At 37.5% G+C, this 72,089-nt stretch overlaps 3 protein-coding genes and 1 long non-coding RNA gene across 4 annotated transcripts; 2 read left to right on the top strand and 2 right to left on the bottom strand.

Annotated features, from left to right (window-relative positions):
• Nucleotides 1-9,720: 9,720 nt before the first annotated feature.
• On the bottom strand, nt 9,721-41,639 carry LOC136245951 (inter-alpha-trypsin inhibitor heavy chain H3-like). The gene is made up of 6 exons (XM_066037406.1): nt 41,476-41,639; nt 14,780-14,914; nt 13,766-13,894; nt 12,387-12,524; nt 11,201-11,671; nt 9,721-10,071 (listed from the first exon to the last, which is right to left on the bottom strand). Exons 1-6 carry the CDS (start codon nt 41,546-41,548, stop codon nt 9,836-9,838), a joined length of 1,182 nt encoding a protein of 393 aa, XP_065893478.1. The 5' UTR covers nt 41,549-41,639; the 3' UTR covers nt 9,721-9,835.
• Nucleotides 32,363-34,115, top strand: LOC136247479 (ATP-dependent DNA helicase RecQ-like). Its single transcript, XM_066039200.1, has 4 exons — nt 32,363-32,679; nt 32,738-32,852; nt 32,912-33,194; nt 33,244-34,115. The coding sequence occupies exons 1-4, from the start codon at nt 32,554-32,556 to the stop codon at nt 34,052-34,054; spliced, it is 1,335 nt and encodes a 444-aa protein (XP_065895272.1). The 5' UTR covers nt 32,363-32,553; the 3' UTR covers nt 34,055-34,115.
• LOC136247478 (uncharacterized) lies at nt 32,537-37,879 on the bottom strand. The gene is made up of 11 exons (XM_066039198.1): nt 37,572-37,879; nt 37,374-37,517; nt 37,113-37,318; nt 36,485-36,931; nt 36,303-36,434; nt 36,063-36,252; nt 35,897-36,016; nt 35,547-35,841; nt 35,395-35,497; nt 35,046-35,345; nt 32,537-34,995 (listed from the first exon to the last, which is right to left on the bottom strand). The coding sequence occupies exons 1-11, from the start codon at nt 37,705-37,707 to the stop codon at nt 34,081-34,083; spliced, it is 2,988 nt and encodes a 995-aa protein (XP_065895270.1). The 5' UTR covers nt 37,708-37,879; the 3' UTR covers nt 32,537-34,080.
• Nucleotides 41,640-48,435: 6,796 nt separating the features above from the next.
• On the top strand, nt 48,436-48,873 carry LOC136245959 (uncharacterized). The gene is made up of 3 exons (XR_010696187.1): nt 48,436-48,515; nt 48,566-48,655; nt 48,703-48,873. It is a non-coding gene; the product is annotated as an uncharacterized lncRNA (long non-coding RNA).
• Nucleotides 48,874-72,089: the final 23,216 nt, after the last annotated feature.

A 72,089-nucleotide genomic window follows, 5' to 3' on the forward strand; every position in this document is an offset into this window, starting at 1 on the left:
CTATCTACTGAATTCTTACTCTTATGATAGCTTATTTAGCTAACTTTACACTCGCTATAGCTCACTAGGCTAGCAACAGATTTTTACAATTATCTTGGAAATATTTTTTGATTGTTGATGTTACTATATAGTTTCAATGAAATGTCAAAGATTTGATTGACAGCAAAGGAGGATCAACATATCAAGAATCAATATCTGGTATTGCATGAAGAAGGTCAATGAGGTGGGGACTATTCTACGGAACGGAACGGAACGGAACGGAATGATGGACTAAACCACGGAACGGAACGCTTTCTAAAATTGAAGCTTGCAACTTACCATTGCTGAAACTTCCCTTATAAGTTAGCAGTGGCATCTCCAGTGGGTGATTAAACATAGGATAAAAGAATTAACGGATCGATTGTGGGTTTTTGTTGGTTGTCATTAGTAACGAAGTATTATTGTGAGATGAACTGTATCAGTGATGTTCATCCATACGGAAGGGAACTGTATGTGAGCTGTTTTTCTTATTTAGACTTTAGAAAACAGTTTGGGCCGGTCTTTCAAGTCATAAGTCAGTGTATAAATAAAGCAAGCAGGAAAATACTGGTAACAGGAAAGAGCCAGCTGAATTAAAACTTGAAGAATTTTGTGCAGTGTGTGACGAGCAAATATTTTGGCAGACCGCAAGGAGGGTATATTCTGCAAACATCACTGAAGTGTATGCATGGAGTTATTTATATATTAACAGCTGGTGCAGTGGACTAATGCCGTATTCAATAGTGAGCTGATTTTATCTGTTGCACAATTCAAGGATGTGTCTGACTGCTAGACTTGAATCAGGCTAAATGCCAAAACTCCAAGATCAGCCAAATCTCTATTATGAGCCACATGTGAAACCATGCATGCCCGTAGCCACCAGGCAAACGTGATTTGGACCAGGATGTGTGTGTAATCAGTTTCAATGTATCTAGTCAGACCTGAAATGGAACACTCACATTAATTACATACCACCTAAGAATCCTAGGATTTCTTAAGTGTAACATTTCACATGCTTCACTTCAAACAAAACAGGTTAAATTTGTTTGTCTATTTTCAAGTGATTCCCAGTCCAGCTGGTCCATGAAATTACAATGGGATCACATGTATTTGTTAGTGCGGGCTGTCCTGTGTTGGATCTACTCTAGAGTTGAGATTTCAAGGTAGACTCACTGCCAATGTACTGACACTAGTACTGTTGTAGCATGTTTAAGTGGAGGACAAATGAAATAGTAATGCTAGATTATTTATGTATACAAATTTTTCATAATGAAATTGATATCCCATTTTGATTTGTACTTCCACTTTGCAACATATTCAAGAACAAGAAGCTACCACACTTAATCTCCAACCACTGTCATTAATTAACCAAGATCTCACTAGTCTGTAATTCACCTTAATGTAATGATTTTATTGATTCATCTGTATGTTTTCTTCATTTTCCTTTGAAGTTGTACCAAGAGTTCATAATAAGGTAGAGAGTATCTAACTTGAACGCATTCACCAAACACCCTGCTTAAAGTAACACCTCGGCCTTATTTCAGAACAAAGGCTTTACCTTCTTCAGCAACACTAATCAACAGTTTTCTATCCCCCAGTAAAGGTGTTGATTTGATGAAATGTGAACTTTACGCAGGGTGTTTGTACAGGCCATACTGAGAGTTAGACACTCTTCCCCATACAAATCAGTATTACGAACTCTTGGTTGTACAGTATAGGTAAACAAAGATAAGTTTCTCTCCCATCTTATTCTAGGATTTCTATTGACAAGGAAAATTCAATTATTTGTATACGGGCTCAAAAGTGAGAAAATATAAAGAAAGTGAATTAATATTGTACAGTCAGTTTGCTTTTTGGATATTTAATGTCTCCAACCACAACAAAAATTCGATGAATCCATGCATCTCATCACTGGTCGTCTGAACATTCTGAAAGTGATACCTCACTCAATCAACCATATAATCTGTTTATTAGACTGAATAAAGTCATGATTACCTAAACAATCACTTAATTAATGTTTTATAATTATCCTATTCCATTTTCCTGGAGGTTCCACTGATAAAATGCAATTTCAGCAATGATAGCAGCTAGCCAAGCTGCAAGTTGATTCAGAAAGCATTCGATTCTGTAAAATAGACCCCATCCAGAATTCAACTCAGTACTCAGGCTGAGATATCTGACAATAGTCCACTACTCTGTTAATGAATCATTGATGTTCACACAATATAGCCTCCTTGAGGTATCTGAATGTTTGCTCCTCACACACTGCACAAAATTCCTTTAGATTCTGTTTAGACTGAGTTGATTCAGCTTGTCACCATACTTGTTTCCTTTGTAGTGTAGCTATACACATACTGATTTATGCCGATTAGAAAAGCTGGGCCTCAGACTGTACATTCTAAAGTCAAGTAAGTAAAAGTAACTCACATACTAGTAAAAACAAGTCATGCATTAGTTCCCTACTTGATATATCCGAAGATGAACACACTGAGTCAGCTATTCCCACAATTAGTACTTCGTTACTAATGACAACCAACAAGAACCCACAATCGATCCTTAAATTCGTTTTATCTTTCTTGGGGTAACGTTTGATTACCTGCTGGAAGTGCCACTGATACCTTGTACAGCAATGGTAAGCTGCAAGCTTCAATCTGAGAAAGCATTCCGTTCCGCAGTTTAGTCCATCATTCCGTTCCGTTCCGTAGAATAGACCCCACCGGTCAATGAGGCATTAGAGATGGTGGCAGGTGGCGCACTGTACACAGCAAAAATAGTGTCCCAATACTACCTATTCTAACCCCGTCTTTATTCAGTATTCAGTATACATTTAATAGTATGACTGCACACATAATTATAGTTCATAGATATACTGTGTGCAGCCACTTCAGGGTACAAATAATAGATGCTCAGTATGGAAATTGCCAGAAGTTTGCTTACCATCATTTTTCCTCCAGCTGGTGAACTTTCAGACACAACTTTGAGCTTCAAGTAAAGTACATGTAGCTAACAATCGATAGCTATAGTTATGTAACAAACATGAAAGTGGAACTAATATTATATGAATGGGTGAGATCATAGTCGGCGGAAAGGGGGGGGGGGGCTAGGGGGCTGAAGCCTCCCCTCGGTCTGCTGAGGGAGGGATCACCCCCCTCAGAATGATATCACGCGAAATTATCCTTCTTGGAGTGGGGCTGAAAACCGTGATCAAGATCGAGATACTCTAATAGAGCAGTCACTCTAATAAAGCAATCACAGTATTAGAGCAGTGTGTAGTGAGCTATGTAAGGATTTTTATGTAGTCTATCAGTATAAATTGAGGTGGGCAGCTATTGTCAGCTGGTTGTAGCAGCCATCATGATGTGATTGCGGTGAGCATTTGTCCTCTTTGAACTACTGTATTGTACTGTACACTTCCCAGTTTTAAAATTAAGTAGTATTTGAATGTAGTTAGCAAATTAAATATAAACTGCCTCAAATTTCCAAACCACAATGTTCATTACCCATAAACTTTCATAGTTCATCACATTTCTATGGAACATAAAACTAATTTTATTGTGCCAGTAATATCAGCAATGCAGCTATTAGTCATAATAATTAAATATTTGATACTCAACTTTAAACACTACATATTTAACTAGTTATTTGTACTTCTCTGCATGTGGCTAGACATTGATGTAATCATGATAACTATTTGAGATAACTCAACTTCCACAGATTGCTAGTTTAATACACTACTAGTATATTCTGTGCAATTTTTTTTCCTTCAGACATAGCAAATTTGGTTTCTAATAGCTTTTCTCAGACCTTACAGCTGTAGCAACAAGTGGAGGCTTGGAGCTACTTATGACCATGAATAACATTTAGTAAGTTGGAGAAGCTGTGGAGGGTAGATAGCCTCATTCTTCTTAAGTTGTGAGCGATTTGTGTGCAAGGAGAGTCCATGGATAACCCAAAATGGTGGAGGTCTTTCACTTATCCTCTCACATTCTTCGTTTTATGCTCCTAAAATAGCCCATCATCTTTCAACCCTTATTACTACCACCTCTAAAATTACTACCTTCAGCTGCCTAAACCACTGACCTTAATTATTATGGGCATTAGAAAATTTTATGCCCCTGGACGATTCTATGGTTTTGTTTTGTTAGTGGAGATTCCCAAATGGCTTTATCACAGGCATCCAAACTTTTTGCTCAACATTTACTTGATGCATAACACTGCCCCAGCTGCTGGAGAGTGTTTATGCTCTCTCATATGCTTACTTTTGTCTGATAAGGGTCCTTCATGTTTAGCTCCTATTGTGAATATTGGGAGATGAGAAACTATTAACTAAGTTTATGTGGCCTAACAGTATAATGATTATCAATCTGCTCCATCTATTACTTAGTTATTTATTTATTAATTATTACTTATGTATTATTACAATGCAGGAGGGAGGATTTTTATATAACTAGACAGCTGAAATAGCTAGCTAATAACTCAGAATACAAATTTCTAAAGACTGCTCTATCAACTTTTAAAAGCTGCTGGGAGGCTGCGCTAGGCCACCAGTGATATAAAAAATAGTCCTTGATGTGGCAAGGAAATGGTGGCACAGGAAGAAAATCTGCATTTCAGGTATTCAGAAATCCCCAGTAAATGTACAGAAATTCCATGTTTCTGTACATTTCCAGTGTTCATGAAATTTGCACATTTCCTTGACATTTCCTGAAGTAGTATAGGGCACAATTTCCATGACATTTCCTAATAGCAGTATTGATGGTATTTCTTGACATTTCCTAATGCAGGATAGATGAAATTTACTGACATTTCTGGAACACAGGAAAGATTAAAGTTTCATAAATTTCTTTGCATTTCCTGCACTCAAGATAGGTAGTGTTAAAATGCAAATTTCCTGTCTAGGAAATGTCAGTAAATGTCATGTGTCAACACATTCCTAAACACACAAAGGAAATCTCATGTAAATGTCAAATTTCTGAATACATGCAGGAAATCTAACAACATGTAAAATTTTTGGCAGAGAAAATGTACAGACACATGAAATTTCCAATGTTTTATAGGAAATGTCACAACACGTGACATTTACAGTATACAGGTTTACTCCAGGTTTGATATAGTAAATTCAACAGTTACATTTCCTGTACATTTCCATGCAGATTTTTAGTCTGGAAATGTCACTTTTTTTCCTGTGGCTAACGATTAAGTTTATGTGGCCTTAGGGCAAGGAGAAGTGGGGTGGTACATAAACAGATCCTGATAGACATCATCATCATCACCATCATCATCATCATGTTCTGCAATTCCTAAGAGGTTGAAGAACTACCTTTGTGCTGCTAATACTTATAAAGCACACAATTTATTGAAATTGTTATTAGTACGTACTGGAATTGATTATATAGATTAGATTATAGATTTTCTAGATTTATATAGTGCCTATATGATCGCCCCACATCAATGACCAAATCAAAAAAGAGATCAAGTATGCTAGAATAACAGAAATACTGTAAAATAGGACACAGCAACATATATATTCACTGCGGAAAGTGTGAATGATTCTTGTGATTCACTACTGTAGAAACAATAAAATGCACTACTCAAGAATCAACACCTGTATTTGGTAGAATTGAAAGGATTGATGAAGAACTTCCATAGTTGAGTTATGTTATGTGTAGAAACAAAATCACTGATAAAATATTACTGATATAAACAATGATATAAAGTCGCTGTTATAAACACTGGCTTCCATTTTCTGTTTAATCTTGTATTTGTTAGTCAAACCTCCTAATTATATAGTGGTATTCACAGGTGAACCTTTCCCACAATATGTAGCTACAGCTAGCCAACATTTATTGTATATGTATTCTTTTTAAAAATGGTGTACTTGTATTGTTGCATATTTATAAATTAAACATTAACAAACAATAATTTATAAATTTGTTGAAGCTATCTTAAGGACTGTGTAATAGCACAAGATTGACTCTTCAACATTTCATTTCTTATAACGTAGAACCTCTCTTAAAGGACACCCCTGTATTGTAGACAACCTCTTTATAAAGGAGTTTTGTCCAGGTCTAAAATTAACAGTACTGGTAGTTAATAAAGGACAAAAATAAATTCCCCAAAGGTGTCCGTCTTAGAAGAGGGGTTCCATATAATGTACAAGCTATGATCACTGTAATATTAGGGGAGATTGCTACATAAGTGTTCATCATGTGATCTCTAATATTTCTATGAAACAATAGGCAACATGAAACATATATGACCAGGGAACTTATAGCCTATCCAAGTTTATAAGTTTCATTAATCATATTATCTCCTTGTGCTCTTAGCCCATCACCATAAAATTACACTACATTACAGCAACATGTTAGGAATACATTGATGTTACCAAATTTTAAGTTGGTACCTCATTCACATTATGAGTTGCCAAGTACATGCAATTGGAAAGCTTATAATACCCCTTTTCACAGATAACACATGAGTTCATCCTCACACAGGAAATTTGGTAATACTACTAATTAAAACATCCTGTGTTCAGCAACCCAACTTTGACTAAAATCTAAATCACAGCAAAAATTCAAAAAAGAATGTGCAATAATGACAGGCTTGTCTTAGAGGAATTTTGGAAGGTATATCATATCATGTTTAGTAAAGCATCTTGATTTCAGTGATGCAATTAAAAAGAGCATAGTCATTGTGGTCTCTTAAATTTAGTAAAATTTATACAACTTAGTAACAGTTATACAATAATTATATGCTTTGATTTTTGCTAAATGTTTCACTATTATGCAATTACAAAGACTTTGCATGTTGTAGCATGTATACATGTTTACATATACATTGCATTATTGTAATTGGTTGGGCCTGCAAATACCGGTGAAGTGGGCGTATAAAATTTGCCTACTTTTATGAATTTTAGTGACTGGCAAATTGTTATGCTATTAAACATTATACAATTGACCGTATTTTCAGCCTATACTGTAAAATTTTATTGGCTTTGTTATGCAAATTACAATTAATGGTTGTAACATACCCATGAGGTTTGTATCTGGTTTGTAAACATGACACCCACAGGCCTGCGGCCCTCGGGTGGAGTTGTTTACAAATCAGATATAAACCAAATGGGTGTGTTCTAACTGATTTGTGGTATGGGGCGTGTGCAGATCAAAGGTGCCTATTTGTAACACAGAAAGAACAAGAATGCAAGGCTAATATTGGCTATCGCTTTGTTCACCCATCTTGAGATACCAACTCTGCCCAGTAGTTGTATTGTTACCCATTCATTCAGATGAGTGCAGTGTTGTGTGTTCATTCATTCCAGATCAATTTACCTCTTTGTTCGTCCTTGATATTCGGTATTTATAGCCTTGCATTGTGATTTCCTGTGTTGGTCTGGTGTTCGCATGGGTTCGTTTGAAGTCTTTGAACTAATTAGTGACCAGATTGTGTGGCCAAAAGGAAGTACTTAGCCATTATACAATTATTTGTAAACCGATTTACAGCTGATTTGTAAAACTGGCGGCAGCCTTTGATCTTCCCACGCACCATACTACAACTTACATTTTAAGTAATGAGCTATGACATGTTGTGAGACAGGGTGTGCCCATGTGCCCTGTTTTCACAGGTTTGTTGCTGTAATTAATGTTAAACATAAAAAGGCAATACAAGCCAGTTTCACTCATTTCGGTGTTTGCAGCTAGCTTTTATATATATAAATCCCCACACATGCTTTCTTGTACATCCATGCATAGTTATTAGGTAGTCTTATTGCTAAGTATTCACTATCTCTTAAAGTAAGACATTCCCGATCTGTGTCAGAGATCTGACACAGCCGGTGAATGCTGAGTATATTACTCTGTTTATTTTTCCCATATTCCTAATTACTCTCAGTAAACTCTGTTGTTTTCAAGGATGATGAAGTAATTCTTATAAACTCTATGTGTATTCTGTACCACATCCTATGTTACTTATTTTCAATAGTACATTTCTGCTTGTCAGCAAAACAAATCTTTGTAGTAGGATATACAATATTGTCATCAATTAGTTTGTACAATATGACATGTGATTTAGAATGTTGGTTTTTGAACAGTATGAAATGTGGAGCAGAGACAACTGTTATATAGATATTCTGTATAATACTGTGAGTACATGTTTAATCATCATGATAGCATATACATACACCATAATCACAGGTATACACAACCACTCACATCTATTTTAGTAAAGAACATAATGATCTAGATAGTGTATATAGAGCAATCAAATGGAGGCTAGAAAGTATTGACTTTGACTAGAGAGTCAGACTTGTGCAAGGGTCAATGTGTTGAAATGTTTATAAGTAGCAGACTTTAATAAATTGAAGCTATTGTACCTAATTACCAACACAAAGCAGATTAATATTTTAGTCTAAGCCAAACAATGTTGTAGTATTGATTCTGTGCTGTTTATCATGTAACACAATAGTTAGTTAAACTAAAGGGTATACAATGTTGAAATATAATAAAGCTTTTACGTAGCTACAATCATTGAATTGCTCCAAAATTCACCAAACCCTAATTTTTGGTCTGCCTACTTGGCTACCACCTTCACCACAGCCAAAAGAGTAGGGGATAAATGTTACACTGCACAACCTTCATTTTAAAATACATATATGCATGAGCTTTTTGGGGTTAGCTACATCATTCATCTGCTCTCTGTGCCTAGCATTTATTTTTAATCTACAATCTTTCTTGTCACTGTCTTCTTCATGATTGCACCACAAAAGTTATGTCAAGCACTTGCACTAGTATAAGAAATAAAGATACCTACGTATAACTGTATTTACAGTGATCAACTTTTCTGCAAAAATGGATGGTGATTACTTCCCTAAATTCTCTAGCTGCATGTTACATACAATAAGAGTGACCTCCACCTTCAGATTTTTAGTGAAATAGAGATCCCCATTATTGTGGTTAGTTACCCTAACACAACAGTAATGAATGATAAGAACAGTCATAATATATAACAATGCTACAGCAAAACAGTAAACAAATTAGTGTAGCTATAGAATAATATTATTTTGTGACCAGAGTTTGGAAAATCACCCTTATGGTAGCACCTGAAACAATTAGAAGTTTTGAAAAAATAGCATGCTGCTGTTAGTAGCAGAAATACTTTTCAAATATTTCTACATTTTTCTTGTAATTCAAGGTAACTGTGGTTTGTTCTACTCTTAATGGGTAGAAATTTAACTTAAAATGTTGTGTTTCAGAACTAAATATTTAAAGTGTCGAATGCACCCATAAAAATTAATGGTGAATTTCCTAAATTTGGTCACATTTTGTAATAATGTGCCAATCTAACTAGGGGGTTTCTCACATTACTAGCTATGACACAATCATAATTTTACAGGTGTTCCACTAATATTATCACTCGGATTCCTGCTTCATTTTCCATTTACTATACTGTATTTATGATCCAACAAAGTTTAGTTAATCAATCTGAAAAGAGTTAAGGTATGATGTACATGCGCAGTGTGAAATAGTGCAGGTGTTCTGTGTGATTACATACACTCAACCACTAATTTAGAACTTCCACTAGTTAGCTATATGCATTGCTCATTGAATTATGGGAGAAGTATTTGAAGACATAAGGATGATTATGATATGTATTGCTACTATTTGAAGCATTTTACCATATATAGTATGTTTTATGCATGTACTGTAGTTATGTATATGAAATAATGAAAATGGACACTGTGTATAATATAAATAACTAATATCTGAAAAGAGTACAAGATAGTTTTGCAGTTTTACTAGTCCTTCAAACTAAGTCAGTTTGGCTACTTAGATGTGAGGTGCTTGAGCTTATCAGCAACATCAAGGATATTAGGTACCAGGTAATCCAGTACGTTACCTTCAATCAGACCCTCTCCTTGATTGCCATAATTCTTAGACTTCCAGCACCACTTGCCTGTCATAACAGAGTCCCTAGCAACTGGTACAGGGTCACGACCATTTGAGAATATCAGCATTTCCCGTTTAGTGTCAATGTTAATACCTTTCTTCATAAATTGACCTATGGAAAGGATTACAATCTGTTATAAATAGGTACCAGCCTATTATGCTGGCATAATTTTGAGCATAATGAAAGTACCAAGCATAATGCTAGCATAACAAGCAAAATAATTATGTCATACTGTAAGTAAAAATGCACTCCACTGAAAAAGGTGGACAGTACAGTTGATGCCGCAGTGGAGCATAGTTATTTGACATGACTATTAGTATAGTTTACAATGCGGCCAAATTCTTAATGCACAACGAGCGTTAACTTTTACATTTAACCAGTTGTTAATAAGCGAAAGTTTATCATTATCCATTGGAAAGTAACAAAACATGGGAATTGCAGAAAATTTTGAGCATAATAGGCCAAAATTGTGAGCACTGCAGCATAGCATAATAGGCTGGTGCCTAGTTATAAACTCTGAAATGTTATATATACAACTTTGAAATGTAGTGGATTACATGTGCCAAGTTTTATTCATGTCAAAATTGTCTACATGGTAGCCTAGTACAAGATACTAAATCATTGTCATGCATTTTTAGCAATGAATCAGATTATTAACTGTCATTAGGATTCATTTTGCTACAAGTGCTGTTGAGACTTATGTGTAGAGCTTTTAATAGGGAATTCGAAATTCCACTGAAACTGACTGGCTGTTCTATTAGAATAGTTTATATTAATATGAATGCAGCATTAGCTTTTCATTTGTTACATCTAATTATTGTACTAAAAAATAATTATAAAGTCAACTATATTATTATTATGCAAGTTACTGTTTATATAGATTGCACTGAAAAATTTTTTTTTCCATGGTAAATCCCTGATTTACATTTCTTAAGATCTTAATGCCTTGGTGTAAAAGTCTATTATAAGGCTGCTGGGGCCTGTGAAAAATAGGGAATGTACGTAGGCACAAACTACACATCATCACATAACAGGTCATATCTCAGTATTGGAATAGAATATCTGCTTTTAGTAACTTGCATTATACAGCCACGTAAGTCTTTATTAGGTGATGAAAATCACATGTCCATAGCATAACAAAGTAAAAAGTTATGACCCATAAAATTTGAAAAAGTAGGCAAATGTTATGTGCCTACATCCCCTATTTTTGCAGGCCCAGTCACATAAGCTTACAACATACCCATTAGTCCATGGGAATCATGGAGCTCATCATAATTCAAACTCCAGTCCACATTAAGATGATCCTTGTAGAAAGTGACATCAAATTTAGCCTGAGGCTTAGCATACATCACACGTATAATAGGATTACCAGTCTGCTTCTTCATTGTTTTACTAAACTTTGCCATGCCATTCTCAGTGAATGCAATGTGTTTAATTGTTGCAGCATTCAAGCTTCCGTCACCAACAATGGTTACTGCTTGTTTGACAGAGTCAAAGACAACAGCATTAGATCTATGGCTGTTTCGTGGAATAACTGCCAATTTCCCAATCCAAGTGGCCTCACTGGTATCTCCTTCAGTATTAACAAACATGGCATTGATAGTGAAAGCATCATTGTAGATCAAGTTGAATGCCAACCCAGAATATCCTTGTATGGAATAACATAGGAATTCCTTTGACAACAGTGGTATGATGAAATGGGGATCTCCCTCTACAGAAAATGCGCATGGTGTTCACAGTGACTGTAGGCAAATGTAAACACTATTAACACATTTACTGTAATAGGTGGATCTGAGGGGGGCTTTTCCCCCTGGCCCCTCTCTTGCCCCTGTTGGACTTACTGATATCAGAAACAGGAATCATGCATTCACAGTAGTACTGTATTCAGTAGTACAGAAAGCCAACAGGCATATAGAAGACAACTGTACAATGTACTTTACAATTATAAACTGTACACGTGAAGAAAATGAGACATATAAGTTAGAATTTTTGTGCTAAAGATCAAGATACTCTAATAGAGCAGTCACAACTCTAATAGAACAGTCACAGTTCTAATCTCATTAAATGACAATTTTTGTAAATTATTACAATACTACCTTCTGTTTGGTACATTTTATCATTAACCAATTTATATGCCTCGCAAAGCATGCATTTTATTTGCTAAATAGCTATGAAAATGCTCCAAGATTCAAACCTAGGAGACCTAATTTAATTTTTTTCCAAGCTAGAGTCTTAGAAAGTGTATGCCTGTTATGTAAATGAATACAACTTGTGCACTAGAGTTCAATTTTTCTCCTATTAGTGGATTTTATCCTATAACTTCTTGTCCCCCTCAGCCCCCTCTATCAGTGTCTCCTAGATCCGCCTATGCATACTGTGATATTATGTATTATTTTTTGTAGTGGTAAAAGTTTTCGTGAACTCACCAATCATTCCACATGCTGGTAAACACTCAAATCCATTACTGAAATATTTCCCACCCTTTTCACAACATTCAGTTGTGCTAGCGGCTTGGACAGTCATTCCCCCTTCATCGCAAGATTCACTGAGATAACATTGCTTAGCTGTGTGAAAGAGTACTACTATAAACTGAGTGTTTTGTATTATGCAGTACAATAGTGTGTTTACTGTATAGATGAATTTCTGTGGTTATGGCAGTTCTGGTTGCATTAACATTATAGCGTGCATGCAATTGCATTTAAGGAACATCTTTAACAATAACACTCTACCTTTCACCTCTCACTCCATTAAAAATTTATACTACTAGAGCGCTGAGCAGTGAAGCAACCACTCTAATAGAGCAATCAAAGCTACAGCCTATTTACAGTTTTTCCCTACAGTTTGTTCAATTTACTTTGATTGTTAGCTAAAGGGCTAAATCCTATATCAGAGCTTCTAAAACCTCAAATATTTCTGTAGGTATGTATAATACTAGTTGACATGTAATCACTACTTCAGTCATATGCAGCCTGCAAGTAGCACAGTCATGATTGATGAAATGTCAGCTAGTATAGCTACATTTATAAAAATACTTCCCTTGCTTCATTGTTATATTTTATTTCTATGATCCCTAGTCAAAATGTTTAATGTAAAAATTGCCAGCTTTTTTCTGCTGATTTCAATCTGCTTGGAGCCTTATTTGGAGCTACTGGAATCAGAAGAACTATGGACTTCATAGGAGAGTGCCATACTTTCCACAGCCCACATGTTTAATTGATCTTGCAATTAGAGGTATATCTTTATCCAAATTATATATCATATATTCTTATGAGTTCTGAATCAGTGTGTATTCTTCATTATGATGTTGCACGCAGTCAGTGCATTCCAAATTATTGTATTGTTTATGAAAGAAGTTCCAGCTGAAATTTCACAAAAAAATTAGTAATTTCAGTTACTGCTTATACCAGCACTTTGCAATAAACAAGCTGTGTTGCACTTTTATTGTTTTGATAGGAAATGAAGTGGAAATTATATATGGCTCCATGGTTGAAGAAAACTATTTAAACTACAGTAATCTGGGCATGCGTGACAGCAACCAATTTGCTCATTACTGATTCATCTCTTAGCAGGTGAGTGAATTAGTATGGATACAAAGATTCATTGTCTCTGGTATGAAGTTGAAAGCTTGTCATAGGTTCAAGAGCTGCTGATGTATTAAAACCATGTGAAATATGATCATGGTTGCAGAATCATTACAACATGCAAATATATGCACGGTAGTGATTGCACTTGTTTTTGGGTGATGTGCTTTTTACATTCTTGGCCACATAACTCACTACTGTGAGTCTTATTACAATTACCTCACCTGGACAATCTAATGCTGTGCATAAAACAAAACGTTGAAGAATGGCCACACCACCAGCTTTACAGCAGTCAGCGGTAGTCAAACTTGTGCCATCAATGACATCAACACAAGAGGTATCACCAAAACAACCTGCATTGTATTTTATGCACATAATCATGCTTTAGAAATAAACAGTACCGGAACACAATGTTTTGAAAATGTAATGAATAAGGTACTGAAATTTAAAGTTTTCATTACCTGCAGAGGAAAATCTATTGAAAATCAATTTCATTGCGAGCAGTTTAATACAATGTAATGATTCTGAAATTACTTTTTAGTGGCTGCGAATTAACCATTGAAAACATCATGAAAATATTTCAAGTTTTATTTTCATCGTGAATAATGGAAACCCAATTGAATAAATTTCACTGGTTTTTAATAATATTCTCAGACACTGTTTATGTGGCTGGATTTGCAAAAAGGTACCTTTTCATACATTTACATGTGAGCAAACAAAATGCTACTCATCACACTGATTAGGCTGTTGTTTGCATATAAATATAGGCAGATACTGTAGCTTTACTCATCAGAGTAAGATAGTTACAGTATATGCATTTATAAAAAGTTATGCAATACCAAAGTCTAAAAACATAGGTGAAAATTGTGTGTGAAAAGATACCTTTTTACAAATCTGGTTGCATAATTATAACATTATTAAATGACATCTAGCATTTTCATTGCATTTTCTTTCTACAGGTAATTTCAAAACATTGTGTTCCAATAGTGAAAGGAAATTGGCAGATTACATACAGCTATGCATGAGCAAAACTGCTAATAAAATTCTTAAAAAGTATATTGGTTACTAATGATGTTAAAATCTAATACCAGATATGTTATGCCATTAGGTTTAGGTTGAATATAAATATATTTGTGTGAAATGAACTCAAGTCATATTCAGCATACCTGTAATTAATGCTTATGGAATTTTAATAGAATATGTTATAATGCAATTATAATAATAATATACATACATACCTCCCATAGGACAAGAAATACATTGGTTTTCATCATCAGCGTATGATAGGCGTTTATCACAACATCCTGGTGCATTTGAGAATGTCCTAGTAGATTCATCACCAGAAGCACAATTAGATGTGGTTTCATAGCAGGCTGTGGTGAGTTACATAACACAATATTATGATATAGTACGATAGCTAGTACTGTATAGCAGGGATGATAAAGGTTTGCTATGATAAAATACCACTCAAACGTCTGCTTCAACTATCCTCATGATGACATAACCGTATTGGTTAGGTAAAATCAAGCCCAAAAAATGCCTTCAAATTAACCTGAAATGTTTTCATCAAGTTGCTACAGATTTTTTTAAAATTATTCAACAGAATTTTCTACTACCTGCCAAACTGATGCATTCAGTCAAGTGTAGTAGAAAAGTGGCTATAGCTATGAGGCTACTTCTTTCACAGAAACATTTTGAATTCAATTAAGCAGAGACTTTCAGCATATCGATAGCCAAACAATACACATGCCATTATCTTTCCTTATCATAGCGGCCATCAGTCAACTACAGTACAAACACATGAGCTGGGAGTACAAATCATTACTCAATGTTATATTGCACCAACACAAAACGTATTAGAATGCACTTGCTTTCGTAGTTCAGTCTGTAAGCTGTTCTCTATTGTAGACGAGACACCACCTGCCACATGAACTACTAGTTGAATGGTAGATGCGCATATGGAACTTACATTATACTTTATCTTGTCACACAAATATAGTATGTGTGTACATTTTGGTTAGAATTTAGCTTTTTTCCACCACAATAACACTGACTGAGGTATATATGGATAGAACATTCAACTACAATAAACTCACCATTTAGAAAGTTCAGCTAACAACATAGGGAGTTCAAGTCATCCGTCAACTAGTATCAAAAACAAAATTAATAACCTTGTAGAGAGTTCTGTTACAAACAAGTCACCCTGCAACTACAAACAAGTCACCCTGCAACTACAAACAAGTCACCCTGAAGACAGTTCAGCAGCAAACAAATCACTTTGTAGAAAGTTCAACTCCATTTCAAGTCACCCCATAAAGATCTCAGTAGTGATCAGATAGAAACAAGTCACCCTATACAGAATTCAGCTACATTTCGTTGAGTGTTTCAGCTAGAAATAAGCAACCCTGTGGAGAGTTCAGCTACAAACACACTCTTTCAGTAGAAAGATCAGGTAGCAAGTTATCCTGCAAGAGGTAAAATCCATTTGAAGTCACCCTGTTGAGAGATCACTTGAAACAAGTAACCTTGCAAAGAGACAAGCTACATTTCAAATCATCCTGGAGAGAGATTAACTCAAAACAAATCACCCTGTAAGGAGATCTGGTAGAAACAAGTCACCCTGTAAAGAAATTAGCTAGAGACAATTCACCCTGTAGAGATCAGCTAGGAACAAATCACCCTGTACAGAGATCAGTCACAAACAAGTCACCCTGTAGAGAGTTCAGCTAGAAACCGTAGAGAAATCGGCTAGAAACAATTCACCATGTTCAGATCAGCTAGAAACAAATCTCTCTGTAGGGAGATCAGCTCAACACAAATCACCCTGTAGTGTGATCTAGTAGAAACAACTCACCCTGTAGAGAAATTAGCTAGAAGCAATTCACCTTGTAGAGATCACCTAGAAACAAATCATTCTGTAAAAAGATCTGCTGGAAATAAGTTACCCTGTAGACTGTTCAGCTGGAACAAGTCACCCGTCAAGAGACAACCCTATAGATAAGAAATAAGCAACCCTATAGAGAGTTCAGCTACAAACCAACTCTTTCAATAGAGAGATCAGCTAGAAGGAAGTTATCCTGCAAAGGGTTCAACTACATTATGAAGTCACCCTGTAGAGAGAACAGCTAGAAACAAGTATAGCCTTGTGAAGAGATAAGCTACATTTCAAATCACCCTGTAGAGAGATCAGGTTGAAACAAATCACCCTGTAGAGAGATCAGCTTGAAACAAATCACCCTGTAGAGAGATCAGCTTGAAACAAATCACCCTGTAGAGAGATGTGGTAGAAACAAGTCACCCTGTAGAGAGTTCAGCCAGTAAGAAGTCACCCTGTAGAGAAATCAGCTAGAAAAAATCACCTGTAGAAAGATCAACTAGAAACAAGTCACCCTATAGCAAGATTAGCCACATTTCAATCACCCTGTAGAAAGATCAGCTTGTAACAAATGACCCTATAGAAGGATCAGCTTTAAGTCACCCTGTAGAGAGATCAGCTAGAAACAAATCACCCTGTAGAAAGATCAGCTTGAAACAAATCACTCTGTTGAAAGATTAGTCAAAAACAAGTCACCCTGTAGAGAGACCAGATAGAATGAAGTCCACACCGTGTAGCACTACCAGAGAATAGTGCCATGAAACACTTGTAGATTATCCATGTACAGTAAAATAATCCCCATGAAAGTATTTCATTGATATTTCATTGTAATATCCATGCATTTCATGGTATTTTTATAGCACTGACAAATTATTTCATGGCACAGGAAAATTTCATGGTTGCAGTGGCCTTGAATTGTCAAATTTTCATAGGCAGTGTCCATGAATTTTTATAGGCAGCGTCCTTGTAAGGCCACCATTATTAAATTCCTTGCTTCCCGTCACCACATGCATCGATTTTTAGGTAGCCGCACCAAATTTTAATAATTTGATTCTTGATCACGTGAATACACTAAGTATGGTAACGTACGCAAGGAAATTTGACGAGCTCCTTTGGCCACTCTTTAGGATCAGCACCAATTGACCTCATTCAAGTAGAGTCAAGACTCCCATTAACTAAGCAGTAACTATTATTGCATTTTTCCCCCTCCTTTTTGTACGTTTAATTTGTTGTTTCTTGTTACGCACTATAAAGCGCGGTTACTAAAATAAAAAAAAGAAGGCAGAGGAGGGTGGAAGCGCCTTAAGCGCCATTAAAATGAGTTATGTAAACTTGTTTTTCAGCACCAGCGAAATGTGTGCACGATATAACAAAGCGTGGCATTATTGTTTTACTTACAATAAACTTAGTGCTAAACTCGCTAAATAGTGTTTCATCGATTTTGCTTAGAAAACTAAGCGCTTTTGTGAAACCAATTACATCACCTTAATCCTTACATGAAGCATGATCTAAAAATCTAGTAAACCCCACAATTTGCTAGTTTTGTATTGAGACTATTGAGGTTCACGTGAGATTTTGAACAGAACTCTGCAATAGACGATATGCACACTCTATTACTCGAATGAAAAATGATCAATTAAGCGTAAACGGCGCAAAACTCGACGGTAACTTAAAAGCGGAAGTCCCATACAAAAGTATGGGAAGCAAATGCGGCTCGAGCAATAACTCACCACTCGAGCTAAGGACAGGCCATCTTGCTTGCCATACACTTCTTTTGCACGGAAAGAAGTGTATGGCAAGCGAGATGGCCTGTCCTTAGCTCGAGTGGTGAGTTATTGCTCGAGCCGCATTTGCTTCCCATACTTTTGTATGGGACTTCCGCTTTTAAGTTACCGTTGAGTTTTGCGCCGTCTACGCTTAATTGATCATTTTTTGTTCGAGTAATAGAGTGTGCATATCGTCTATTAAGGTAATATTTTTAAGTAGCGTCTAAAGCGCTTTCGCCCTCCTCTGGATAGAAGGAGGCTCGGAGTGACCAAGTTTTAAGGCAAATGCTTAGCTGTGTACATAAGCATAGAAGACGGGTGAAAGCCCCTCCACTCTTGTTCAACATGGTGTGTAGGTGTACAGTCCTGACAGTCTTTAAGATCGAGATACTCTAATAGAGCAGTCGGAGACTGAAATAACAACAGTCAACTGTATAGTTTATAATTAATAATGGATAACTACATGAAATTCATGGTTTACCATCACATTTTCATAGGCTGTTCTCTGGGAGTTCAGCCAGAAATAAGTCAGATCAGCTAGAAACAAATCACGCTGTAGAGAGATCAGTTGGAAAAAACTGTCTATAGACGGGTTGCCTATTTAGGGCGTGTCCCTTGTGTAACGCGAGAAAACGCGACTTTCCGTTTTACGCATGATTACAATGTTGGTCAAGAAGTCAACAAAACACCCATTTTTAAGAATAGTTTGACAAACGTTTTTGATTCTTCAAAGGCACAAGATGAGTTAAAATCATCTAGTCTATCATTCTAAGTAGTAGCAAAGTCTTACAAATAATGTTTTCATCGAGTTTTATCGCTATCCAAAAACCCGAGATTGAGAGAAAAGCATCTTCTCGTTCAGCCTTCACCTTACAAGCTGGATATGTTATAGCTCGAACCTTTCTCTATAACATACTTTCTGTTCTGAAGGCTGGCTAACTCTTGCTTGCTAAAGTTAATCGAAACGTTCATTTTCTCCATTAGCCGTAATACATTTTTGACTTAGCGAATTCGGAAAGTATGTGGAAACTGAATATACGGTAAAACGACCACGCCTTTAAAAGGCAACCCGTCTATAGAGAGATCAACTGGAAACAAGGCACCCTATAGAGAGATCAGCGTGATCAAGTCACCCTGTAAGAGTCCAACTACTTTTCAAGTTACTGCATGGACAATCCAGCTATGAACAAGTCTCTCAGTAGAAAGATCAGCTAGAAATAGCTAGCTATAAACCTGTGACTGTTCTATTAGGGTAACTGCTGTACCTCGAGTCTGTCTGCAAAGTTGTGCGCTCGCCCAAACGGGGCGTGGTCATAGTGATTTCGATCAATTATCAGAGTCAGCCGTCCAACTTTGAAGGTGTGTGGTCACTGACTAGCTATTCCGTCACCTAGCGTAAAAGGGGTGTGTCATCGTGGTTTCAATCGATATTGACAATGCGTAGAATAAAGAATGGGCGCGATTATTATTATCTAAACCAAAACAGCCAAGCTGTAAAAAGAGTGCGGCCCCTAAAAAGGCCAAGGTGAAAAAAGATGTGAAATCCAAGGTGGCGGCCAAGAAATGGCTGTGATGGTAGGTTAATGGCAAAAATTTTTAATTACGAAATTCAGTTGAATTTGCATTGCCTCCTTCACTTGGATTCGGCACCAAATTTACCTGAATTGTCGTAATTAAAATTTTTGCCATTAACCTACCATCACAGCTATTTCTTGGCCGCCACCTTGGATTTCACATCTTTTTTACCTTGGCCTTTTTGGTTTAGATATTTGTATTGCAAGGCACAAAACTGGCCATATGGCTTTGATGCTTCCTTTTTAACTTGTTTTTTTTCTTTACTGCAGGAATTGTGGAACAAAGGAGTGTGTATAGCTTTTGTCTGATGAAATATTTGTATATTTAACACTGAATGATGATTATCACATACTGTAGTTAATAAGGTGACTTCTTACATAACTGAACTGTAGCTGAAACTCTCATTGTTTGTAGCTGAACTCTTTTCAGGGTGATTTATTTCTTGCTGAACTCTCTACAGGATCATTTGTTTCTAACTTAACTCTCTACAGGGTGATTTGTTTGCAGCTGAACTCTCTACTACTTGGTGGTTTTTTGTAGCTGAACTCTCTACAAGGTATCTTGTTCTAGCTGAACTCTCTACAGGGTGATTTGTTTGCAACTGAACTCTCTACAAGATGATTTGTTTCTAGCTGATCTCTCTATAGTGTAACTTGATTGTAGCTGAACTCTCTACAGGATGGTTTCTTTGTAGCTGATCTCTCTACAGGGTGACTTGTTTCTAGATGATCTCTCTACAGGGTAACTTGTTTCTAGCTGATCTCTCTACACAGTGACTTGTTTCTAGCTGAACTCTGTATAAGGTCATCTGTTTGTAATTGAACGCTCTACAGGATGGTTTCTTTGTAGCTGATCTTTCTACATGGTGACTTGTTTCTAGCTGATCTCTCTACAGGGTGACTTGATTCTAGCTGATCTCTCTACATGGTGACTTGTTTCTAGCTGAACTCTCTATAGGGTTATCTCAACTTATCTGTTTGCAATTGAACTCTCTACAAGATGGTTTCTTTGTAGCTGATCACTCTACAGGGTGACTTGTTTCTAGTTGATCTCTCTACACGGTGACTTGTTTCTCTCTATAAGGTTATCTGTTTGTAATTGAACTCTCTACAGGATGGTTTCTTTGTAGCTGATCTCTCTACAGGGTGACATATTTCTAGCTGATCTCTCTACAGGGTGAACTTGTGTCTGGCTGAACTCTCTACAGATGATTTGGTTGTAGCCGAACTCTCTACATGATGGTTTCTTTGTAGCTGAACTCTCTACAAGGTGACTTGTTCCAGCTGAATTCTCTACAGGGTGGCTGAACTCTCTACAGGATGGTTTCTTTACAGCCTATCTCTCTACAGGGTGACTTGTTTCTAGCTGATCTTTCTACAGGGTGAACTTTTTTCTGGCTGAACTCTCTACAGATGATTTGTTTGCAGCTGAGCTCTTTATATGATGGTTTTTTTTTTTGTAGCTGAACTCTCTACAAGGTAACTTCTTCTAGCTGATCTCTCTACCAGGGGCGTAGCTAGCCAGACGGTGGTGGGGGGACAGGCATCCCCCACAAAACGCTCGACCATATCAGAACAATTCAATATATTTTAATGTCATTTAGCTATAGTATGAAAATGTACTGTTTGTTCAATTAGAATTATTTTTAAAAGGCTGATTCTACAGAAACCTGTTAATTTTAGCAACTTTTATATGCTCACCTGTATAGCACGTATATCATATAGGGGGTGGGTGGGTGGGAGGGTGCGGAGGGCAGGGGTGGTGAGTCGCCCACGCACAAGAAGTGGCTGACAGTGAAAAAACAGTCTATAAGTATCATGCAACTGTTTAAATATATACGTTCTTTGATATTGTATATACATTAGTTTGCCAGTGATAGTTATAAACAGCGAACAGAATGTAATGAATCACCCGCCCACGCACAATTTGCACCTTCGTTAAAATGGCCTTGCTCAAAGACGATTAAATGTCTAGGACGCAGTTTTCTGTATAAATACTTTGGTTTGTTTATCATGCTGTAATATTGAGCTGCTGTGTTATGCTATAATAATATTAATGCTTATATTATTATTATTTTAATGATGTTTCTATTACTTTAGTGCACGGTGGGAGGTGGAAGCGTCCATGATGACGATTGGGCACTGTGCAAATAAGGTGAGTGTATGCTTTGTACTAAGAAACCCACGTAGCTGTGCAGGGCTCATCTTCTGTATAGTCTTTTTGTTTTTGTTTTTTCGAGGGGTAGTCAACGCCCATGCAAAACACCGAAATGGTGTACCGGAGGGGTTGCCAACGCCCACGCAAAGCACCCAAATGGTGTGTACGAGAATCCCCAATCTTTATGTATTCTAAAAGCATTTAGTGAGATTGCTAACTAGTAACTACCTGTACAGTTGTTGATCTACATCTTGTTTTAGGTATTCGTGATCGATCATTGTCTACTTTGTTAAACTAACTTTCTCCATTATTTTTACGTGATTTTGGATTTAGGATTTGGTTTCTAAAATATTTGTGTATTTCTGATTGGATTTCTCACATAGTGTACAAGAGTCCCAAGGCATTGGCTACCCCTCGCTTTTTACCAAAAGTCACTAGTTTAAAAAAGGTAGTCTGACCATCTAATAATGATATTAGAATATAAATTAAATTCTTGATCACAGATACACATTTCCCTTGTTGCTATATGTGGTGGACCACAAAATTAACTAATGTAAACAACCATTACAATACCTTGTACTGTTTTATTTTTATGTGAATATGTAGTGTAGTGTAGTGTTGTGTAGTGTAGTGTAGTGTAGTGTGTGTGTGTGTGTGTGTGTGTTTGTGTGTGTGTGTGTGTGTGTGTGTCTGTCTGTCTGTGTGTGAGTGAGTGTGGGTGTGTGTGTGTGCGTGCGCGTGCGTGCGTGATAAAGATTTTTTAAAATTCACCAATTAAATTGTGACCGTTTTTTCCACAGGTTTACATTCTGGAGATCTGCAAACAGCTAAGGTTTACATTCTGGAGATCTGCAAATAGCTAACTTGAAAGTTTTATATTGACAATTTTTTAAAAAAATTAATATTTATTTGATTACATGTACAATGGCTATTGACCATTGAAAAGTTGATGAATTAAATATTCACGAAAGGAATGCTTCTCCATTGTAACTCGCCCACGCAATATAGCGCGCGCTTCACTAATAATTAGTGCTCAGCCGGGGTATGCGACTATTGGATTGAGATGGTGATTTTTATAAAATTATTTGTATCATGTATAACGTTCGTCACGAACGGTATAACTAGCTGAAGTATTCAAGCAAGGAGTGATCTAGCCTTGTATTACGGGGATTAGTTAAAAAGTTCGCGCCTGGATTGATGGGGTGAGCCAATATTTTCATTGCCAATGGTTTTATGTGTAATGTTAAACCCCCTACTTTGTACCATGAAAAAGGCCGTATTAAGCTGTTGCGTTTGACGTGAAAGTAGATGTCATCTTGGCCATTCCTGCTAGAACGGGGGAAATGTTTAAAAGTTATCTGACGCTCCATGACAGAGCCTTGAAAACCTGCTTGCAGTGTAGACGCGTGTATCTTGTAAACGAAAAAAAATTTTTTAAAGTCGCTTAATTGTTTGATATGCATTGTTCATAAGTGCACAAAAGGCTAATGACCCAATGATGGGCTAGCCAACATAAGGTGTTGTATTATTATAGCTTATGTAACTAGCTACATAACTACTTCTTTACTGATTGTTATCACTTATCAATGGAAGCATTTTCATCGAGCATCATCGCACGTGCCACAACTGTACTCCAACAAATTCGCCCACAATCCAGTAGAACTATATTGTGAATATTTTAGTACAAATACAATGTGTCACAGCCAGTCTGTGCTGCAGTCCTAGCACACTGGCATAGTATGACGAGCTCACTCACTTCAGCCACCGAAATTTAAACGCAATGTATTGGCACGAAATCCCAACTCTACACCTTTCCCGTTAACAGAATTTGTAAGCTTGTGACGGATCATCTGACTGACTGACAAAGTGAAAAAGGTATGCCACTACACTGTACAAAGATCCAGAGTGATTAACTCGGGAAAATAAAGTTGGTCCATTTAACACTTTACCACCTCGTAGGTTTGTAGCATCATTGGTGATTGCATATCACTTGTCAATTCTGAGTTGCGACTCTTGCGAAGTCACTTTGAGCGGGTCATCTGTCTAGGTTCGAAAAATGCACGATCACGTGAGTAGTGTAGGCTAAATATAGCATTGTGTCTAATATTTTCGTTCTGTGAAGGCATAGTGTCTATGCGGGGGAAACCCCTGGGGATTCGAGCATACCTTATTTTTAGTGCATCGTTTTACTAATTGCTTGTAACTCGCAAGAAATCATCGTATTATTATCTAATCCAAAACAGCCAAGCTGTAAAACAAGTGTGCGGCCCTCAGAAAGGCTATGGTGAAAAAAGATGTGAAATCCAAGGTGGCGGCCAAGAAATGGCTGTGATGGTAGGTTAATGGTAAAAAATTTTAATAATGACAATTCAGGTAAATTTTGTGAAGCGGCACAAAAATTCACCTGAATTGTCGTTATTAAAATTTTTACCATTAACCTACCATCACAGCTATTTCTTGGCCGCCACCTTGGATTTCCCATCTTTTTTCACCATAGCCTTTCTGAGGGCCGCACACTTTTTTTACAGCTTGGCTGTTTTGGATTAGATTTCATTTCTTTTTGTATTTGTATACCCCAAAGCCGGCCTATGGCCAGCTTTGGGACTTTTTTAACCTATGTTTTTTTCTTTACTACAGGAAGATGAAAAGATGAAGTAGATGTACTTTAAATATTTTATCAGTAAATGTACAAATTATATATATAATACATATGTGATCGGATTTGCGAAAAGGGGTCTTCCACACACATCCAATTTGCCAACTTTGACAATTGATAACTTCAGATTGGAAAGAGCTATTGCCTTGAAATTTGGACAGTGGTGATTTCTTTGCAGCTGAACTCTCTACATGATAGTTTCTTTGTAGCTGAACTCTCTACAAGGTAATTTCTTCTAGCTGATCTCTCTACAGGGAGATTTTTTGTAGCTGAACTATCTACAAGGTAACTTCTTCTAGCTGATCTCTCTACAGGGTGATTTGTTTGTAGCTGAATTCTTTACAGGTGATTTGTTTGCAGATGAGCTCTTTACAGAATGGTTTCTTTGTAGCTGAACTCTCTACAAAGTAACTTCTTCTAACTGATCTTTCTACAGGGTGATTTGTTTGTAGCTGAACTATCTACAAAGTAACTTCTTCTAGCTGATCTCTCTACAGGGAGATTTGTTTGTAGCTGAAATCTCTACAGGTAATTTGTATGTAGCTGAATTCTGTACAGGTGATTTGTTTGTAGCTGAATTCTGTACAGGTGGTTTCTTTGTAGCTGAACTCTCTAAAAGGTAACTTCTTCTAACTGATCTTTCTACAGGGCAATTTGTTTCTGGCAGAATTTTCTACAGGGTGATTTCTTTGCAGCTGAACTCTCTACATGATGGTTTCTTTGTAGCTGAACACTCTACAATGTAATTTCTTCTAACTGATCTCTCTACAGGGTGATTTGTTTGTAGCTGAACTATCTACAAGGTAACTTCTTCTAGCTGATCTCTCTACAGGATGATTTGTTCGTAGCTGAATTCTGTACGGGTGATTTGTTTGCAGCTGAGCTCTTTACAGAATGGTTTCTTTGTAGCTGAACTCTCTACAAGGTAACTTTTCTAGCTGATGTCTCTACAAGGTAGCTAGTTTGTAGCTGAACTCTCTACATGGTGGTTTCTTTGTAACAGAACTTTCTACAAGGTGACTTCTTCTAGCTGATCTTTCAATAGGGTGATTTGTTTGTAGCTTCACTCTCTACAAGGTAACTTCTTCTAGCTGATCTCTCTACAGGGAGATCTGTTTGTAACTGAACTTTCTAAATGATGGTTTCTTTGTAGCTGAACTCTCTACAAGTTAACTTCTTCTAGCTGATCTCTCTGCAGGGTGATTTGTTTGTAGCTGAATTCTGTACAGGTGATTTGTTTGCAGCTGAGCTCTTTACAGAATGGTTTCTTTGTAGCTGAACTCTCTACAAGGTAACTTCTTCTAACTGATCTTTCTACGGGGCAATTTGTTTCTGGCAGAATTTTCTACTAGGTGATTTCTTTGCAGCTGAACTCTCTACATGGTGTTTTCTTTGTAGCTGAACTCTCTACAAGGTAACTTCTTCTAGCTGATCTCTCTACTGGGTAACTTGTTCGTAGCTGAACGATCTACAAGGTAACTGCTTCTAGCTGATCTCTCTACAGGGAGATTTGTTTGTAGCTGAACTCTCTACAGGTGATTTGTTTGAAGCTGAACTCTCTAAATGATGGTTTCTTTGTAGATGAACTCTCTACAAGTTAACTTCTTCTAGCTGATCTCTCTACATGGTGATTTTTTTGTAGCTGAACTATCTACAAGGTAACTTCTTCTAACTGATCTTTCTACAGGGCAATTTGTTCGTGGCAGAATTTTATATAGGGTGATTTCTTTGCAGCTGAACTCTCTACATGGTGGTTTCTTTGTTGCTGAACTATCTACAAGGTAACTTCTTCTAGCTGATCTCTCTACAGGGTGATTTGTTTGTAGCTGAATGATCTACAAGGTAACTTCTTCTAGCTGATCTCTCTACAGGGAGATTTTTTTGTAGCTGAACTCTCTACAGGTGATTTGTTTGAAGCTGAACTCTCTAAATGATGGTTTCTTTGTAGCTGAACTCTCTACAAGTTAACTTCTTCTAGCTGATCTCTCTACATGGTGATTTGTTTGTAGCTGAATTCTGTATAGGTGATTTGTTTGCAGCTGAGCTCTTTAAATAATGGTTTCTTTGTAGCTGAACTCTCTCAAGGTAACTTCTTCTAGCTGATGTCTTTACAGGGTCACTAGTTTGTAGCTGAATTCTCTACATGGTGGTTTCTTTGTAACTGAACTCTCTACAAGGTAACTTTTTCTAGCCCATCTTTCTACAGGGTGATTTATTTGTAGCTGAATTCTGTACAGGTGGTTTGTTTGCAGCTGAGCTCTTTAAAGAATGGTTTCTTTGTAGCTGAACTCTCTACAAGGTAACTTCTTCTAGCTGATGTCTCTACAATGTCACTAGTTTGTAGCTGAGCTCTCTACATGGTGGTTTTTTTGTAACTGAACTCTCTACAAGGTGACCTCTTCTAGCTGATCTTTCTACAGGGTGATTTGTTTGAAGCTGAACTCTCTACAAGGTAACTTCTTCTAGCTGATCTCTCTACAGGTAGATTTGTTTGTAGCTGAACTCTCTACATGATGGTTTCTTTGTAGTTGAACTCTCAAGGTAACTTCTTCTAGCTGATGTCTTTACAGGGTCACTAGTTTGTAGCTGAATTCTCTACATGGTGGTTTCTTTGTAACTGAACTCTCTACAAGGTAACTTTTTCTAGCTCATTTTTCTACAGGGTGATTTATTTGTAGCTGAATTCTGTACAGGTGCTTTGTTTGCAGCTGAGCTCTTTAAAGAATGGTTTCTTTGTAGCTGAACTCTCTACAAGGTAACTTCTTCTAGCTGATGTCTCTACAAGGTCACTAGTTTGTAGCTGAGCTCTCTACATGGCGGTTTTTTTGTAACTGAACTCTCTACAAGGTGACCTCTTCTAGCTGATCTTTCTACAGGGTGATTTGTTTGAAGCTGAACTCTCTACAAGGTAACTTCTTCTAGCTGATCTCTCTACAGGGAGATTTTTTTGTAGCTGAACTCTCTATAAGGTGATTTGTTTGTAGTTGATCTCTCTGCAGGTTGATTTGTTTTAGCTGAACTCTCTACAGGCTGATTTGTTTGTAGCCGATCTCTCTACAGGGTAATTTGTTTGTAGCTGAACTCTCTACAAGTTTATTTGTGTGTAGCTGATCTCTCTGCAGGTTGATTTGTTTGTAGCTGATATCTCTACAGGGCAATTTGTTTGTAGCTGATCTCTCTACAGGGTGATTTTTTTGTAGCTGACCTCTCTTCAGGGTGATTTGTTTCTAGCTGATCTCTCTACAGGGTGATTTTTTGTAGCTGACCTCTCTTCAGGGTGATTTGTTTCTAGCTGATTGCTCTACAGGTAGATTTGTTTGTAGATGAATTCTCTACAGGGTAATTTGCTTGTAGCTGAACTCCTTACTTTGGGTCTAGTTTGTAGCTGATCTCTCTACAGGGTGATTTGTTTGTAGCTGATCTCTCTACAAGTTGATTTGTGTGTATATAGATGATCTCTCTACAGGTTGATTTGTTTGTAGTAGATCTCTCTACAGGGTGATTGCTTGTAGCTGAACTCCTTACATTGTGTCTAGTTTCTAGCTGATGTCTCTACAGGGTGATTTTTTGTAGCTGAACTCTCTTCAGGGTGATTTGTTTCTAGCTGATCTCTCTACAGGTAGATTTGTGTTGATTTGTTCATTGCTGATCGCTCTAAAGGTAATTGATTTGTTGCAGTTGAACACCCTGTAAAGTGTTTTGTTTGTAGCTGATCACTCTAAAGGGTAATTTGTTTGTAGCTGAACTCTCTCCACAGTGACTTGTGTGTAGCAGAATTCTGTGCATCTGAATTCTCTAGAGAGTGACTTAATTGTAGCTTAATTCTCTACACAGTGCATGACTTGTTTATAGCTGAACTTTCTTCAGTGTGACTTGTAATGTTCTGAATCTCTATAGTGGTATATTTGCTTAACTCTCCACATGGTGACTGTCTTCTTGCTGAACTGTCTATAAGATTAACTGTTTGCAGTTGAACTCCGTACAGAATAACTTGTGATGTAATAAAATTCTATAATGGAGTAAATAAATTAGCCGAATGCTCTATTAGGGTGACTGTTCTATTAGAGTATCTCGATCTCGCATTTGCTACACGGAGTTGGCTTTCGAATCATAACTCAGTGGTTTGTAATCCGATTCTTCTGTACTACTGCAAGGACTTTCTATGAAGATTATTCCAGCTATACACCGATTTTCAGCTCATTGCTCTAAGCGATTTGCCTAGTAGGCGTGAAAACTAATACTTTTTTATTCATAAAAATCGATCGCGTAATTGTGACACAGGTTGGGTTTTGTGTCATATCTCCGTGGTCTTTATCTCGATTCCTTTCAAACCACCAAAAGGCACTCCTACGATGGTTACTCCATCTACATAGCAGTTTTCAACTCATTCCATGAAGCGGTTTACCCTGTAGACGTGACAACAAATCGATCTTGTTTTACGCGAATAATCGGTCATAACTCCTGAACCATTCATCGGATTTGTACCAAAGTTGATGCTAGGATTCGCCTTTGGACTCCCTTTCTGTGTGCCAAATTTCAAAGTGATCGGAGTACGCGTTTGCTTGTTATAGCAATTTTTGCAAGTGTGCGAAAAGACGAAGAAGAAGAAAAAACGAAGAAAAAAACGAAACTTTGGCAGCTCGTATCTCGGAAATGGCTTGAGCGATTTCCTTCAAATTTGGAATGTAGACTCCCTTGGCTGGCGGGCAACTGTGTAGCAAATTTGGTTCCAATCAGATAAGTGATCACCGAGATACAAAGGTGTGAAAATGACGTTTTCGTTCTTCCTGTCAATATACTCACGGTGTGGCGCGCCGGCTTCTTGGGCCGCACGACACACTACCGTGTGTCTTGATCACCATTCACAAACGAATCAGTTGAATGTTGCGTGCACTCGCGTAGTAGCGCACGAACAGTTAATTTGGGATGCGTGTCAGTTACTGGAAAGCTTGTGACGGAAGTTTAAAAAAAAAACATCACTTAGTGACGGGGGGGGGGGGGCAAAAGCCTCCCCTTGCCCCCCCCTTGGCTACGCCACTGCTCTCTACGTGGTGACTTGTTTCTAGCTGAACTCTCTATAAGGTTATCTGTTTGTAATTGAACTCACTACAGGATGTTTTCTTTGTAGCTGATCACTCTACAGGGTGACTTGTTTCTAGTTGATCTCTTGACAGGGTGACTTGTTTCTAGCTGACCTCTGGATGACTTGTTTCTAGCTAATCTCTCTACACAGTGACTTGTTTCTAGCTGAACTCTCTATAGGGTTATCTGTTTGTAATTGAACTCTCTACAGGATGGTTTCTTTGTAGCTGATCGCTCTACAGGGTGACGTATTTCTAGTTGATGTCTCTACAGGGTGAACTTGTTTCTGGCTGAACTCTCTACAGGTGATTTGTTTGTAGCTCAACTCTCTACATGGTGGTTTCTTTGTAGCTGAACTCTCTACAAGGTAACTTGTTCTAGCTGAACTCTCTACAGGATGGCTGAACTCTCTACAGGATAATTTTTTTGCAACTGAACTCTCTACAAGATGGCTTGTTTCTAGTTTATCTCTCTATAGTGTAACTTGATTCTAGCTGAACTCTCTACAGGATGGTTTCTTTATAGCTGATCTCTCTACAGGGTGACTTGTTTCTAGCTGATCTCTTTACAGGGTTACTTGTATCTAGCTGATCTCTGGATGACTTGTTTCTAGCTGATCTCTCTATGGTGACTTGTTTCTAGCTGATCTCTGGATGACTTGTTTCTAGCAGATCTCTCTACACGGTGACTTGTTTCTAGCTGAACTCACTATAGGGTTATCTGTTTGTAATTGAACTATCTACGTATACAGGATGGTTTCTTTGTAGCTGATCTCCCTACACGGTGACTTGTTTCTAGCTGATCTCTCTAAAGGGTGAACTTGTTTCTGGCTGAACTCTCTACAGATGATTTGTTTACAGCTGAACTCTCTACATGGTGGTTTCTTTGTAGCTGAACTCTCTACAAGGTGATTTCTTCTAGCTGATCTCTCTACAGGTTGATCTGTTTGTAGCTGAACTTTCTACAGGGTGATTTATTTGCAGTTGAACTCTCTACAAGGTGTTCCTTCTAGCTGATCTCTCTACAGGATAACTTTTTCTAGCTGAACTCTCTACAGGGTGATCTGTTCATAGCTGAACTCTCTACAGGGTGATCTGTTCATAGCTGAACTCTCTACAGGGTGATTTGTTTGCATATAAGCTCTTTATGTGATGTTTTTTTTGTAGCTGAACTCTCTACAAGGCAATTTCTTGTAGCTGATCTCTCTACAGGGTGACTTGTTTGTAGCTGAACTATCTGCAGGGTGATTTATTTGCAGTTGTACTCTCTACAAGGTGATCCTTCTAGCTGATCTCTCTACAGGATGACTTTAACTAACTAAACTCTCTATAGGGTGATCTGTTCATAGCTGAACTCTCTACAGTTTGATTTGTTTGCAGCTGAACTTTCTACATGGTGGTTTCTTTTTAACTGAACTCTCTATAAGGTGATGTCTTGTACTTGTAGCTGATCTCTCTATGGAGTTATAACTTTCTCTATAGAGTTATAACATGTTTGTATAGCTGAACTCTTTACAGAGTGGTTTTTTTGAATGGTTGCGGAACTCTCCAGCTACACGGTGACTTGTTTGTACTACAGAGTGACTTGGTTGTAGCTGAACTCTCTACAGAGTGACTTACTTGTAGCTGAACATTGTATAAAGTGGCTTGTTTGTAGCTGATCTAGATGAACTCTCTACTGGGTAGATTTTTTGGAGCTGAATCCTCTACGCAGTGACTTGTTTGTAGCTGAATTCTATACAGGATGACTTGTTTATAACTGAATTCTCTTCAGTGTGACTTATAATGTTCTGAATCTCTACAGTGACATATTTGTAGCTGAACTCTCTACAGGATGACTTGCTTGTAGTGAATTGTCTATAAGATTAACTGTAGTAGCTGAACTCCCTACAGAATAATTTGTAATGTAATATAATTCTATAATGGACTAAGTTATAAACGTAGCTGAATGCTCTATTAGGATGACTGTTCTATTAGAGTATCTCGATTTCGCATATGCTACACGTAGTTGGCTTTGGAATCATAACTCAGTGCTATGTGTTCCGATTCTTCTGCACTACTGCAAGGACTTTCTATGATAATTATTCCAGCTACACACCGATTTTCAGCTCATTGCTCTAAGCGGTTTGCCTGGTAGGCGTGAAAACTAATAGTTTTTTATTCATAAAAATCGATCGCGTAATTATTACACAGGTTGGATTTTGTGTCATATCTCCATGGCCCTTAACTGGATTCCTTTCAAACCACAAAAAGGTTCTCCTACGATATTTACGCCATCTACATAGCAATTTTCAGCTCATTCCTTCAAGCGGTTTACCATGTGGGCGTGACAGACCCTCGACCTTATTTTACGCAAATAATAGGTAATAACTCCATGCATGTTCATCGGATTCCTACCAAACTTGGTACTGAGATTCGCCTTAATGAGCCCTTTATGCATGCCAAATTTCAGCCTGATTGGAGCACGAATTCGTGTTTTATGGCGGATTTTGCGAAGTGTGCGAAAAGAAGAAGAAAACCCCCCAAACTTTGGCCGCTCGTATTTCGGAAATGGCTGGAGCGATTTTCTTCAGATTTGGAATGTGGACTCCCCTACCTAGCTATTCTCGCGTGGCCAGACCGATTTTTCCGTGTATTGGGTGGGGAAAAAAGGGTCTGGTGCAACTCCAATAGCTGTTTACTTCTGAGCCTAGTCTCGCGTGGCCAGACCGCTTTTTCTCCCACGGCGCTTATCGATTAGAAATTATAAGCGCCTGCTCGGAAAAGGGTCTGGTCTGGTTAGAATTGCTGAGTCGTTCTTGACACCTCCAGGGTGGCGGAGGTGTTGAATGGCCACGTCATCTCTAAGCGCCTCTACATCGTTTTTTCACTATGGAGAGTATGGATCTCGGTATGGCTCGGTATGGATGCTTCACCTGAACCTTCACCACAGCAACATGAAACTCATCCTCGAACTCGTCTGAGTTTTCAGGACGCGTTGTCATGTACATTGACGACTATGGGCCTTGCTCCGTTAAAGCCGAAACAGGTATAAGAGTGTCGTTCTTTGTTCCTCGCATTGTTCAATGTTTTCTGTTAATGTAAAGGAGGAAGCTGTTCGAGCATTTGTTAAAGGCAAAGATGTGTTTGGTATTTTGCCAACTGGGTATGGCAAATCAGTGATTTATGCTATTCTACCATTACTGTTTGATTTTATGTTAGGTAAGTTTCTTGAAATTTTTGTGCAATATGTCTAAATATGTTGTTTAATGTTAACGAAGGTTGTGCTGGTAGCATTGTTGTTGTCATTACACCATTAATTGCTTTGATGGTGGACCAAAAGAAGAACTTTGCACCTACTGGAGTCTCAGTAGAATTTGTTGGGAAAGCACAAGATGATAACACTGCCGTAAAGAGAGTACTTAAAGGGGAAGTACAATTAGTGTATATAAGCCCAGAGAATATTTTAAACAATCGAAGGTTTCGTGATATGTTGCAGAAAAGCAACTACCAGCAGAGACTAGTGGCAGTTGTAGTGGATGAAGCTCATTGTGTTCAGATGTGGTAAGAACAAGGTGTGATTGACTCTTAATATCAATTTTTTTATGTGCAGGGGTGAAAAATTTCGGAAAGCTTTCTTCAAAATAGGATCTCTAAGAAGCTTGGTGCCTAAATCTGTCAATGTAATGGCACTTACTGCTACAGCCACTGAGCAGACTGTTGCCACAGTGAAGAGGCAGCTGGCCATGGATGATCCCATTATGGTTGGCTTGAATTTGGATAGATCAAACATTAAATACATTGTAAAGCCGTCTATAACTCTAGAAGAGTTCACAACTACCATTGCCAGTGAACTTATCTCTAGTCGTGTAAACACACCAAAGACTGTGATTTTTTGCCAATCGCTCATAGAATGTGCTGAAGTATTTTCTATGGTAAAAGTCAAACTTGGCCATGAGATATCTGAACCTCCAGGATTTGAACATATTGTTGAACTGAGACTTTTGACATCATTTACAGCAGTATCAAGTAATGAACATAGGGAATCGATTATCGATGAATTCAGTAAGATGGATTCCATTCTCAGGGTGGTAATTGCCAGCAGTGCGTTTGGGATGGGAGTTAACATTCCAGACATTTCCCGAGTAATTAATTGGGGACTACCACCGACACTGGAGGATCTGGTGCAACAAACAGGGAGAGCCGGAAGAAATGGAATTCCAGCTGATGCTATACTTTACAGCAACAGTTCATATAATTCCACCAAACCAATTAAGGATTATGCAGCAAACACTGGTTATTGTCGTAGGTATTTATTATTTAAATTTTTTTTGTTTAGCAAAGACAAGCAGTGTATAACTGGCTGTCGATGTTGTGACCTTTGTAGTTCTTTATGTGGATGTCAACAGTGTAATAATTTGTGAAACATAATAACTTACATGGCATTAAATTACAAAATTTCAAGTTTCAATATTTTACTTTTAACCCACTCATTGATTTTCTCCCACTTTAGGGATGCGAGAAATGGTTGTTTATTATACATCTTTATTCTACGTCCCACTTGTTTGCTGAACACCTTTTCATCAATGAGAACAGCAGTCATCTTTTCCAAATCTTTTGTAAAGGAAGGGTAAGATGAGAAGGGTTTTGCAACTGCTATACCATTTTCAGCTTCAAATGTTTTACAAATTTGTGATACCACCCCTAATGACTTGGCTGCCCTGTCTACAGAAGAGTCTTTTGTATTGGATCCCATATTACGCAACATGGACTTCAGAGTCCCATTCAAGTGTTCCATATGGAGGTCACACGGAATATTACATCCAGTCCTTCCACTGGTGTTTACAGTGCGATTCCACTTTAACTCAGTGGCCTTACGTTCAGACAGGTACAAAGTCTGTGCCAAAAGCAAGAATGCTTCTTTAGCATAGTTATAGCGACCTTGTTGTTGAAACACAGGTAGCAGCAGCTTCCAGTACAGAACAATCCTGTCACCATCCCCCTCTCTCACTGCATCATGAAAGCCATGCCATACAAGGCACATTGTAAGCAGATCAGTAGCATAGTTAAACCTGCTGTCATTTACAGGTGAAGGCTGTGTTCCATCAGATGGCATGATATTGACAAAATAGCTTACAATATTCCCAGCAACTGCATTGCAGTCTTCAATTGTATTTCCAGCTGTCTCTAGCTGCTTGGCTGCTGCTGCTACATGGGCGCACATGACAACAGTAAGAAAATCTTCAGTAGGTTTCATGTTGTTCTTCGGATTAGCCCCAACAGCAGTTCGGTTAACCAAGTGCTTGAGCTGGTTTAGTGTACCTCGCTCATGTGATTTATTACTAAAAAACCTCCCCCAAATCACCTAAATGGTAAAAGTATAAAAAATTATTTTGACTGGTAGTACAGACATACCTGCACCAGGCACATCCTAGCATGCCAATCGGCTATGGTAGGTACAAATCCTGCGAGTCTTTCTAATCGCTTCTTCTCTGGCTCTCTTAGCACTGCCGCTCCCCGAGCTCTAGCAACTGTAAGCTGGTCACCAAAAAATAGCAATTGGTACAAACGAGAGCTGTCATAGGTATGTTCACGTCCATTCACATTAATGGTAGTAACAGATTCCTCCACTGGTACGTACTTGTTATAACTTTTCATAATTTGAGACATGTCAACAATGTATGCTTCATTCTTGAACTCCACACCTAATGGGACCTATAAATACATGCTCATAATTAGCAATAACATTAATAGCAATACTTACCACTACAGACTTTGCAGCCATTTCTTTTTCATGTTTTGAAGGAATATGCCAAGTAACTTTCTTCACCTGGTTACTAAATCTCTTCACATTCTGCACTAAAACCCTGCAAAAAATCATAGCAAGAATACATCAAAATATAAGTATATATTTACCTTGATATTAATACTTTAAACTCCTCTAAAATTTTTGAAATATCACTTCTGGTCAATAAAAACAGCTCAGGTGAAATCACTACTGAAGCTGGTTTATCAGATAGGGAGGATACGTCCACACGATTTTTCACAGCATATGAATGAAAAATGTGAAGAGATTTGGTCTGTCTATCTTCCCTTTGATGGCTTGGACGAAAGTTTTTGTCAAGATTATCCCCAACTAGGACAAATCCTCGACAATTCAATGCTGCTAACTCTTGACCTTTCTGTGTTGTACTGATGGTTCGATTTGCATCTATGCACAGCAAGAAAAAATACTAAAGCTATAAATTTGTAAGAAAAAATCAAACCTGCTGTTACAGTGGCTGTTGTAGTATCAGCTCTCACTAAACCTTGAACAATAACATTGGTTCCTGAAGCTTCAGGTGCCACAGAAGGTTCACTGTTGATGGGTGGTTCAGAAGTTCTCACTACAAAACAAACTACCTTGAGTATAGTCAATGAAAATTGGTATACCTTCAGATGTTATGACATCACTTTCATCAGTTTCCATGGGCTCCCAATTGGGTGAGTCCAGTGATGTATCACTGTAGCAACTCTCCACATCTGAATAATCATCGTCTTCATGATTGTCTTCACCTGCGACATCATCATCATCATCATTCTCCAGAGGGAGGGTAGGCATTAAACCAATGTCAAATCTTAGCTATCAAATAAAATTCATTTATACGTATCCTTATAACACTTTAAATGAACCTCAAAATGCTCCTTCAAATTATCTGCCCAAAGAAATACATCTGCATTGTAATTCTTAACCACACCATCAATTATTGGCTGCAGCATTGATGCTGACATGCACAGCATAAATGGCTGTAAGTAGTTGTAGATCTAAAAGAATAAATTTAACAAGCACTGAAATAATTCAATTCATGATTTACCTGCTTCTTAGCAGATTGTCCATATAAGAGTGTGGACATCACAGTCTGCACTAGGGACATGAATTTGCAGCGTTTCTTCAGTAACATGCATATAACCAATGCAAGAAACCTCTGGTCAGCCTTTGGAAGAAAGCCACTAAGCAGCTTAAAAAGTGTTGGCACAGCTGCTTGCAATTCAGTACAAATGTCACTCCAGTTAAATTCCTGAATCTTCTTAGGTGATGGATTACGCAAGATAGAGTTGTATCCTTCCGAGCATATATATTCCATTTCATGTCGGACTTGAAGTGTAACAGAATCAAGTATATGCTCAGATAAGCATTCTGCTTGGGTAAATCCATTGGCAGCTGCTGTGTAGTTTCGTCTTCCCAATGACATCATGGGCCTCTTCCTGTTTGGTGTCAGTTCAAACGTTTTTTCCTCTCCACATGGATAATCCACTACCAACTGTAACAAAACACATTAGGACAACACATGTATGAGGAAAGGGCCACTGTGATAATATTAATAAAGGATAAACATAGTTACTAAGAACATGCCTATTACTTTATAATTGGCACCACAAATCATATAACAGATACACATGTGTGCATGCACACATGTATGTATTCTTGAGATTTCCCCATACCTTAGCAGACGGTGTACCAAGTTTACCATTTGCATCCTTATCTGCAGCTACCAAAGAACCATCTGTTGCTGCTTCCACTGTTCCTTCTGAAGATGGTAGTGGAACATTGTTGAAACTATTGGACGGCTGAGATGCAACATGAAGTTGAGTCAAATTAACAGTTGACTGAGCACCATCAATTGGTTGTGATTGATTGATGCCAAATGCTAAAACAGTTCATCGTTATACTAAATATCAATTATAGACATCTGTGCAACTCACATGCTAGGCAGACCTTTTGAAGAGTGGATTCTGCTTTAAACATAACAGTAGTCAATTCTTGCTGAAGCCTGTCTATTGACTTCAAAAGCCTTTGGCAAAATATGCAAAGGCGTGCATCACTTTTGAAAATAGAAGATGGAATTCCTGTGTGTCATTACTCTGATAATGACACGAACAGCCTGAAGAAACATGTCTTACCTCTGCTCAAAAGCAACCAGTTTAACACCCTCTGTTCTTTCTCAGAGTTGCCTCCAAATAACTTTTTAAACTTGTCCGCGTTCGATGGGCAATTTGGAGGCTGCAAGCAGAATGCACACCATAGGTTGCTGGCCATTCCCAGTGAAAAAACGATGTAGAGGCGCTTAGAGATGACGTGGCCATTCAACACCTCCGCCACCCTGGAGGTGTCAAGAACGACTCAGCAATTCTAACCAGACCAGACCCTTTTCCGAGCAGGCGCTTATAATTTCTAATCGATAAGCGCCGTGGGAGAAAAAGCGGTCTGGCCACGCGAGACTATTCTGAGCCATCCCCAGACACTGGGGACGCTAATTGAATAACATTGGCCGAAAAGGAGGCGCCGATGACGTCAGTAAGTAAACTCGGGATTTGTTTATCTTTTAAACGAATCTTAATTTGCTCCGATGTCTCTTTTATAACGTCTTAAGCGTTCATCCTCATCCTGTAACAAGACTCACAACCGGAGCAGGAGTGTAGGAATACTTCATTGTTTTACTGACGTCATGGCACCTCCTTCGTGACCAATGTTATTCAATTAGCGTCCCCAGCGTCTGGGGACGGCTAAGAAGTAAACAGCTATTGGAGTTGCACCAGACCTTTTTTCCCCACCCAATACACGGGAAAAAGCGGTCTGGCCACGCGAGACTACTACCTAGCCGGCACTTCTGTAGCAACTATGGTTTCAATCGGATAAGGAATCACGGAGCTACAAAGGTGTGAAAATAGCGTTTACTTTCCTGTAAATATACTCACGGTGTGGCGCGCCGTCTTCTTGGGCCGCACCATGTGTCTTGATTTGATCTTGTGACCTATCGTGAAGATACAGGTATATAGCTATCTATAGTAACAGTACCTCCGTACAGTAGCATAGTCTAAGTGCCTTAAATAATCTTGTGGCGTCTATTAGTATTACGCTGCTTAACAGGGCCGCCCACAGGGGGGAAACTGGGGAATTTTGACCAGGGCCCCAGCCTGAAAGGGGCCCCTGGAGGCCCCATGAAGGGCCCCAGGAGGCCCCATGAAGGGCCCCAGGAGGCCCCATGAAGGGCCCCCTGAATACCTGTTTAAAAGATCGATATACTCTAATAGAGCAGTCATATCTAAATACTCTAATAGAGCAGTCACAGTATTCTTCAGAGGAGCAGTGTAGCAAGCTTATAGATAAGGAGATATGGTTGTTGATGGGTAGTTATTGTCATTGCCAGCAGGTTGTAGCCTTTTTTTTTTTTTTTTTGGTCTTCACCTTACAACTTGGGTCAAGGGCCCCACTTTAACTCTTTGCCTTGGGCCCCTTAATTTCTCTGGGCGGCCCTGCTGCTTAAAGAAAGTGCATACGGAAAATTCAGTAACGCCTCGATATGGTTTCGTTGTATGAAGAAGAAGACAAGCAGCCTGATTGAAGATGAAAGAAGAGACGAGGCGCAGTGAACCTACACTCGTCGGAACCCCAAAAGGCACATCCCACTGGTGAGTTATTGTGGCATAAAATGGTGGCCGTGCGCTGCTTCGTTTTTCCTGTAGCCTTGCGACTATGGTCCTGAGTCTAAACTGAATTCGAGTTTTGGCAATTTTATATCGGGGCCACCTGTAAGTGTTTTGCTGCATTTGATGTTGTTTATGTATTATATGGACTAGTACTATTCCGTAAAGATGATTTTTGTTGCGTAAAATGTCTCTAGGGTGATTTTTAAAGGCAGAATTTTGAGCGGCGCGAAAGTTTCACTGCAATCCCTATTTAAACGATATGACCGTACCTTTTGATATAAACAACTTATACCAAGAGTCCATAAATATAAAAAAGAGGAGACTGTCCTACTTCAGTATAGCCTGTATAAACGCGTAGCTCAAATAATGCAGTAAAATTTTGATTACTTTAGGATATCATGTCAACACATAAATTATTAAGGAGTGTTAAAATAACATCAGTGGACTGCTTATTGAAGCCATAACTACAACAGTCATTGAAAATTATTGCTGAATACATGCCTGACCAACTAGCACACTGAAAGCGACTATAGGTATTGCATCATAATTTTGAGATACTCGTTTGTACAGGCTATAGAGGAGCTCACCTAATATCGGACGGGCTCCAATATCGGACGCCATTTCTCCTAAACTACAATGAACATTCAAACATTCTGCACATCTCCAAGTAGGCCAATGTTTCATCAACTTGTGTACCAAGTTTCAGATCTCTCGGATTCTTGGTCTCGGTACAGCAGTCTTTTGAAGTCAAGTCCGAATTATACGTAAAATCGGAAAAAACGCTCAATTCAAGGACAGCCATTGTTTGCAGATCACACTTGCATTAAATCAAAAATTGCACACCTTCAGATTGTAGGGCTACTCATTTACTTCCAAAGAAAAGAGGCTGTCACTGGAGCAATAATCGCCCTAACTCAAAATTGTAATCAATGCTTTGAAAATATTTTAAAATGGATAATTGCATACAATTAATCATTTACAAGTTGTCAAGCAACTTTTCCAATAAATTCACTGTCCTGCAGACTTAAAGTATTACAGGAATACCAAAACCCTCTAATAGAGCAGTCAAATACCCTAATATAACAGTCACCAATTTTTTGCAAAAAGGTGGTGTAAATCAATTCTACATAATGCTGATATGCTTAAAATGTGGTTCTACGTACTTTTTGTTTTAGAGTTTTAGGCTTTCAGCTGAAATGATTGACTTTTTATGTTAGAGTGCTTGACAGCCATATTAAAGATTTTGCTATTTCTGCAGTCAAATCTGCAGTATTTTATGTCTTTATAGTGTTGGATTTGCAGGAACTAGTGTTTAACAACTTTCAGTACACAATCGAAAGCAATCATCCACCTTGTATGCATTTTCAACCCTTTTTTTTTATTTTGAGCAAAAATAGCTAGGGCGATTATTGCTCCAGTGACAGCCTCTTTTCTTTGGTCTATAACTCATCAGTACAATACTTTAAATGAAATAAACCATACATATTTAGAAAGTAAATGAGTAGCCCTACAATATGAAGGTATGCAATTTTGCAAGTGTGATCTGCAAACAATGGCTGTCCTTGAATTGAGCGTTTTTTCCGATTTTACGTATTATTCGGACTGGTCTTCAAAAGGTTGCTGTACCGAGACCAAGAACCCGAGAGATCTGAAACGTGGTACACAAGTTTATGAAGCATTGGCCTACCTGTAGATGTGCAGAATGTTTGAATATTCATTGTAGTTTAGGAGAAATAGCGTCCGATATTGGAGCCCATCCGATATTAGGTGAGCTACTCTACTGCAGTAGGACACTCTCCTCTCTTTTTGTGTTATGAACAGTGTTGGGCAAGTTACTTTTTAAAAGTAACTAGTTACATATTACATATTACTTTCAACTGAACTATTTAGTTACAGTTACATATTACCCATAAAATAAAGTAACTGTAATAATATTACATATTATAAATATTACTTTGTGTCCACAGCCTTAAGCTGTCACGTGTGAAACTACCACCTTATCACATGACATGATTGCGTTGTTGGACAATGTGCAAATCTTGGTTATAAGTAAGAAGCTAGTGAATAAGCTTCATTCAGTAGGCCTCGTTACTTCGTTGTGGTTAGGCGTTACTCAGAGGATTACTAACATGATTAGTAACTTCGTTACTTTTAGTAATAATATTACGTGATATTAGACTCGTTACAGTAATTATATTACTTAGGTAACGCGTTACATTTGTAAGTAAAGTATCTTGCGTTATATCACCTGTTTTCATAGCGTATTTCGTTATATTACTTTGTTACCACAAAAGTAATAATATTACGTAACGCGTTACACACTGGTTATATGAACTCTTACTTATACTGACACATATATATTTGGTCATGGACATACTTTGTGCTGTGACTCCAAGGTATAAAGAATAGACTCCCAGTACAGTAATACCTAAAAGTTTGCTAATCATCATCTTCTCTCCAGTGATGAAATTTTAGACACAACTAATGTAGTATGAGCTTCGAGTAGTAGCTAGCAAATAAAATATATAAAAGTATGAATCTATGGCATTTAGCTAATAATTTTATATGAACAGGTGAATCCAACAAATGTTAAATTCATGACATTCCTTTAAAAGTACAGTAATCTAAGAGTATACACATACTTTTCACATAAAAATAAAAAAATTATGATAGTGAGGATTTTTTTCTTTACTTCAAACTACACTGTTTTCCACTAATCATACAGTACACATGAAGATGATAAACATCTTTATTGATTATTAAGACAATATTTAGTATAAAATTAGGGGCCTAGACTCAGGGTTACCATAGCTTCATTGACAGCCAAAGAGTGATCAGTGCAGGAGCCTTGGCAAGACTTAACTTACAGTACAAAATTAACTTCACAGTAACAAAGTTCAGGTCAAGAAGCCCAATAGATCCCACACCAGGGAAGCTCTATAGAATTGAAAATTCTGTAAGAGCAGGAAATGGAAGCCTGCTCAAACAGTGCCGTACAGTTTTCTTCGACAAACAAGCAGTAGATAAAGTGACCCAGACATCCTATCTCAATAGAAATGAGATCAACAACTAACCCAGCAGTTCTGAGATAAGCAGAATACATTCAAGTGGAGATATTATCATCACCTACTGTATTGATTACAAGATATGTGATGAATGCATGAAGCTTCTACTGCATACCTTAGTTAGAGTCTACTTGGCAGTACCTTGAGCAAAACATTACTTTAAAGTAGTATATAGCACATGTGCATAGTTTGTTGAACTTAATGATCTATACATTATTTGTAGCCCACTACATTATAATATCTATGCTCAAAACTCGTGGAGTAAATAAATTGCTACATGCGGTAGTAGCTATAAGCAACAACTTTGATGCATAAAATGAGGCTATCTATGGCAGGGAGGGGGGAGGCAGAGACAGAGAAAGACAGACAGCCAAACACAGAGAGAGATGGAGACAGAGAAAGTATATAGGTAAGTGTATTTATGACCGGGCCTGCAAAAATAGGTCATGTGGGAACAAACTACACCCCACCACATACAGTACGTAGCATCTCATTTCTCCATTCTGGATTAGAATATTTCTATTCTGCTAAAACTTTTATAGCCAAACAATAAGGGAATGCAAAGTTATGACCCATCAAAGTTTCAAAAAGTAGGAAATTTTTATGTGCCCACATGCCCTATTTTTGCAGGCCTGGTCACATTTACCCTGTGACATTAGTGAAAACTCAGCTCTAGCAGTCAGGATTATGGCAATATAGAGTAACTAACAACATTTGAAAATTGTTGGAGAGAATAAGCCTAAGATGAGGCTATTGATTTCAGTACTTCTGAGATACGTAAACAGATTACATTCAACTGGAGATATTAATATATCACCTAATGTATCTATTACGAGATATACATGAGGCTTCTACAAGTATACATACCTTAGAGTCTACTCGGCAGTGCTTAGAATGATACATTATATGTGACCCGGTCTGCGAAAAGGGCTCTTATAGCCTTCCAATTGCATATATATGGTAACCCATAACTTGACTGGTGAATATGGTACAAGCCTACAATTTGGTCACTCAACAACCCTAACCTGGCAGTAGCTGTGGGTGTAATTACATGGTGATAGCTTTAGTAGATTAGGAGTTATGATTAGCCAAACATGGATAATTGGAAAGGCTATAAGAGCCCTTTTCGCAGACTGGGTCACATATTACTTTGCAAGTAGTAGTAGTAGTATGTACATGTGCATGGTTTATTGCATTTCATTACTTAATGCTTCATGCACTTGCACAGTATAGCTCAGTGTCTGTCTCTCTGTGTGTCTCCCCCATAGATGGCCTCATTTTGTGCATCAATGTTGCTTATACACCTGTAGCTACTACCAGATACAGCAACTTATGTACTTCACAAGTGAGCTCAGCTTTCTTTGAACAGTGATTATAGATATTATAATATAGTGAGCTACAAATGTATAAAGCATTAAGTAATAAACACTGTGAAAAAAGAGGGATATAATATGGTATTTCCAGTGGCTTATTGAATACAAAAAAGCTTGGTATAACCTGTATTATACTAACAATCTCATGTAAGACTTCAGTTAATGTATTAAATATACTGAAACCATATATGAGATGGTATAGTGTGGGAATTATATTAGATATAAGCTATTTGAGGTAATGTGGTAAATAAACTGAAACCATATATGCAATAGTATAGTATGGATTATACTAAAGTATAAAATGAGTATAATACAGGATTTATATTAAGGCTTATTTGTATTCAATAAGCCACTGGAAATACCATATTATATCCCACTTTTTGCACAGTGAAATACAATAAACTAAGCTCATGTACTACTGCTACGTTCAAAGTAATATGTTACTCCCAGCACTGCCGAGTAGACTCTAAGGTGTGTATACTTGTAGAAGCCTCATGTATATATGGAAATAGTAATTAGGTGATATACGTAATATCTCCAGTTGAATGTATTCTGTTTATGTATCTCAGAAGTACTGAAATTGATAGCTTCATCTTAGACTTATTGTCTCCAACAAACTATTTTCCAATGCCTTTATCTACCATAATCCTGACTGCTAGAGTTGAGTTTTCGCCAGTGTCACAGGGTAAATACACTTAGCTATAATTTATCTCTGTGTCTCCATCTCTCTCTGTCTCTCTCCCTGTGTGTGTCTCTGTGTCAGAACAACATTGGAAAATAGTTTGTTGGAGACAATGAGTCTAAGATGAAGCCATCAATTTCAGTATTTCTTTGTAGCATTCTAATTAATGCATACTGTTTGAATTTATATCCAGCTTAAATAGTGCTGTTGATAGCCTTTATACATGACATAAATATCAAAACTAGATAGAACACCCATCACAGTATTTAATTAATAAATAATTGGAATTTTTAAACCACCCTTAAAGACCCTTTCTATTTTCCATGAGTCAGACTAGTAAAATAGGTTCTAATGCTCTAACTATTTAAGGTTATTTTGTTTAGCACTGTTATTAATCATATCATGATTCGGTGTAGCTACTCTTTGAGTTGGATCCTCAAAAACATTTAATGACTCATGGATGGAATTTCACATAATCTTGCACTACATTTGTAGCACCACTTGACCCACTAAAAATATTTCAAAATCATTTCATTCAAATGGTCGACACAATATTTACAGCCAATTAAAATTTTTGCCATCTAAACCTATCAGTGATGGTGTATCATCACTTTGTGAGTTGCTTAGCCAACTTAGTGACCATACACACTTGTTAATATGTGGTGACTTTAATCTAAAAGATATTACCTGGCATGACTATCAATGACTATTGTGGAAATTCAAGTAATCATCACATTGAACTTTTTTTTTGAAGTGATTGACAATTCATTTTTGCTTCAACATGTCACTGAACCCACTAGATATGGATCAAGTGATACTCCTACGTAGCTTGTTGGACTTGGTCTTTATTAATTATCTTATGTCCCACCATTAGGAGACAGCGATCACGTTGTATTTATTTCAACCTGGTAGGTTATACTGAACTCAAGCAAATGTCTAGAGTCAAGTACAATGTTGAAGCTGCTAATCTTGACCTGATAAAAGAGTAGTTACAAATAATGGTGTCCTTAATTCTTGGTGACTACTATATAGAAAAATCTGCTTCAAAACAGGTTTTCAAGATGGGATGATCATGAACAATTAACTTTATATCTATACTGAATAATGTTAAATTTGTGAAACCATGTTTGATTGAAATCTGATCGTTTGATTGCAAATAGTTCCCATCCCAAAATCAAATTTATGTTACACTTCATGGCATTTAGCACATCACAAATTGCCATCTCAGCATTATTATTGGATATGTCCAGTTCTTCCAAAGTAATGTCCTTTACGGCATCAGCAATTTTTCTTATACCAATACTTTCCAAACTACACCCTCCTAAGTTAAGAGACTGCTAAACAATTTAATGCACTGGCTAATTCCTCTTGTCATTTCCAAACAAATGAAGGGAGGTTAATTTTTTAAGATTCTTTACAGCTTGTATTATTTCAACCAATTGATTTGGAAACAGATTGGTGAAGCTTTGTACATCCAATTCTTGTACTGCTTCTTCTAGAACAAGTGAATAAGTGATTCATCTTTGCTGTTTATTTTGTCAAGTACATACATTAAAGAAAGGATCATTTAGACTGTCAAATATTACTTTCTTTATAGGTTTGTATGATGTCGGATAAATATTGCAAAATCTCATGGATATCAGAATCAGCAATCTGGTGATCAGGGTAAAGTGATACATAAAGTGTATAGTAAGTTGGTCACTACACTGCAAGGTGTTTATTGGATTACTACTATTGCTCCAATATAGTATGACAAACTTACGTGTACCCATAACAAAAAGGTAACTGGGCAGTTCTGCAAAGTGCATTTTCCTTGGTCATAAAATTTCCATGTTGTGAACATACACAATACATTCAGGGTGTCCCTTACTTCATCAAGTATTCTGCAATCATATGCAGAACACTTTCCAAAAAATGAGTTACTTTGTTAAGTTAGTTTGTGTAACTCAAAAGATCCGATGTTGCTATTTTATAACCACACTTATAAAAATTGATTGTGGGTTTGGGTTTGTATTACCATAATACATATGTGACAAGATTTGTGAAAAGGAATCTCCACCACATCAGGGGCGGATCTAGGATTTATAAAAGGGGGGGGCTAACTCAAGGTACTAATCTCTTGGGTAGAGGTGTGTGAAGCACACTTCCCAGCATGCGAAGCATGCTGGAACTAGGGGGGTCTGGGGGCATGCTCCCCCAGGAAAATTTTGAAAAATAGATGCTAAAATACTGCAATTTGGAGACATTTCCACATAAAATTCATACCTGTAGATATTTTATATACTGCCTTCAGATTATATAGGTCTCTCTGAAGCATTTTGCTAATGGAAAAGTTTGGGTAGGTACAGACGACCAAGTACATGATGCACCCTTCTCACAATTGCACAACACTGAATAGGTGCATGTTATGTTGAAAGTGGAAAATTTGAAATTTGAACAATACAAGATTGAATCTGAGAGCATATTCAATGGAAATTGTGTACCTGAATTAAGTATTTCCATACATATTAACTACACAAGCAGAATGAAGCCCTTTAAACAGACCAATGTACTTCATTGTATGTATAGGTGCAGGCAGATTTGGAAAAATTCCATAACAGAACCAACTACATGTTTCTAGTGAATGTTCTATTAGAGTAGTTAGCTGACTGCTCTATTAGAGTATCTCGATCTTGTACACCTCCAATGCTGATCCGGGTCCTTGTTGCATAAAATTTAGCAAAAATGCACTGATAATACCTTGGAAAGATGTTTATAAGGTGATTTTATGAGTATTTGTATTATTAGTGATCATATAATTATACTAAGACAAAATTTCATTACAATACTCAGCATATTGATCAAGTAAAGCCTAAATATGAAGGGGGGGGCTTCAGCCCCCAAAGCCCCCCCCCTGGATCCGCCCCTGCACATGCAATTTACCAACTTTGATGATTCATTACTTCAGATTGAAAAAATGTTATTGACTTGGAACTTTAAACAGTAGTAAGCACTAGAGCTGGGAGATAATTAAGATAAAAAGATTATCTAGATACCTGAATCACCTATTATTGTAAATAAGATAGTGAATTTGCTTATTGAGATAATAGTAAATCTTTGTAATCTATTGCAAATCAACCAGTCAGATGGGAAACTTGTGAAAAGATGTCAAACTAGTTAAAGAAAACGATAAGATTTCTGACTTAACAAGTACTATATACTTGACTTTGCGTTAACAAATATGTAAAATTGTGCTTACAAAATAGTCTTATGATGTCACATCATTATCGAGATAATATTGATTATTGAGATAAAATGATTTTCGCTTATCAAAATAGAGTTTTTACTATTATCGCACAGCCATAGTGAGCACTGACACTGCTAAGGGATGGAGAAACTTTCAGATCGATATGCTACTCATACACTAAGATATGGACATATGGTCTACCAAGATCTGGATGTGTACATGTGGAAGACCCCTTTTTGCAAATCCGGTCACATATCATGGTCCTATCTGTTATCACCTTTAAATGAGGTGTTTCTTATGTACTTCCACACGCAATGAATGCAAGTACCATGTTGTGTGCCTGAAATACAATATATTATCCAGAAATTTGCACAATACATTAGTTTCACACTTTTCATGGTTAGTAAAACTAATGTGAAACTTCATCGCATGAAAATTTATGGTCTGGTAAGACTGTACGTGAGTGATGACACATTACAGCAACGTTTATCTTTACATGGATATCACACCAACAAGATGTTTGGCTTTCTCTGTATTGGTCACTTTGCCAAATATTGCGTTAGCTACTTCCTCGGTCATCATTCCCCATAGGAATTGTCGCTATAACACTACTTGGTTCAGATATGCTATAAAATCAATCTAAATCAAACAAAACACAATCAGTCCACCACCCTTGTTTTGTATTGATTGCCAAATCACACAAACACGTATATACCCATATAAATACCTCCTATTATCTAAGTAGGTTGGGGACTATACTCCCTTGGATCTTTATGTTTTAAAACTTCAGGTTTTTAAGGATTATTATGTTTAGTTTGTACACTGTTAAAATTCTTATATATAACAACCCTGTTTAACTGGAAATGTATTTGAATAATATGGTTCAGCGGCATCGACTCTACCTGATTAAATGGTTACAGACCCAAGGTATATTCAGTATCCTTGGGGAATGACTGTCGAGATTTCAGTTTAGATGGTGTCCTTGTGATCAATCACATCGGTGAACTCATCCGGGAGACTGGAAGCATACAAGTCCTCGTAGTTTCTACTTATGGAAATAAAATATCAAAAGTTAGTTTATATGCAAATAAACTTGTTTATATTATATTATATTGGTACAGAGAGTAAATTGAAGACAAAAGAGGAACTCTAGATCTGTAAAGACAGTTAGAATTCCGGTAGACTCTGACAATGGTATTGTCAATAGTCAGGTAACTAAGAACTTTATAGCAGTCACAATGCATTTCTGCTTCTATAGCTTCGTCAGGTGACAACGTTCTTAGGGCGGAAAATAAGAAACAGATTGCATGGAGTTGTGTGCAAATGTTGGAGTGAAGTTTTTCTTACCTCATGGCATGTTATACTTTTCCTTTAGTAATATAACTGCTGTACTGACTTTGTTTTGTCTTAACTGGTGACATACTGTGTATTATCAGAAAAAAAAGAAAGTGTTTTGTTCATTTAATTTTATTCATTAACATTTTTTTACCTTTAATACGTATCACTTAAATGGCGGCGTGCGTACATTATTCAGTAGTACTTCGTGGGACTAGCCAAGGGGTTTTCCAAAAGTTCAATTAGTCTCAAAAGAACATTTGGTGGTGCTAAAAAGGAGGAAAGCTTTGTATTAAATAAATGAAGAACTACTGTCTACTGTACTTTTTACGGAGAATACGGAAGACAACACCGCAGTTAGTCGGTCCTGTGTGGTCGCAGCGAAAGAAGAAGCAACTAAATCAGCGTATTTTAAAGTGTAACTAAGTGAGTGTATTGTGTAGCCAATGAGGGTCGTGGATTTTAAATAACTGTTATCAACGGTTGGAGGCCGAAAGGTTGCCTTCGCAACCAGTGTAATCACGTGAGGGCAAGCATCGGGATCTAGCAAGTTGGGGACTCAAAATAGACGCCAGCAGTGCAAACGTTACTGTCCAGATGTGTGCTATTTACTACAGTCTGTTCTAAACTTATACTTACTTTAGCCTTTTTATTCCAAGAACTCCTCCAATCAAGGCGAACGAATTTTACTGTAGCAACTTTATTATTTATTTAAATGGATGATGACATTTAACACAGATAAATGTGAAGTATTACAAGTTACTTTAAGTAATCCAAAACCCACAAGCTATTTCCTGTACAATAATCAAATAAGAATGGTTAGTCATGCAAAATACCTTGGTGTGATATTGGACTCTAAGATGAACTTTAACAAACATATTACCACTATTTGCAGAAAAGCTAATAGTGTATTGGCGCTTCTTAAGCGTAATCTATATCATTGTAATTCTCAAATACGAAGCCAAGCCTATTTCTTGTATGTGAGACCAATACTAGAATACGCATCAATAGTTTGGGCACCATATACTAAGACTAACATTGAGAAGCTTGAAAGTGTTCAGCGACGTGCTGCCAGATTTGTGGTGTCTGATTATGATTTTTCAAGTAGTGTTACCAGTATCTTGAATGAGCTTAAATGGTGTAGCTTGGAGGTTAGAAGACAAGTAAGTAGACTGATGATGTTTTATAAGATATTGCAAGGTTCTGTTGCACTACAACTACCCTATGAGATATCTCTCATCGACACTGTTACTAGAGGGCACAATAGAAGATATCAAACACCTTTTTCAAGAATTGATATACACAAATTCAGTTTCTTCCCAGCTACTGTCAGATTGTGGAATAGTTCACCTGACTCAGTTGTTAATTTGGATTCCTTTGAAGCATTCCGTAGATCTGCTACTGATTTCTTAAACAATTTATAATTTATAATTCTTTTTATACTTAATTAACTACTTAACTTAACTACATACTATATTGCACGTATACTCTTTCAGAGTCCTGCAATTATTATAATAATAATAATAATTTTTGTGCGTGTTCACGTGAGGAGTGTCCAACAGTTGTTACCCCCGTACAAGTATAATACACTATCAACACAGAGGCTTATTTATTTCCATTGTTATAAGAAGGGCACTGAGAGTTTTCAACATAGGTATATACCCTCTCACTTTTTTCAACCGACTAATCAAATAGACCTAATTAGATTAGCTAGCTACAATGATAAACTGTCCGTATACGGGGAGTACGACTGTCACAAGTAATTACTAATTCACTATAGTTTGGAGACCCATTGGACTAGTATTAAGTAAGTTTGGACTAGTATTAAGTTCTTAGTTACCTGACTATTGACAATAATATTGTCAGAGTCTCCTGGAATTCTGAACAACGTCACAGAGTTCCGTCTACCATCTTCTCTCTCACCAATCACCTCTTAACACATATCTTAACTTACTACAGCATTAAAATTAAACATTTTATTATGTACATTTTTTTTCTCTCCACCACATAAGTAGCACTATCGAAGACATGGACAGCAGTCTCCTGGATGTGTCAGCAGAGATCATCGGTGAGACCCCCAAGAAGAAGCCTATGTCCCCGAAGTCATTTGCCAAGGACGTTGTTGAACGCCTGGCAATAGTAACACCATCAGGTAGAGTCGATGCCGCCGAATTCTTAAGTTCCAATATCCTTGAAAACACAAAGGGTTATGGCTACACCTATACGGTACTGATTAACCCATGCATAAAACCACAAAATTATATGTACCAACATCCCAAAATAATTAGTTTTGTAACACCTTATATGAGGGAGCTATGATTGCACCTCTTGGGATAAATAACTGCTACAACACTTGTTGTTATCAACACCACCAAAAGCGTTACAGCAGCACTGTGGTGCTATGAGTACAACACCTTAGAACAAATTGTTGAAATACTCAGTCTCTGTAGTTATCAAAACCTCCTTAGACTACAACACCTACTAAAAAGAAACAGAAGTTAGAATGGTAGCTGTCTCAGAATACGGTGCATACACTTTCAGCTATGAACACTCCAGTATAGGGTGAAAGTTAACCTTAAATTAAACACACATGCAACTGACCTGGAACATCGGTTGCAACACCAAAGACACCTGTTTCGATATCTGACGAAACAATCCAGCAGGCACTGATTAAAAAGAGAATGTGCAAAAAATCGATATGCCAGGCTGTACCAATAATAGGATGGATAATCAAAATGAACTAAAAAAATATATATATCCCATATGCAGGTTAAGTGAATAACATAACTGTTGGGTAAGCATGTAAACCAGAACATTAGGACATTAGTCAAACAAACGTACGCTATCACAACCTGGTCACTGATAATTGATAACTACAAAAAGAACAATTGCAATAATACAATTTCTCTGAACGTCAACTGACCTGAAATTCATGACACCTGTATCTTTGTTCCTGCATGGTCTCAACCTACATATGTACAAAATGTCCAGGAAGATGACTTCAGCAGTTTATGCCAAGTTATTTTGATTACAGTATTCCTCAGAATGAGATACTGTTGTTACACTTACGTACGTTATCAGCCAGCAACTCTGATAGAACACACTATTACTGACGGCAACACGTTATAATGGAATTCCAAATATCAGACAACCAATGTCTGGATAACAATGTAGTTGATGTATGTGACCGAATTTTGGAAAACCGTCGATATACGCACAACAGTACTTTTGTAATAAAACGCATTTAAAAACTATGGGTAAAAAACGGGTGCACCTAAAAAACGCAAGCTCAGAAAAAAATATTACGCAAGTTTTTATTGCCTCGCTGGTGGGTGAATTAAGCTGCCAATGGATAAATCCTGGGCATCATCGTGTTCGCCTGTTCATAGGGAGTACAAAAATCTTTGCTTCATCTCCATACACGAAAAGATTCCAACGATACAGACGTTTGTTTACGTTGCGGCGACGAAAGAATTCACCGACGATCGTTTTTCCGTGAATTTGCCTTCCTTCTCGAACACAGAAACATGCCTGGAGAAAAACTTTTACCTTGGTGGATGCACAAATGTATGGCGAACACAATGAGCCAAGATTCAATTCCGTACGTCCTTGTATCAGTACGTTATGTTGGTTTATGTAAGCGCCTGTAGATTCTTTTCTTGATAGCTTCTGTATAAATTATCCCATCCAAAAACAGCTTATAACTGTAAAAAAAGTGCGCGTCCAAGTAAAGCAGAGTTACCTGCGACAAAAAGTAATGATATCATAATGCGGCCATGTGCGAGGTGTGCAAGTTGTAAAATTAATATTAGCTAATCAGATAATACAATGTTATTGTTAAAGTGTTAATGAGAACTATGTGATGCTGCTATTTTTAAGTGTGTGAGCATCTTCATAAATGCCCCACAAATTTAATTCTCAATAAAGCAATGTGTATAGATTCTCTGATAGCAATAAATAGTTTGAGTTTGGCCACCTTTCCTTTGTTCATAGCATTGCTGTATACAGGAAAGACGGCCAAACTCAAACTATTTATTGCTATCAGAGAATCTATACACATTGCTTTATTGAGAATTAAATTTGTGTGGCATTTATGAAGATGCTCACACACTTAAAAATAGCAGCATCACATAGTTCTCATTAACACTTTAACAATAACATTGTATTATCTGATTAGCTAATATTAATTTTACAACTTGCACACCTCGCACATGGCCGCATTATGATATCATTACTTTTTGTCGCAGGTAACTCTGCTTTACTTGGACGTGCACTTTTTTTACAGCTATAAGCTGTTTTTGGATGGGATTTCAATACTTTTTGTTAGAATAAGCAATGCACTGTTGATAACAGTAGGTGAGTTTCCATGGTTTTGACAGAAACCCCAGATTACAGTGACAGAATATTAAAATATAACTGTAATTTTAGTGGCCAGGGCCGCCCACATGGGGGGGGGGAGGGGTAACTGGGGTATTTTGCCCCCTGCCCCAGCCCGAAAGGGGCCCCTTGAATACCTGTTTAAAGAAAGATCGATATACTCTAATAGAGCAGTCAGGATCTAGACCCTTCCTTGCCACTGGACCCCTCTTTAACTCTTTTCCCTAGGCTCTCTAATTTCTCTGGACGGCCCTGTTAGTGGCATGCAACTGCAGTCAACTAACACCCATTTTAACTAGTAAACCCTTAATAACACTTTGCCTTTCATCTTGTACTGCATTAAAACGATCAAGATACTCTATTAGAGCAGTCACAAAACAGCTGTAACACAGCAATCAATATTTAGCATAGTTAGGCCAATGAAACTTGATTACCAGTTTCTCGCTCAGATTTTTAAAAATTTGATGCGGGCGGGCGGTTATTATTCATTATTCATTATTTTCCAAAACCACAACACACATCCCAAACATGAAGATTTCTGCCAAAAAACAGCAAGATCTACATTGATTACTCTTGCATTAAATAGCTAAAATACGTTACTAATCCATATAAGAATATTCAGCTGTTTTTGTTACTCCTAAACAAGTGATTATTTCATTAGAGTATAGCTGATTGCTCTATTAGAGTAAAAGTGACTGCTCTATTAGAGTATTTCGATCTGAATTACCAATAATGAAATTCCATGCGGGTATATAAAAATCATGCGGGCGATGACGTGAAACTGCTAATCAAGTTTCATTGGCCTTACAAGTTCTGCTTAGCATCGGATTGTATAGTTTAAATTACTAGCTACTTACAGACTTTACAATATAAAATATGGCACTTGTAGAAATGTGACTGTTCTATTAGAGTATCTCGATCTACTTCAAGCATTGACTAATTCAAGTGAAGAAGTTATTCCCCTGCCAAGAGATCTTGTGAAATGAAATGAGAATAGTAAAGAAAAGGCAAGTATGTATAGAGACTGACAATAGAAGGGCGCGTAATTATGTCCTGTTGTAAATAAACGCCTTTAAATTTTATATTACTAGCTACTAAATTAGCGCACCAGAATAGGCTTGAGGCTGTTGTCTCCAAGGTTGTCTCATTACTTGTCTTTTCGTGTTGAAGGGATTTAGTCACAATTGGTGAGTTTAACTATACATGTATTTGTGTTGTAAAACTTAATTGAAAAAGGCGATTAGCACATATCATGATAAACATGTATGTGTCACAGTAGAGTCTCTCACGATTATTAATACGAGACATTGGACCAGGGTAAAAAATTTACTGCTATATTTAGAGGTTGTAGCGTTTGTATATCTTAGTATCTTAATAAATAGTTCTCCATGATCACTAATCACTAATAGTACAGTGAAAACTGGTCATTATTCAGGCCATAGGGACAAAAAGTTTCTGACCTAGCTTTTTAAAGAGGTAGCTGCATTTTGCGGCCTTAAAAAAGGTAAGAAGCATGCTGTTCTAACTGGCTATAGAGATGGATTTAGTGTGTGACAGTGTATGAGACAGTGAGTGCTGGCAGCCAATCTGTTAGAGCACCAAAGGCACTGCTTCAGACTTAGGCAGTTGGCTATCAGCCCAAAGTGTAAAAGTTTCACTATTGGTCCTTATAAGCTCCTGATGAAGAAAGTGATGAAGTCATTATCCATAGGATATATTTTTCAGAGTATCCATTTCAGTTCTACAATATAGTAGCCAAGTATAAGATGAACATAACACAGCATTCCGGTGGTTTAGTGGTGACCACAACACTGCCTGAGGTAAACTGTGGTGAGATTTGAGACTACTGGAAGCCCTGGAATGCCTTCAACACATGAAATACCAAATATCTAATGCCTGGCTTTCATCCACAGTGGACCTGTCTTGGTGGCCACTTGTACAGAAGGAAAACAGCTGCCACACAGTCTTTCGAGCGAACAGCTAGTTTCCACACCTCTTAATTATCAATTTGTAAAATCTTGAGCAAAATTGTGTGTGCGAGTAAGTGTGATGTTGTGCATCGGCAGTGCCGTGTATATGGTTGCTGCCTAGCATTGACACATCACGAGTATTGAAGTCACAATGTGTTACTGTATCATCCATCTAAATACAATCTCTGAATGTGCCATTGTGATTGTGAACTGTATGTACAGTGAAACCTCACTTAGTGGCCACCTCTTTAATAAGACCACCTCATTATATTGGCCACCTCTAGTAGATCCCAAATATAGCTAAGCAGTACTTTATGACCTCATTAATAAGGCCACCTTGTTATTCAGGCCAAATTTTGTGGTTCCACAGCTGGCCATATTAATGAGGTTTCATTGTACTTATGTGAATTTTTATTTTTCGTAACTTTTCTTCAGGTTTACTGATGGGCACTATGAAGCATTGTTGACTGGTCCGTACATAATGTGGTGACTTGAAATGCTAAAACAGTACGTAGCATGTCTTGTATGTACATGTAATGTGTTGTAATGTGTCCACACATCCACACATCTTAGAAATAAATATAGTTGTATTCTCTATACTCAGTTCCATTGTGCCACTGGGTCATAAGTGGGTTGAGTATGGATCATCTAGGACATTTGAGTCACATTTTGTCCTGGCCAAGTGGATCTCATCCACTAACAGAATATACAGGATCAGATCACGTGTATAAATTACGGTGGAACTTGTTTATTGCCATCTTCACTCAATAAGCAGGTAATAGTGTATAAATTCTCAATTGGAATTGGCTTTTCAAGAGAGGTTGTCTTTCTATACTGGTGGCCATTAAGACAGGTTGTACTGATAGAGTGTACATACTAGAGATGCAACAATATCCTCCACTTAGTGTCGTTTGATAGTGATGCAATGGAGACTATGTATTGTTGCATTTAAATACTATACTATTATATTGCAACTCTAACACGTATTTATAACAGGAATGTTTGTTAACTGTTTAGGCATACTGGAGTGACACCCACTCATCTGGATTCTACAAATGGAGTCATATTAACTTGTCATCGTACCTATTTGTTACTCCCATTGTGCTTGGATGAATATACATGCCGTCATGTGAGACTTGCTACCATGGCGGGCCACTGGAAAACATTTTCATAGCAGTTATATTACAGTCATTATTGTTGTGAAAAGTGTTTGGTAGCTATTCATGTGTCCTCTGTATGTTGTAATTACATGTGTAATTTTTGTGTGGGGGTGTTATAAAATGCAATAATGCATGGTGACAATTGGCTAGCTACATGTGCTAATTACTCGCAGCTTGTGTCAACAACTGGTAACAACAGTTGTACTCTGTGTCATTCTTTAAGCCGCGCCCTTAGAGGACAAATTACGTTACGGTGGGGGCGACTAAATTCAAATTTAAAAACGAACGATGGTATGCAGCACCATAGATTATATCTGTGGACTATAATCTATGGCAGCACACTTCTTTGTGGCTATATGCACTGATTAACTACATATAGAGCGCCAGTTCATCAATACCCAGTGACCGCAGTTGTGCTCTGCGTCATTCTTTAAATTCCGAGTAAAATTCTTAGAGAGCAAATGATGTGGGGGCGACTAAATTCAAATTTCAAACTAGCCATTCTCGAAAACAAATGTTTCAATCTGAACGAAACTTTTAGAACAGTTTAAAGATACATTTCCCTACATGCCAAGCGAGTATTGCGGAAAACAACAATCTGGGATTTGTATTTGGCCTCTAGGTCGACTGAGGACGACTGAAACTTCCTTTGGTGCTGAAATTACGACGGTAGGGTAATCATGTATGGTGAAATCGATGATGTGAATCTTGAGGCGATTGAGTGAATACTGAAGCGATAGCAGGGCAATCAATGTTTGGAATGCACAAAGGAACGCAAGGCATACACCTGCGGTTGCGTCTAACCGCATGCGATAAAAATTTTTTATTTTTTTAAAAATGAAACTTCCCCTTTGATGTCGGCAATCTCGATCACGAAACAATCGGCATGGATTTGCTTCACTGCTTGTGTGGTAGTTACTAGTGACACGATGAGTTCAACTCTAGAGTTTCAGAGGGATAGCGTAAGTGGCGGGTGAGTTACAGGACGGCCGAATTTGACAACGTTCGTTCCTGTAAAATCCTCACGTAGTGGTCGCGTCATTTATTGTCTGCGGCGCGCGTTTCTACTTTACTGGCCGCGCGACTCTACCGTGAGTCTTGATATCAAATTCTTTGCTCGTCCAGATGTCTAGTGCTGTATTTCCAACGCTGCTTAACTTAGGAAGCTGAAACTTGGCTAGTCCATTCCTCTGTCCTTGTAGAAAACAAAGAACAAATAAAATGCATTTTGAAAATTGTGTGGATATCGACGGTTTTCTAAAATTAGGTCACATATACTGATTCCATCAGACAAATTATAAGGGAATATTAACACTAAGAAATTATAGTAAGTGTATGACCAGGAAGCCTCATCAGCACAAAGAGTATTTTGTGTTGATATGACCTTTCGGCCCTTATATTTATAGTGGTGATCCTCATCAGTTGTAGCTATATGTAGAAATTGTAGTAAGCTTCCCCACTCATGTAACTGTAACACTTTGTAAGGTAGTCAATTTTAATTATAGTTGTAAGTAAGTATACTATTATTACGGCAGCTGGCACTAGTTGCCAGCTGACCCTCAGATCTTGAAATATTTTTCACCCTTAATTTCTCCAATGTCCTGTACATGTGTTAATTTGATCTGTAAAATATTAAAATAAATAAATAAGCAGCGGACCGCTTCAAGTAGCCATTGATGAACGAGATACATTATTGAACAGGAGTCCCACTCATCTGATAATAATCTGCTATTAACGTGTGTGGAACATATGAAAATACTGTGTGCAGTTGATGGTTAAAATTAGTGTTATGACCACAAGCATTATACACCCCTCGACCCAGCCAAGTAGGGTAGCTAACTGGTTGATACAAATTGTATCAACCAGTTACCCTACCTTCCTAGCCTCTCAAGTATATTTTTTGTCGCTATACCTCCATGTGGCATTGCAACACACAGAGGTAAGTCAGTATTAAGTACAAAATAATTACAGTTGGGGAAGAAATTCCATTAGAAATGAGTTAGTGACACAGCTAGTGGTAGGAGAAAAAGAGAATTCCATTGGTTGACGGTGGCAATGAATAAAACTCTGATCTAGTGTTGTACAAATACAATCATCTCAGTGTAATCCCATTCCTCAATATTATCCTGCATCTACCTGCACTTATAATTACTTTTTTCATCACACAGACTCAGTGATGCATACAGTATCAACACTAATCTTGCACAGTATCTTAATTATTTTGCTACAGTGCCTATGGAATAAACAAAACAATAGCTTCAAATCAACATTGCCATTAACAAGTGTTGGCTAATGCCCAGAAATGAGAAATGATGATTGGCTTGTTATGAACAAGGCGGTCAGCTGAATGAGCTGATGTTTTAACCGCATTAGACAAACAAACCAGCTGATACAATGCCACACAAGCAGAACACTGTACTAATTAATGTCCGTGCATGGATTTGTAAAGTATGGGCAATTATTTTATATCAGGATGGTTTAGTGCCAGGGTAAAGACTGAAATAAAATTCCCATCTGATTTTCCTATATGTGGATTCACATGGATGGAGGGGTGGGGGGGTGGAAGGCCTCCTGCATCTTCTACACGATCACTGCCACTAGTAATCTGTCCAAGATGCAACGAGGTAACAAAGGTCGGTTGGTTGCACATAATTACATACGCTAGGCTACAGCACTATCATCAAGAGTTAACTCACCTCTACAGCAAAAGATGGCTATCACATTATGTGGTACCAAAATCAATGCACACTTTCTATAATGGCAATACAGTTATGATTTCCCCAACAGTTTCCAAGCCGCAATGTTGGTTACCAATGTTGTAAGCCATCATAGTATACCTAGGGTTTAACACAAGTGTGTATTATAAAAGGACATCAGCAATCTATTTGTCATTTGATAGGAGACAAGTGCACACAGTTCCCATACCTCAATTATCCTGACAGTTTTGTTGCCTCTAACTTGGCTTATCAGACTTCACAGTCATGTGCGACATGACTCAAGTATCAATTCTAATTATAGAGCTCAATAATATGCATGTAATTATTTTATGAAAGAATCCATAGGCACTTATGGACTCAACATAGGTGAACAAAACGATAGCCGTGTGATATAGATACCGATTCAGCCCAGCAGTTGTACTGTTCCCATTCATTTAGTTAAGTGCAGTGTTGTGTGTTCATTTATTCCAGAGTGATTTACCTCCTTGTTATTATTAGCCAGCCTTGCATTGTGACTTCCTGTGTTATGACTTCCTGTGTTGGTCTGGTGTTTGCATGGGTTCGTTTGAAGTCTTTGTACTAATTAGTGACCAGACTGTGTGGCCAAAAGGAAGTACTTAGCCATGACACAATTATTTGTAAACCGTTTTACTGAGTGGTTATTTTGCCGCTGGATTCTTTCCTCTCATCAATTATACTGCATTCCATATATATGGGGGAATCTATCGCCTTGTAAACTTGATTTCACTTACACATCTCTATTGGACACAATGTATTTTGTTCACTGTGTCAGAAAATCACATGTTTGTTAGAACATTCTTAACAGTACACAGTGTCAACTGCATTGAAATACATAGGGTGTACATCTAGTTGCCAAAATGTTTTTCTAAGAGACCATTGAGACTATTTGTTCTCACATTGTTTGTCATATACCATTCAACTACACTAGCTACCTTACAAGAATTTCTTAGTTTGCATGATACCGAGGGGTCCCCGTAAACCCCCAAACTTGCATACGAGAGTCCCACATATAACATTTATGCATTTCAATAAAATTTATATTAAATAAAACAATACTGATAATTCACTTCTACTTGTGCATGAAACGGGACAGTAGATGACAGGGGACCAGACCACAGAAGCCCCACTAGCGACTGGCACTAAATAACTGTTGCAGCTACCATGTTGTTATTTTACTCACTACAGCAAGTCATTAGTGTACTATATCCACTTGCACCTATTGCAAGTAGACAGAATGAAAATTTCCAGTTTTGATGATGACCCCAGATTTCAGGATTTTCATATAATTTCAATGGGATGCCAGTATATAATTGGATTTGTGATCCCTTGCATGTATCAAAATACCTGTGTGTGTATAACATTAAACCCTATCTTCAAACCAACAGTGATGGAAATTGCTATGAGAACGGAGATATTGAATTCCAGGTTTATACTTGAAATGGACTCACTAGTTGCCCGAGTATCATTAACCACATGAACCACTACAGAACTGCTAAACTACCTGTACTGCTAGTAATATCACCTGTTGCATGAAGTTTGTATAAACCAATTCCTTACTCCATCTAGAAAAGAGCATGCAAAACAACACGGTACGGACCAGCCGTTTGCCTCGCCCTTTCAGAGTGCGGTAAGACCAGCGGCGGAGGAAGTAGGTGATATGAGGGGAGGCTCCGCTGAGCTGACCCAGACTTATTTCTATAGTTTGGTAAGGTGAGACCAAAAAAAAAAAAAAAGGTCACAACCAACTAACAAGAGCTTTCCACCTCACCAGCTACCATTTCTAGCTGATAAACTACATAAAAATCCTTACATAGCTCGCTACACACTGACTACTTTATTAGAGTGACTGCTCTATTAGAGTATCTCGATCTTTATCACGGTTTTCAGCCCCACTCCAAGAAAGATAATTTCGGTGTGATATCATTCTGAGGTGGGGCTAAGCCCCCCCTCAGCAGACCGAGGGGGGGCTTTAGCCCCCTAGCCCCCCCCCCCCCCCTTTCCGCCGCCTATGGGTAAGACCCTATGGTAAGACGTAAGCCACTTGCAGAACGCACTCTAAATGTTTAAACTTAATACTGTAAGCAAGTAAACTCACGCTCCAATTGTGTTCTTGCAGTTTCCTCACTGCTGTCAGCACGTCCAGCTGTTTTCTCAGAAGCGACAAGATATAGCAGCTCACGTGCTCGCACAATCCGGCTATTAATGCGGGCGTTCGCCCTAACTGCTGGCCGCTAAGAGCCTTAGATACAGCACAGATAGAGAGGGAAAAAGGAATCTCAAGTATGTGCTAGCTAAAAGTCAAGCTACAGTTAGGGATGAGTCTATTTTGCTTTTTTTCTCACCTATTTTTCTTTCCAGCAATTCTTTTTTTACCTACCTATTTTGCTCAATATTTTGCTTGTCAACAATCTATTTTGCTCCATAGTTGGTGTACAATGTAATAATAATAATTACATGTAATAATCAATAAGCACTGTTTACATACACTATGGTGTTTAGATATTAGTGATTGTATCTTAGCATGATTGATGCCTCCATATAATCCTTTAGTGAATTTCCTTGTAGGTCACCAAATCCTGAATTCAATAGTGAGAACACCCTTTCTGCAGCAGCCGAGGAGGGCTGTATGGTCAAGACCTTCTTTACAGCATTTGACCATAAAGGCAAATCAGTTGCATTGAGCTTCCACCATTCCAGAGCAGCAAGTTCATCACTAATACCATCCGCCTTAGCTACATAAGAAGGAAGTTCAGCCTTCAAATTTTCAAGCTCGTCATCCTTAAAGAAGGGAACAACCTGCAATGCATTTACATGAGAAACATCTGGCTTAAGCATTACTATCTTGTGCGGATTGAAAACTCTCACAGCCTTAAAAACTAAAATTTGCTCCTTTAAGGAAGAATCTAGCAGTTCTTGAAAGTAATCTAGAGCTGGTTGCATACAGCTTCGAGCATAGCTGCGATGCCTCTGCTGTGCAGTTGATTGAGTAGTGATACTGCGAATAACAGCTTCAGTGTTTGGAGTATGAGCTGCCCTGACTGCTGCAACAACAGTCTGTACTATTTCATAAGCTGTGAAACTCAGTGGCCCATCTCCTTCAAGGTTATATGTAGCCTTAACAAACACCTCCCCCCAATCAATAACAGCAGCAAGCTCAAGCTTTAAGTGTTCAAGCTTTTCACGGTCAGTTAAAATAGCTAGTAACTTTGGACGAGATGCAGGGCCTAAGTCTGTATTTTCACTTAGGAATGGTTCGATATCACCAAACTGGAGCATTATTTGCTTAAAAATTTCCCATTTGCTCCACCACCTGGTAGCACTATACGATGCCATTGCCTTTCCTGTTTGTTGTTTCCATAGAAATTTGGCTTTAATGCTATGTGAAAAAAGTGCTAGCCAATTACCAATAAACTCAGTCAGGGTTGGTACTTTGAAGTGCTCTCCAACACGATCAAAAGCATGGCTGAAGCATCCAATATCTATTACATTAGGGTAAACAATCTTCAATGTCCTCATTGCTACACTGTTAACAGATGCTCTATCTCGCATAGCAGCAATAAGATGGCTGGAAGAAATGCTGTAGAACACTGAAAGCACTTGTACCAATTCGTGTGCAATTTCTTCCCCAGTGAGAGATTTTGAAAGCAGTTGGATGGCTAGAAGCTGCTGTTGAATTTCAAAAGAATCATTTACAAAGCGCACTAAGACTGCTAATGCCTCTCCACTATGAGAGGTACCATCAAAAATGACACTCAAGAACTGACCCTGGAGTGATTGCTTAATACGTGCCTTTTCTTCTTCTAAAATAAAAGGAATAAGGTCAAACATAAATCTGCGATCTGTAAGGCGATAGCCTGTCTCCTCAAAAAGACTACGAAACTGGTCAACCTTACTTAGTGGTACACCCGCTTGAAGAAATGTTTTGACCACTTTGACTCGGAAAACCTGCTGTTGTTCCGGAAGAGTCTCACCTCGCCCATGAGCTTCTGCATTATACCTTTGCAGAGATTGTGCAATGTCTGAGTCTTTAACATTCCTTTGTTGCAGCTTTTTCTTTCCATTAGCATGTTTAGTAGATTTTAAGTGATACTCAATACTGCTCTTTTTGAGGGGTAACTCTTCCCGGCATCCTTGGCAAAAAAGCTTTCCAGTAGCTACAGTAAAGGGTTCCTTGGAATATTCGGTTACTCTTTGCTGGGGCTTGATCGTTTTTGGGTTGCTCTGCGAATTCGAATGTAATGCTCTCTTCCTGCCAGCTGGTGGATTTTTGGCAATTTTTCTCTTACGAGAGAAGTCAGATGCACTTGGTGCCTTTAGCACACTAAGCAAGGACACTCCACTAGACGTTGGCGTCGTTGAGTTGCTGGCACTTCCGGTAGAACGAGTCCTCGAAGTTGTACTAGTCGAAGTTGTTGTAACATCTGACTCGCGAGACGATTCACGGTCATCATCATTACTAACAATGCTAAGACTGTCATCTACTTCACTAACATCGCTTTCAGCACTTGAACTGTAGTCAATGCGTTCTATCACATCCATTGTAGACACTATTTCACACGTGATTATTCGCTAACATGTATTGTGGGTTCGCCTTCGGGTCAAAGTTCAGCTAGAGCCATACTCATTTAACGTACGAGTGTTAAACGTAGCTATGGTAAGTTGTTACTTGTGTTAGTTATGCAGTTACATTCACACTGTCTGAAACAGATCTGAGATTAACAAATTTTGCTTATTTTGCGCCTATTTTGCTCGATTTTGCTCCTATTTTGCTCGATTTTGCTCCTATTTTGCCAGCATTTTGCTTGTTGCTCTTGTATTCCTATTATTCCAATAATTTTGCTGGCGAAATCGACGCATCCCTAGCTACAGTACTTGCAGGTGTTAAGCATATGGGTATGCGCAATGAAAACATGGAAAGGGTGGGAAGAGAAGAGCTAGCTAATCTCTTGTAGAAATCAACAATAGGGGAAACTGCTAAACATCGAAATACTCTAATAAAACAGTCAACTACTCTATTGGAACCTTGAATAGACTATTCAAGTATTGGAACATTCCAATAGACAATGACAATCAAAGTAAAGCAATCATATAACTATAGGCCCGCGTCACTGAATATGCCAACATAATAAAAAGCATAATAGGCTACAGTGCTATGTCAGCATAATGCTGGCATATTAGGTGCATATTTCAAACTATGGAGCTTAATTCCATGATAATCTTTCGATAATCTCACATGCTTTTTAATCTCATGCTTGATAATCTCTCTTGACATGCTTGATAATCTCTCGATAATCTCACATGCTTCATAATCTCGATAATTAATTCCACGATAATCTCTAATAGAACAGTCGCTTTATAGTGAAATTTTCTAATAGAGCATTCACTGATTTAAAAAAAATTAAATGTTCCAATATAAATGTTGCTAACTTAGGAGCATAATGCAAGAGCATTATGGGTGAAAATTTTGGCTGAAAGCATTTTGGGCAAAATTTTGAGCACATTTTACTCAGGCTTACATAATTATAACTTTGATTTACAATGTACAGTAGCTATTATTGTGCTTATTATTTGTGGTTGTGCAGTTGCACCCCTGTGTTGTATCAACCTTACGGCTGCCTTACACAGTAAACAAATCCAAATCAAAATCCTGATTATCAACATAAATTAAAGAACAAAAACCGACTCCTACATATCTTGGCTTCAACTTTGAACTCAAACCATACTGCAGCATTTATGCTGTGCCCTTTATATGAGACCTAGTTAAATAGAAAATAATGACATCATTTAGCTTGTTAAAGTGGCTCCTCACAATGTTTATTAATAAGGTTCAGTCAATAATATTGCCAAATTCAATCTCAGAAAGCTAAATTTGCAAAAATTTTCCTGCTCCCAGACTCCCTATAGATAAATCATGTTCCTCATGCTGAGTGTGCTTCTAACACTGCACTACTAGTTGTATCAACCTATAGTCTATAGATGCCAATAGCTTAGTACCCCGGCTCAGCTCATTGGGAAATCCTATACATCCACCCCTGATCTGGTATTCTAAATGCTCACTATTCAGTGCATCAGCATTTACTTATTCCTGCAAAATATAAATTCAGCCCATCAACATTAAATATTAAATCCATGTTTTGTTGATATGAAGAGTTACTTAAGTAACATTACGGTGTGTGTTCATTACTTCAGACACTATCTTTGTGATGCATGCATTGCATACTGCATTGTGGCCGGGCATGTGAAACAGGGCATGTAGATACAAACTGCACCCCACCATATGCATAACAAAACACATCATGTCTCAGTACTAGATGCACATGGGAGTATTTGTAATTGTTATACAATCAACTACAGTGTATAGGTAAAATTAGTGGAACAAGATTGTATGGTCAAACTATAATAAAAGTTATTAATTGTGGAAGTTTGGAAAACTAGACAAACATAGCATTATAATTATGTTTCCTCATGCCTTATTTTTACAGCTGCAGCATTCAGTTATAACATTTATTTCAAATGCTCTAAAATTTTTACTAAATGGATTTTAAGCATGCAATTTTTCATTTTTTATAGTCACTTAGTTTAACACAGCAATAATCAAAAGCATAAAAGTTACATAAATTTTGTCCAGCTCAGGTGTGGTTACATTATGTAATAGAAGAAACCAAGCTATATGTGTATGCCATTATTTGTACGTCTGTGCTGTGTGATAAGTTTGACATATCTGCATACATGGTAAAAAGACACTCTGTGTGTAGTATTTCTACCGAGAACACTGTTGTGACAGTATATATAACTATGAGCAACAGCATTATTATAGACTATCATCACTTGTGAACTTATCTGATGTTTTATGCAATAATGTAGATGCTTTTATAAACTGTACTTTAATTTATTTAAGAAGTGTTAAGATAAGAACACATATTGTACATCCTAGGAAATAATTATGTGATCAGATTTGCAAAAAGGCACATAAAATGTGACCCATTTATTGAACTTTTTAATTATTGCTAAATGCATATAATTGCCTGAAATTTTCCGTGAGGGCAGGTAACGTATCTGGCTGCAGTTTGAAACTAAGAGCAAGGTAATCAGTATAAGGAGTCAAGTGTTACATCATATTGCTTGCTGGCATATAAAATGTATGAAAAGGTACCTTTTTGCAAATCTGGTCCTGCATCTATTTAACCATCTCCTATATAACGTCCTGCATTATTTACATGTACTGACATGGTCAAGGTAAACATTATAGTAGTGGGTTACATTATAAGAAAGCATTGCATGTATGTGTATAAAATAAGGCCCTTATAAGGACTATATAAGGCCATTGGAAGCCCTACCCACTTTTAGATAGCATACCATGAAAAGCTGCCATTAAAGTAATATATAAGTATTATGAACCTTGTCTAGTTGGATACTGTATTGTAATTACCTACATAGACGCTGTGGTTAATACATGGACTCAGTAGCCAGTTTACAAAATTTAACTAGGTACACACTTGGCTATTACATTATCCTCAGACTTAAAAGTTTGTCATTCACGGTACATCCAGATCTGCCTCTGACTGTGTATCATTAGATGTCTTGCACCTGGCTGAATAGTCATGGTAACTTGGCTCCTTGCAACAAGAAGATCATCATTGTAAACCACTTTCAATTTACTGAATCCTTAACACTTCAACACATAACATTCTGTAACTTTAATATCCAGGGCTCAGGAAGCAATGTTTCTGACCCACTGAGCAAATACCAGCCGTTTTTGCAAAATTCTATTTTGTTCTAAAAATGCATTGAAATAAATAGGGAAAAATATGCATGCTATATAAAAATTATGCTCGTTTTAATTGCTTTGGTATGCACTGAAACAAATTTCAAACCTATACACCACCAGTTGCTCCCGTTCATTGGGAATCTTTGTCTCATGTTTGTACAGTGTACGGTACATCAGTTATAAGCACTTATTTATGATGCTAGGGTCTGGTATTAGAACCTACTATATAGTTTAATTAGAGTGAAAGAATCTGCTCATTCTAAGCCTATACATTTAACACCTTATTGAGCAACTACAGAACTTCTGAAATCAAGAAAAATAATTTTAGAGGTGCTTAATGCTTGAAGATGTAAAACAAGCATTTTGGATTATTTTGTGATGGAGAGACTAATTTCATCACTAATAGTTACTTAATAAACTATCCAAGTAGTTATAAACATTATTTTTAGGCTTAATAAAGCGTTTTAATTATTTTTTGATCTCAAAACACTGATTTGGTTTCAGAAACTAGTGAAACCCCTTTAGAACTACACCTGCCATCAGGAGAAAATGATATGTTAAGCATTCCAGGGAAAGGGTGACCAGTAGACTCAGGAATGTTGGTAAGGGCTTCATCAGTAATAAATGAATAAATTGTCTATTAAGTGCTTCGGCTTTGTCTTTACTGTTAGTAAGTAGTTTGTCATCAACATGGAGTAGTGCAACTCCTGTTTGATCCTTTCATTGGTTTTTGAGGCATCTCCAGAGCATTTTATCAAGAGTTCATAATATTATAGAGGGCGGGCCCCCTATAATATTATGACCTCTTGTTGAGACTAATCATCACATACCTGTATAATAACAATAAAATAGATTATAGCAAGAAAAATCCGAATGTTGGTACTTGTAGTATAGCAGCCGCATTCAACTGTGGAAAAACACAGATTCAAGGAATTTTTTAACAAAAAGATGAGATTAAGCATCATATATACAAAGCTAATCAGTCAGAATGTAGGAAAAGAAAGTGTCTCTCACAGTAATGATGATATTGATGAAGCAGTGTATCATTGGTACAGTTTATCAAGGCAGCGTCTAAATGGCCAGGAAGAAGCACTAAAGATATGGCTGAAGCATTTGGTAATAGGGCATTTAGGGCTTCTAATGGGTGGTTGGAGAGATTCAAGGGTAGACGTTATTTGAAACAGCTGACTATCAGTGGAGAAGCAGACAGTGTGTCAGATGTGACAGTAGCTACTGTAGTTGGCATGAACATATAAAAGAGTTGACAAGAGAGTAAAAGAGAGAAGACTTATTATGGAATGTGGATGATTCTGGAAACTTTTTCAGGACATTGCCTGATAAGACAGTGGCAGAAAAGAAATCCCGTTTAAAAGTAGCAAGAAAGTTAAAGAACGAATCACAATTTTATTCACTGCCAATGCTGCTGGAGAAAAGGAGACTTCAATCGTAGTCAGCTCAAGATGTTTTAAAAGGTTGCCAGATAAATGCAAACCACTGGGAATTCCAATCAGAAGGCCTGGATGAACAGTGAAGTAATTACAGCTATTCTTTGCCATCTAAATCGTAGGCTAGAAAGACAGAAGAGAAATGTTTTGTTCCTCATGGATAATGTGACCTGTCATCCTGAAGACATCAGTGACAAACTCTCAAAAATAAAGTGGTCTTCCTTCCCAAGAATTCCACCTCTTGACTACAGCCTCTAGATGCTGGAATCATTAAAACTTCAAGTGTGGTTACAGGGCACTTGTTGTCAGGCACGTTATAACAAAATAATATTGACACCCAGTTCAAAAGCCATATATTACCAGTAACATAGCGAAGAGTATCAATGTTTTAATGGTCATACAATGGGTTAAGCATGGGAAAAAAACCACTTGTAGAGTCTCTCCATGAAATGTTGATAATGAAACTGAACCTTTCACTAAACTTGATCAGAACACGGGGACAGCTTAATTCAAATGAGCTTGTTCACTACCTCTTTGCAGATATCACTGCTAAGGAGTACCTAGATTCAGCTAGTGACTTGTGTACTCATTTGACCATTGATCCAGAGCAAATGTCAAATGAGGGATGGAGGGAAAAGCTACGATATGAAGCATTGGAAATATGCAGAAATGAATATCTATATGAAGAAGAAGCAGAGAGAGTGATGAAGATGAGATTTTGGAAATAGAAGAGGCCACCATGGCTATTACTAGACAGGTGATCAAATACTGTATGCACAAGATATACTACATAGCCTAAATATTTCGAGGGGGAAAATTTTTGCTGATTTCGCGGTTTTGGGTGTTATCAGCAAAAATTTTACCCTTGAAATATTTAGACCTCCATAGAGTCTAATACATTTTGGGAGTGTTTGCAAATTCGCGAAAATTTCATTTGCTCAACCTCAAAATATTTGCCACTTGAAATATTTAGGCTATACGGTACTACGGTATTTCACAGCAACTGATGATGAGCAAGGCATGATAGTGATAGGAATAGTTGTGTGTCATTTACAAGATATGCTTTGGAGGAGGAGACAGAGGCAATCAAGCTGTCAACTTTGTTAGACTTATTACCTATCCCTGCTATCAAATCTAGTACTCTCAATTGCTTTACAAATCTATTATGTTTATTTATTTTTATTTGTTTAACCATAAGGGTAAGGTAATTACAAAAGGAAAATGCCTATAGGAGTAACACCTACAAAAACACAAGATACAAAAACAGAGAACAACAAACATTACAAGGACATTAGTACAATACAGAACAAATAACTAAATACTGTAGCAAGAGAAAAAAAAAACAAAAAAAACTAAAGTGTTATAAAACTTTATGCAACTCTCGTCTAAAGTGAGACCGATGAGGAAGAGAGAGAATATCATGTGGGACAGAATTCCATAAAAAGATACCATTAACAAAGAAAGAAAACCTTTAAGAGTTTATTGATGACTGGATATGTAAGTTATTGATTGTTAATAATTAGTAATTGTAACATACATATTGTAACTTACTGTTAATTGTAACATACACATTGTGACTTTATGACTGTTTGTAATTACATTTGTATATACGTACTGTAACTTATAATTACTATTTATAATTAGTAATTATAACATACACACTGTAGCTAACTTTTGATGTAACGTATACAGTAGCAGATACAGCAATAGTTTTAATTCAAACCCCACTGAAAATAGTGTGCGCTCCTTAATTTATTTACAACTCGTCGTGTGGGTGATAAAATCACCAAGGGTTATAAATAGTGTATCATATTAGGACGTTTCTACTGGCAAAACTTCATACTTTTCAACACCAGCATTCAACAGCAGGTACAGTAGTTACCTTTTTTTTGGTCTTCAACTTACAGCAGGCTGAAGTTGAGTGGAACCTGAAACCCCCTCTGAAAATTTTTAGATACTGTATACGTTACATCAAAAAAAAATTTAGATACAGTATGAAGTTTCTACTGGCAAAACTTCATACTGTATCTTGACAATTAGTAATTGTAGCATACGTACTATTATTGATTGTAACATACACTGCACTATTGTTGATTTTACATCCTAGGCAAATCATCTGTGCTGCCTGCCTAGCAATTAATAATAAAGAATATAATAGGGCAACCTCATCAATAGGGACACTCATTGTGGGTCCTGAAGGTGGCCCTATTAATGAGGTTTCACTGCATGATAGCAATGGCGTGCCATGACATTACATTGTTATTTCTTATTTCAAGCCAACTGCTTAGTAGTAGGTAACTGGACCTTATTAAGCTACTTGAGATTTCCCTCAGCACATGAAAATGTGCAGTGGTTCATGCTCTTGTTGTTTCAGTCTTGGCTGCAAAATGAAATCCCCCCTAGCAGTGGCGGATCTAGAAATTTTCAGAGGGGGTTTCAGGAAGAACGCCATAATTGTGATTTCAAAGGTTAAAGTATAAAGTTATTGCCAGTAGAGAGTCCTTCTATAACTCGTGGCGATTTTATCACCCACATGACGACTCGTCAATAAATTTGGGATGCATGCTATTTTCAGAGGGGGTTTCAGCTGAAACCATTCAACCCCCTGTATCCACTACTGCCTATCATAGTAGTCCATATTTGATTGTAGATATGATATCATATCCTCTTATCATTTGTATTGTTACATGTAATGTAATTTCCATCTCACTAACAATCCACTTGTAAAATTAATGCACACGACCGACCAGAAATTACTTTTGTTGTTGCTACATATAATGTTTGAGCAATAGAAAATAATGATTTCATTAGTTATTACACAACATTATTAATGTATGTATTACCCTAACAAACTATATTCCTGAGAAAACTATCTGCCTGGAAAAACTGATTTACACTATATATCACCTGTAGCATTATACAGCTTACAATTAAAGTCATCACTAACAAGTCCTTCACGATACTCATTATAGTTAAAGGCACACTCAGGTATGTTCAATAACTGTGTTTTATTTAAATTATGTTGCTCTTCCTTGCAAAACAGTGTTTTCAACTTCTTCTTAGCAGCAAGCAACATGATCATGATGTGTAGGTAAGGAAATGATACAACACAATTGCACTGAAGTGAAGTAATGTTGTAGTGATCATTACATTGGCAGTTTTGGAAAATATTGCATTATCGTTGTAATTGTGATAACACACAGCCACACCATATAATATGGTGAGATTTACTAGCAACATAAGCTCTTGGACGTTCACATATCTGCTTTTGTATGGCTGTATATATCCATAAGCAGCACCAAATACTACCAGAAACATTGCTGAAATGGCTAATTGTATGCCACTGTTTACTGCGTGGAGTGCTAAGAGTAAATTCCTTGTCACAATGTGTACAGCAATCCAATAGTAATGTTTGTCACTGTGTGAGCCATGAAGTGCATCTAGCAGTGGCTTAAAATGATTGATCATTTTAAATTGAGATAATGATCTTGTAAACATCAAGATGAAATTGAAGGGAATCAACAATAAGAACAGCACAAGACATGTGATAAACAGTATTGTAAACTTTACACCAAACAATGGAACACTGGCATCAATAGACCACACTAACTCTTTGTGACCACTTGGCAGTTCAATTATGGTAGAATAAGAAAACAGCACTGTTGATACTACTCTGAGGATACCTGTGTAGGATAGTAGGAACAATGTAGCTAGTACAGGAAGAGATCTAGCAAATGTTATTCGTTGTATTCTGTAGGAGTAGCGACTTGCTATGATAATGAAAGTAGCTATCAATATCAGATACAATGGAAAGAATAACTGTAGCCACATCTTAGCATAACTGTCCATCCC

Source organism: Dysidea avara, chromosome 2 (assembly GCF_963678975.1).
Source record: "Dysidea avara chromosome 2, odDysAvar1.4, whole genome shotgun sequence".
NCBI lineage: Eukaryota > Metazoa > Porifera > Demospongiae > Dictyoceratida > Dysideidae > Dysidea > Dysidea avara.

Excerpts from the sequence above, each read along its gene's own strand:
- LOC136245951 (XM_066037406.1), bottom strand. The coding sequence starts at position 41,548 with ATGATGATTAGCAAACTTTTAGGTATTACTGTACTGGGAGTCTATTCT. Across the intron at positions 14,915-41,475 it reads CCTTGGAGTCACAGCACAAA|CCTGCTATGAAACCACATCT; the intron begins GTATGTCCATGA and ends AACTCACCACAG. Across the intron at positions 10,072-11,200 it reads TGATTCCCATGGACTAATGG|GTCAATTTATGAAGAAAGGT; the intron begins GTATGTTGTAAG and ends TCCTTTCCATAG.
- LOC136247479 (XM_066039200.1), top strand. The coding sequence starts at position 32,554 with ATGGATGCTTCACCTGAACCTTCACCACAGCAACATGAAACTCATCCT. Across the intron at positions 32,680-32,737 it reads CTCCGTTAAAGCCGAAACAG|GAGGAAGCTGTTCGAGCATT; the intron begins GTATAAGAGTGT and ends GTTAATGTAAAG. Across the intron at positions 33,195-33,243 it reads GCTCATTGTGTTCAGATGTG|GGGTGAAAAATTTCGGAAAG; the intron begins GTAAGAACAAGG and ends TTTTATGTGCAG.
- LOC136247478 (XM_066039198.1), bottom strand. The coding sequence starts at position 37,707 with ATGGCCAGCAACCTATGGTGTGCATTCTGCTTGCAGCCTCCAAATTGC. Across the intron at positions 36,932-37,112 it reads TTGGTACACCGTCTGCTAAG|TTGGTAGTGGATTATCCATG; the intron begins GTATGGGGAAAT and ends GTTTTGTTACAG. Across the intron at positions 36,017-36,062 it reads TGATGTCATAACATCTGAAG|TGAGAACTTCTGAACCACCC; the intron begins GTATACCAATTT and ends TTTGTTTTGTAG.